Consider the following 72,089-nt stretch of genomic DNA (forward strand, 5'->3'; position numbering starts at 1 on the left):
AGAGGTTGCCGGAGGGAAGCATCGAAAGGTGGCAACATTTGGCGGAAGCCTTTGTGACACGTTTCAAGACCAACACCAAAACGCCAAAGGAAGTTGACCACCTTCTCAGTGTCAAGATGGAGCCGAGCGACACACTTAAGGCATACAACTCCAGATACTGGGAAACTTTCAATGAGATCTTGGATTGCCCGGTCAACCTGGAAATCACTCAATATAAGCGTGGTCTCCCGGTCGGACATAGACTGTGGGACTCGCTTACTATGGACCAGCCGACATCCATGGGCCAATTAATGCAGCGCATCAACGAGCACATCCGAGTAGAAGATGATGCGGCAGCGTCTACCGCGAAGGCAACTCTGATAGCAACAGACAAGAGGTCGGCTGGCAAGGTGCACGAGGTCGGATAGGAGACCAACCGTTCAAATGATCGCGCCGAGGAATCTGATCGAGGTTCAAATCGTCGAAACCGGGGTAGGGGTCGACGGAATGACCGAGATGAATATCCTCGCGACGACGTAGCTGATGTGAACAGAAGGTTGAAAGCCAGGACAGGCATCACCACGGTCTTTAAGATTTCAATTTATCGCATACTTAGTGAAATCCGTGACGAGGATTATGCCCGGTTTCCTGCTAAGTTAGGCGATGCGCAGAAGGGTTTCAATCCACGGTGCTGCTGCATATTTCACCGGGAGCGTGGACACCAGATAGAGGATTGTTTACCTCTGAAGCAACACTTGGAGGAGCTAGTCGCAGCCGGACACTTGGACCTTTACATTGATGAAGGTGTTAAAGCCGCGCATCCTGCTCCAATTGATCTGCGTGGATCGGATGACATGGAGGCACCCCCTCAGGGCATTGTTAATGTGATCCACGGCATTGTGGAACCGGCGCGTGTATGTGAACTCTGAGGTATGATCAAGAAAGCAGAGCACATGAGGGAAGTTTTGTCGGTCCAGCCCGCAATCAAAAGGGGCAAGACCGAAGAAAAAGACGTGATCAGTTTCTCCACAAGGGACCTAGAACGCATTCAGACGCCGCACAATGATGCCTTAGTGGTCACACTCCGCGTCAAAGAATTCGATGTCAAGCACATCTTGATTGATCAGGGAAGCTCGGTCGAGATCATGTATTACGACGCATTCAAACAGCTCAAGCTCCAGGACACAGACTTGGCTCCGGCAACTTCGTCACTGGTTGGTTTCAACTCATAACCTGAGTGGCCTTTGGGAAAGATTATTCTGCCTGTCAAAGCGGGATCTGTGATCAAGCAAGTGGAGTTCTGAGTATTGCAAGTGCCATCCACATACAACCTGATCCTTGGAAGGGGATGGCTTCACGCTATGCAGGCCGTAGCGTCGACCTACCACCAGGTGATGAGATTCCCTTCGGCTATAGGGGCAATCGAGGAAGTTTGGGGCGATCAAGTCATGTCGAAGCAATGCTTTGTGGCAGTCAATGGGAGTCGAGCTACCAAAGGCTTCGTCCAAATGATTGAGGGACCGGAAGACCGGGAAGTCCTTGACGATGTGGGCACCAAGGCTGAGGACAAGGCCGTTGAAGAATCAGTGGAAGTTCGGATTGACACAGAAAGTCCAAACAAGTTCTTCTTGCTCGGTTCAAGCCTTACCGCCCAAAAAAGGACCGATATGGTGGAATTCTTGATGGCAAACATCGAAGTCTTCGCATGGTCGCCTTACGACATGCCCGGCATCAATCCGAGTTTCATTTGCCATCACCTGAATGTTTTTTCCGGTGTAAAGCCGGTCATTCAGAGAACAAGGAGATCGGCGTTGCATCACGCTGAGGTAGATACGGAAGAGGTAAAGAACTTGCTTGAGGCACGAGCTATTCAGGAGGTGCACTACCCTCGGTGGATTTCAAACACAGTTGTTGTACCCAAGAAGAATGGGAAGTGGCGAGTTTGTGTTGACTACAAGACCGTCAACCACGCTTGCCCTAAAGACAACTTTCCACTGCCCAGAATAGACCAGCTTGTGGACTTAACGGCTGGACATAACAGGCTCAGTTTCTTGGATGCCTACCGCGGTTATCATCAGATTGCCATGCATGGCCCTGACCACGAGATCACCTCCTTCACTACATCGAGGGGACTCTTCTACTACCGAGTCATGTCTTTTGGTTTGAAGAACGCCGGGGCAACTTTTCAAAGGATGGTGACCAAGATGTTCGCTCCTCTGCTAGGCCAGACAATAGATGCTTATATAGATGATATGGTGGTTAAGAGCCGGCATCAAGCAGACCACTTGTCCGACTTGGCTGAGATGTTCGCCATTCTCAAACAACACAAGCTACGCCTGAATGCGTCTAAGTGTGCCTTTGGCGTGGGATCCGAAAAATTCTTAGGTTTCCTAGTCACAAACTGAGGCATCGAAGCAGACCCCACACAGATCAGAGTCGAATAAGAATTAAAGCAGCCTAGCTCGGCTAAGGACATGCAACATCTGGCCGGAATGGCCGCCGCGCTTAACCAATTTATAAGCCGGTCATCAGATCACTGTCGCCCTTTCTTTCAAGCTCTGAAATCAAAGTTCTCATGGGATGAAGAATGTGACCGGGCTTTGGCCGAGCTCAAGGAGTATCTGTCTTCAACGCCTCTGTTGGTCACACCGAAACCCGGCGAAGAACTCTACCTTTATCTGGCCGTTTCTCAGCACGCAATCAGTGCGGTGCTTATCCGGTCAAAAAGAATCAAGCACCTCCCCATCTTCTACGTCATCAAAACCTTGCTGCCAGTAGAGTTGAGATACTTGCTGCTGGAAAAACTTGCATTGGCATTGATGATGGCCTCTAGGAAGTTGGCGCACTATTTCCATGCTCATACCATCATCGTTTTGACCGAGTTCCCCCTCAAAGCTTTGTTCGAACGGGCGGATTTCTCCGGTCGAATTCTCAAGTGGGCAGTCGAACTGGGACAGTTTGACGTCAAGTTTCAGCCACGCACTGCCATAAAAGCCCAGATATTGGCCGACCTCGTTGCTGAATTCTCACATGGAACTCATCCGATATGCTCAGTGGATATTGCCGCGGCAGATGAGGAGGTGAATGCAGGCTCGACCAAAATAACAAAGCTTGGCAATCTTGGTGACGCGAGCATTGCGCGCCCCGCCGAAGAACCTTCAACTAGTACGACACTTCCGCTCGGCGATGCGTCGACGGAGTTGGGTATCACCGACCAACCTACTATGTCCGGTGCCGCATCACCAAGGGGGGAGGAAGTGGAACTGATCAGCATTGAACCTGAAGCTGAACAGTTGAGCTACCGTGGTAACATCAATCTTCAGGCCTCCCAGGACCCTTCAGAATGTTGGAAGCTCTTTGTGGGGGAAATGTGGAAACTTTTTGTTGATGGGGCTTCTAACCACCACGGTGCCGGGCTGGGAATCGTTCTGATTTCGCCAGACGGACTGACCATCGAACACTTTATCACCCTTGGATTCTCTGCATCAAACAATGAGGCTGAGTACGAGGCCCTTTTGGCTGGGCTTAAGAGCGCGCTTCAGATGTAAGCATCCGAGCTAATGATTTACAGTGATTCCCAACTTGTGGTTAACCAAGTTTCTGGGGTTTATGAAGCAAAGGATGACAGAATGGTGAAGTACCAAGCTCTGGTCAGAGACCACATCAAGCGATTCCAGGCGATAAGGGTCTAACAGATTGGCCGTGAAGAAAACGGCCGCGTAGACGAATTAGCCGGCCTTGCTTCCATGGTCGATAACACATCTCCCAGCCCTCTCCTGATTGAGTTCCTACTGAGGCCCAGCATTGAGGAAACCAGGCAGACAGAAGTACTCTACGCCGAGCTAGGTCCTTCTTGGATGGACCCTATTATCCTTTTTCTCAAAGAACGGACCCTTCCAGCCGACAAGAAGGAAGTACATAAAGTTCGGGTGAAGTCAGAGCGGTTTTGGCTCTCTCTATCAGGCGCTTTATACAAGAAGTCTTTCACCAGTCCCTATTTAAAGTGTGTGCACCCAAGCAGCGTGGAAGCCTTCCTGTACGAAATTCACGAAGGCATCTATGGCAGTCACATAAGGGACAGATCTCTGGCCTACCGGGCTATATCGCAAGGATATTGGTGGCCGTACATACAAGCAGACGCGCAGAAGTACGTTCGTAAATGTGAGAAGTGCCAGAAGTTTGCCCACCAAATCCACCAGCCGGCCAGGGAACTTCTTCCCCTCACCAACCCTTGGCCCTTTGCGATGTGGGGGCTAGATATAATGGGGCCACTCCCAACGGCGCCAGGTAACCGGAAGTTCTTCATCGCGGCCACAGACTACTTCACCAAATGGGTTGAAGCTGAGCCTTTGGCGACAATCAAGGAGAAAGACGTCAAACGGTTTGTCTGGCATAATGTGGTAACGTGGTTTGGCGTCCCTAAAATTCTGATCTCGGATAACGGCACCCAATTTGACGGCCGCCTACTCAGAGGATTTTGTGAAGACTTGAAGATTGAATTCTACAATTCTACCCCGGCTTACCCGCAGTCTAATGGTCAAGCCGAAGCATCAAACAAGACCATTCTTGATGGGTTGAAGAAAAGGCTTGAGAAAGCCAAAGGCAAATGGGCCGAGGAACTCCCAAGTGTCCTTTGGGCATACCAAACGACCCCGCGTCGATCAACCGGGGAAACTCCTTTTGGCTTGGCATATGGCATGGAGGCGGTCATCCCTTTGGAAGTTGGTATGCCCACCCTCAGAAGTGAAAGTTTTGAGCCTGAGCTGAACACCGAAGCCATTGCCTTAGAATTGGACCTAGTGGAAGAACGCCGGGAAAAGGCTCTCATCCATGTGGCCACCTACCAACAAGAGCTTTCAAGAAAATATAACAAAACAGTGCACCCCAGATCGTTCAAAGTAGGTGACTAGGTCTTGAGGAAGGTCATGGGCAATACCCTGGTGGCAGGTGAAGACAAACTAGGGTCAAACTGGAAAGGACCCTACAAGATCACCAGTCTGGCGGGCAAGGGGGCATACCACTTGGAGGACCTGGAGGGAAGAGGAATACCCCGGCCATGGAATGCGGCCAACCTCAAACTGTACTATTTTTAGTTTTTGTTTTCTTTTTGTGCAAAGGAATTTTTTGCCTTACACTTCAGAATGTAATATTCTTTTTCTCAATATATAGAAGTGTCTCATCTTTGCCTTAGCATTCTGATTGTTGCTTTTTAACTTTGAGATTTAAATCGAGATGTTTTACTCCGGTTGAACGAGTTGATGTTTTTCTCAACTTTGAGATTCTCAGCCGAGATATTTACACCGGTTGAATGATTTGATGTTTTGCTCAACTTTGAGATTCTCAACCGAGATGTTTTACTCCGGTTGAAAGAGTTGATGTTTTGCTCAACTTTGAGATTTAAACCGAGATATTTTACTCCGGTTGAACGAGTTGATGTTTTGCTCAACTTTGAGATTCTCAACCGAGATGTTTTACTCTGGTTGAAAGAGTTTGTGTTTTGCTCAACTTTGAGATTTAAACCGAGATGTTTTACTTCGGTTGAACGAGTTGATGTTTTGCTCAACTTTGAGATTCTCAGTCGAGATGTTTACACCGGTTGAATGAGTTGATGTTTTGCTCAACTTTGAGATTCTCAACCGAGATGTTTTACTTCGGTTGAATGAGTTGATGTCTTGCTCAAACTTTGAGATTCTCAACCAAGATGTTTACTCCGGTTGAATGAGTTTATGTTTTGCTCAACTTTGAGATTCTCAACCGAGATGTTTACTCTGGTTGAATGAGTTCATGTTTTGCTCAACTTTGAGATTTCCACTGAGATGTTTTACTCCGGTTGACTAGGTTGATTATTTATTCAACTTTCGTGGAGCTTTATTCCGGCTGACTGAGTTGATGATTTGCTCAACTTTTATATTTAAACCGAGATGTATTGTTCCGGTTAAAACAGTTGATGATTTACTCAACTTTATGCTTGAAACCGAGATGTCTTTTCCGGTTAAATAAGTTAAACAAGATGATTAGTTTTGCCGAGGTATTTTGTTCGGCTGAAGTTATTTAGTTTGAAGACCATGCAAACACTTGATGAAAATTAAACTTTTTCATTGATGTGCAAAATAACTACAAGAGGAGGGGCAGATAGCCCGGTTACATGTTCAGACACAAAAGAAAGAAGACAAAAGAAAACTAAGCTAGGGAGGAAAGGTCAGTGAATTCATCCCCGCTTGCCTCCAGGTTGACCGTTTGTGTTTGGTCTTGGACACCGGTTTCCGTTTGGCTGGGCTGCTCTTGGCAGTTCTCTTCATCAGCATTTTTCTCGGTCTCTTCTTCGCCTTCTTCCTTGGTTTCAGCCTACAACGCGCTGAAGACGTCGTTGGCATATGGCACGAGATACGTCGGCAGGAAGACAACTGGCGGAGAGGCAAACACGTCGGTCCCAGGTCCTTGGCTGAGCTGTTCACAAGTAGTCTTCCAGCCCGCCTTAAAGTAGATGTCTTGGGTGGCATGGACCTGCTTTGTGTAGCTCACCTCAGCCTCCTTGAAGCCGGCATTATTGCGTCCTCCAGCTCCTTCTCCCTTAATTGTTTCAGTGCATCAAGCTCGGCTTGGAGCGCGTCTCTCTCTTTCTCGGCAGAGCCAAGCTGGTCGAGCAGCCGGGTGTTGTCAGTGTTGGCTATTTGCAGTGAAGATTGGGCTCTCCCGAGCTCGTCTTGGAGGCTTTGAACTTGACTGGCAGAGTCAGTTGCCTTCTGCCGGAGTCGGTGAATACACTCCATGACCAAGTGCTGCTTCTGGATAGCCTGCAAGAAGAGAGTTTGATTAGAAAAGAAACCGAACTAACACTTGGAAAATTTTGAGTAAAAGTTTGACATACTTACCCTGGTCATGGACTTGACCGAGGATTTCACCAACCGGGTGTTTGGCACATGGCCGCTGCTGACCACGTCGCTCGACAGAAGGAGAGCTTTTGTGAGGTCGAAAGCGAGCAGATGCTCCTTGTCACCTTTGACAGAAGCTGTTGCCGGGATCTCCTTGCCCCAGTGTTTGAGCTGCGGCCTCCATGCAGGTGTTGGATCAACGGTGACGGCAGGTTGCTCGGTATTGAGCTCTGCGACTAGCTCGGCAGAAGGGTTTGCACGAGGCCTTTTGCCAGCCGGGCGGGTGTCTTGGCTGGATTGGCCGGCAACGGGAGACGCCAATGCAACCACGGTTCCGCTGGCTTGCCTGGCAGCAGGAGAACGGGTTGTGACGCTCAGTATCTCGGTAGAGGTGGCGGTGATCAGGTTCTTGATGCGGCTTCTCTTGGCTATCTCTTCTACTTCGGTCAGAAGGATGAATGGAATGTCAGGAAGTGTAGGATCTGGATGCGGAGATGGAGCGCGTAGAAAGTCTGTGACCTTACTCCGGCGTGGAGCTGAATATCGGTATGTAGGTTTGTAACCGAGGAGGTCGTAGCAGTCCCGGCTGCGGTAACGGAGCACGGTCTTGATGGCTGCTTCGTTGGGGTAGTGATAGTTAGCTTGCAAGGCTTCGATCGTTGCAAAGAAAAGAAGAAAAATGTAAGTATAGAATAGTGAAGAAAGGCAATTGACCAATCAAGTTAGCACGGCTTACATGTGGAACTAAAGTTCTTGTTAATGAACCAGCCCAGTACGTCGGCTGTTTCATAGTTGCCGGACACATAGAAGAAGTCGTCATCGTGCAAGTCCTTGTCCGGGGTGCCGATCACTATCTTTTCTTTGCCTTGTCTAATCTTTAAGTAGTAGGCGAGACCACCGCTTGTGTACCCAAGGGTGTATTAGCGGAGTATCTCGGCTAAACCTAAGTTGGTTCTAAGCCTGTTGTTCAGCTCGTGGACCCCGTTGATTATTCGGTATGTGTTTGTTGAGACTTGTGTGGGTGCTAGCCCGGTGCGACGCAAGAATTCAGTCATCAATGGGTTGACCGGGAAGTGGAGGCCTCCTTCAATGATGGATAGCACGGTGAAGGGGCATTGGTCTAATCTGCCACAAGGGTTAATGTCTAAGGCGCCGAGCTCTAATTGAACGTCAGCTGAGATATCATACTCTTCCCGAAATGCGGCCAAGGCAACCGGAGTGTCAGCGAGCAAACGGTAGCGCCCCATGTGTCGTCGGCTGGTTTAGCTCGGTTGAGATGGTTAGGCAGACTGGTGTTTGATGGCTGCTCGGTCTTTGAGAGACTCGGTATTTGGTCTGTGGTCCCCTTGGACTCTGCAGGAAAAGGATGGCAAGTGTAAGTGGAAGCGCGGTCGCGCAAAACAAGCTTGACTTTAGCTCGGTCATGAAGAGTGCTAGACCACCTCGGTCGCAAAGGCAAGCCAAGGAGCTCGGTCGCTCAAGTGGACCAATTGTTAGCCCGGTCGAGCGGCCAAGTCCTCTGTCTACCTCGGTTTCTACTAAGGTTTTGGCAAACTTGTAAGTTGCTCGGTCTTAATGTTATTTGGAATCAAAAGAAGACCTGGAGCCTGGTCCGCTCCAGATCTTCATGTGTTCATGTGTTCATCACTGGGATTGAAGAACAGCGAAGAGAATAGGGGCAAATAAAGGTTTTTGGAGGGGTATATCTTAAAACCTACGGATTTTGTGCCCTAGAATGTGAAATACCAAGTGAAAATAGCAAAAAGGGGCCCGAAGGACTTACCAGTTAAGGGCAGAAGTTTCTCCATCGGACACGAACTCAGGAATGGCAAGAAAGGAAGGGTACTGCAGCTCTAGAACGTCGATAGCTTGAGGAGAGTCAGTAAGATTGAAAGGAAGTGAGATATGGCATGTTTATAGAGGTGAAAAGGCCGCCCAAATTTGAATGTAAAGGGACGTGATGGTTGGCTGCTTGAGGCTAATCCAGGCACGACACGTGTCCCTATTGACGGCGTCGTTAGTACTGAAGAGACAGGATGGCAAATCAAGGCGTTGACCAGGCAAGTTTTGAAGACATGCATGTCAACTAGCCCAGTCACCGTCTTGCAAACTGAGGACCGATGAAGAGTTACCCCGGTCAAAATAGGTAATCCCAGTCACGCTTTCGCGGATGGAATTAAGGGGCAATTGAGAGGGAAATTTATGAGCTGGATTGGGCCGTGGTAATAGCCGGGCAGATTATAGGCTGAACATGTTGTGGGCCGTGGTAGCTTAGGCTTAGTCGGAGAGGGTTGTGCTCGGTAATGGCCTAGGACCATGCTAGGACCAAGCTACTTGGCTTGTTTATGTGAGAACCGAGCTAATTGGGTAATTTGGCCGAGATAAGGGAAGTCGATCCTGTTCCCATGGTTCGCGCTTCCAGCCCGGTTGGAAAGGTCCTCGGTTTACCAGCTCGACTAGTTTTCAGCTCGACTATGTCGGAATGCAACCGAGCTCGGTCGTCGTTGAGCTCGGCGAGCAGAGCGCTCTAGCTTGTTGTGCAACACGGCCGTTAGCAGCCGAGATGATGCAGCCCGGTTGCCAAGATTCCGGTAGTGTGGGCTGGCAGTTTGGTTAGGTGATGATCAACTAGATTTGTGTTGACAGATGAGATAGCAGCACCACGTGTCGAGAGACTAATGGGAGTAGATTTGGGGCGCAGAAGGTATATAAGCGAGTCTGCGCCTCCTCATGCCCAGACGAATGAACATTTGGTGAGATATACACTTACACTCAACTTTCTCCTTTCTATCTACCCTTGAGTATGTGTATTAACTTGATCGTCGAAGGGGTTTTCCGACCACACATCGCCGGGTAGCTCACCGTCGTTATGCTCGCAGGTTGATCGGACAGACAGGAGCTTGGAAGAAAAGAGTACGGGTCTGCCTGAATATTTGCTCCCCGTACAATCACTTAATCTAAAATCATAATATCTAATATTTTTGACAAACCATAATATTATAAAGCACCATATGTGCAATAATCACTCGAGTTTAGACTCACAAAGATGGGGGATGGTTGACTAGTACGAGTATTTCCACAAGCTAAAGAATTTGAAGCGAGTACAGTCAACAACATTAATGCTTCATGCATTTCACATTTATTTATTTATTCACATTAGTTCAGACTCACTAAGGGTTGGTTTGGGAAGTGGGTTGTCTTTTTGACTTTTTGACTTTTTTGGCTATTTTAGCCTGGGCTAAAAAGCTTGGTTTGGGAAGAACTTTTTGATTTTTTGACTTTTTTGACTTTTTTTGTGAGAGAAAAGTGTAATAATTATGGGTTGGATGTGATGTTTTGTTTGTTGTAGCTAAAATAGCCTATTTTGTCTTTTGTGACTAAAATAGCCAAAAAAAAGCTCACAAAACCACTTCCCAAACGGTGCCAAGCTTCATTTGAGAGTTGAGTGTTTGGGTTAAAATAATTACATAGAATAAAATAGATTATTTTAATTAAATAAAATAAAATATCACATTTAATTTAAAATTATTTTACTTTTTCTCTAACAAAAGTTATAAAAAATTAAAAAAATTATTTTAAACAAAACTTTTTAATCTCAAATTAAAATAATTAAAAAATTTTAAAAATTAAAAAATCAACCACCTCCTAAACTAACCTTAACGATAGGTGATGGTTGACTACTAGTATTTCCACGAGCCAAGAGAATTTGAAGCGAAAATCTCTTTGCCATACACATTTATTTATGAGCCGTGCTAAAGGCCTTTAAAGAGAGAGGCTCGAATTTGCTTGTTTTTTTTTTTTTTTTTGGTTTTAATTTTGGCTTTGGTTTTTTTTTTTTTTTGGAAAGGTTTTTTTTGTGTATCCTAAAATCTAAACCGTAATAAAAAAAAAAAATCAAACCAACAACAAATAAAATAAAATTAAATTAAATTAAAAAAAAAGAAACCAACATAGCCCAACAAATAGGAAAAAAAGAAAGAAATAAAGAAAGAAAAACAACAACAACAATTTAACCTATGTGATTTGATAAGATGGGTGAGTTGGGTTAGATTGATTGGGTGATAAAATTGACTGATCAATTAAACTACTGGTTAAAATTTATTAATTCCATATAATTTTGTACGAGTTCTTACTATTTTTTTATTTCAAATCAGAAAGACTCGAAAGAAATAAAAATCTAAACCCTAAATTCTAAACTCTAAACTCATCTCTACACAAAACCATCCTTAAAATAAAAAATAAAAAATAAATTACAACAGCCCAACAAATAAATAAATAAATAAAAACAACCAAACTAACATAATCCAACAAATAAATAAAAAAATAATAATAAAAATAACCAAACCAACAAAGTTTCAAAAAAAAAAAAAACGTTCGACACACATTCGAGGCCTCAAATTCGACGCCTCAATCTTTTTCATTTATTTGTTTATTTCATAAAGTGATTTTATATCTTGTCACTTGTCAGTCGTTCCATTTTCAAAAATAAAAAGTTATTAAATATGTCTAATTTAATTAATTGAAAATGGCATTATATAGGTTAATTATTTAATATTATATCAATTTATTTTAAATTTAGTAATATTTAAATTTTAAATTATTAATTAAATTAAACGTATGTAATAATTTTTTATTTTTGGTTTATTAATCTAACAAGTTTCAAAATTACTAGAAGTAACTCTTCTTTTTTTTAATCGGAAAAAAAAATCATTAATAAACACAATATACAATATAATTAAGATTACATCAATAAAGTAATGACGAGCAACGGCAAACAATACTCCAAATTCCAATTGGATTGACATAAAAAAAATTAATGTTAAAGATTTTAAAAAATTAATAAAATTTTTATCAAATATCTCACATAAGTGTGAAATTCACACTGTCACACAGTGTGAGTTCTATGTAGATACCACACTCATGTAAAAAATTTGATAAAATTTTTAAAATTTTTAACATTTAAAAAAAAAATCATCTTATCATATATTAGTTTTAGTCGAGAGATTGATGAAAAACCAAAAAAAACAAGAAAAAGGAAAAAAAAGCAAACCCCTCGAGAGCAGGCAAGATGCTGCAAAGAATCCACCAACTAATAACTCAGGCCAATCAGCACTAGGGAATCCACATGATGATTTCACCCGTTTATCATGAGGTAACACAAGCACGCCAGGAGCTAACAGTGGCGGTGTTTGGGAAGTGACGTATGCGGTTATTTTATCCTCAACAAATAGACAAAAGTTTTACAGTATCTGAGGTTGGGCACATGGATCATGGCTAGGACAGAGGTTGAAACAACCGTGCTGCATAACCCAGTGGGGGTCGCACCCCAGTGAGGTGTCGCGCCCTCACTGGTTGAAACTTAAAAAAAAAAATATATATATATAATTTTTTTTTGAGTCAATAATGGAGTGCCACCTCACTGGGATCGCCCAGTGGATGTATCAGCCATTTTCCGAGGTTGAAATTACACTAATTTAGAATTTCAATACACATGGGCAATTTGATCATTTTCCATTCCAACGCATTACATCAGCACGTCAGCAACAACTTTTTAGGAGTAATTTAGTTATTTCCCATCCCACATCACTTCATATACGTTTTTCAATACAATAATCAAACACAAAATTTAACTATTTTTTTAAATATAAAAATTAAAATACCCTGTTAAAATAATTAAATAATCCAAATTTTTTAAAAATAATCACTTCCCAACCAAGGCTAATAAACTGCAAAGGGACCACCCACTCATAACTCAGCCCACTCTAAGTAGGTGTTTGGAAAAGTAATTATTTTAGAAGTTTTTTAATTTTTTAATTATTTTAAGAGATTATTTTAATTTTTGTGTTGGAAAAGATAGGATGAATTTTTATTTGAATTGGTGTATTGAAAAATGTATTGAAATGATATTTTGAAATTAAAATAACAAATTTATCCCTAACTTCTCATTTTCCAAAATTAATTTGAAGGATTAAAATTATAATTTAGCTATCCGTCACTGTGACAGTGATAGACTGTCACAGTGACAGCCACTGCCGGCATTTTTTTATTTAAAAAAAAAAAACTTTTGATTTAAAAACTTTTAGGTTAAAATTATTTTTGAGACTATTTTAATCCCAAATCTAGGTCTCCAAACACCCCCCTAAGTCTGCAATCACAGAACCTGATTTCATTCAGGTTAGACACAATGCTACGCACATAGGCCTCTTTTGAGTACTTGATTTTTAGTCACGATTTGAACGTTTATAACAAAAGCTAAAAAGTTGAGTTTTTTTTTCTTTTCTACTTATGAGCCGTGATTCCGACCTCTAGTACGGAGGCACCCCACGTGGGAGGTTGGTAATGGAGAAAAAGAAGAAGAAAAAAAAAAAAAAACAATTTTTGACCAATGGGAGGAGATCTCAGCACCCCCACTGGGGTCTAACTCATTTTCGTTTACTTATAGACATTTGAAAGGTTAGTTTTAGTCACTAGTAAAATTATAATTCTATCTTTTATAGACTAAAATGTGTTATATAGGTGAAATTATAAATATTTTAAATTGAATAGGGATAATTTGGTCATTTTATTATGATTTGATATCATAAACAAATATTAATCAAAAAAATCAAAATTAATTTTTTACTAACTTTCTAAATCATTTATTTAGAAAAAGCCAAAAGCTTAATTAGAAGCCAAAAAATCATTTTTTTCTATCTTCCCAAAACACCAGCTCATCCGCTTTGAGTTAGACTTAGCCCATACCTTTTTTCTTTTCTTTTTCCTTTTCCTTTCTAAATTTTTTCTAAATCTTTCGAGCAAACATAGCATAAAGTTGCGGAACAAAAGATGCTGCTGTGACTAGGTTTATTTTGAGAAATAGATTAAAAGTTGATTTTTATAGTTGTTGTTGTTGTTTTTTTTTTTTTTTTCTTACTTTTTTTTTGAAAAAATGCATAAAAAAAAAGGTAAAAAAGTAATGTGACCTAAAAAGGCCAAAAAGTCAAAAAAATTGACTAGTCGAGTTCCCAAACTAGGCCACAGCAGCGATCTGTGGTGTCTTGGTGGGAATTTTTTTAAAAAAATTTTTGAGTTTTTTTTTAATAATTCAAACGGTTCTTATTATAAGGTTCGTTGAATAGATCATTCATGCAAAAAATCAAATTAATTGAAAATCTATAACTCTATTACAACCATCATCATTGTCACAGTCATTGCTGTTGTCACGGCCATTACCACCATCATTGTCACCATCACTGCCGTCGTCGCCCCATCACCATATTACCACCTCCACCTCCACTTTTGTTCCACCACTATCACCACCAAGTATAAAAAAAATATTTTCTCGGTAAAACATTTTCTACAAAAAAGTTTTTGTAAAAAATATTTTTTGTCCAAACAAATGGAGCGCAAGTAAAATTCTTAGGTTGCGTTTGAAAATGTGAATAAAATATAATTAAATTTTAACTTTGTTTCATACGTATTTTCTTTTTTTCTTTTCAAATCTCTTTCCAAATTTATAAATTAAATACAATCTTAAAAATTCTTGTGGTGTATTGTATTAGTTTGCAATGATTAGTATCATATTAAGATTGTTTGAGATCTTATTTGTGATTAATGTTATATAAATAAAAAATTCGTACATAATTTATATATATAATGATGTGGTTCATTGAACCATTCACTTAAACAAAATATCATTAAATATGTAATATTTATAATAATAGCATTGTCACATCATTATTATATTTTTTGTATTAATTTTATGTATGTATAAAAATTTTCTAAACTAAATATTAAAATAAAATTCTGCCAATATTTTTGAAATGAATCTCAATCACATTTGAAATAGATCTCAATATATATATATATATATATATATATATATATATATATATATATATATATATATATATTTTAAAAAAAAATCTTTAAGTACATGACATTTTGATATTACACATTATAACTTATTACACATTCCTTTCTTCTCAAAATATTAGTCTATTATTTCATTTTTTATTGTCCCAAAATATTAGTTCCTTTTTAAAAATCAAGTATAAAAATAATATAAATATTTTATTTTGCCCTTCTTTTAAATTTATTAACAACATAAAAAGTATAATTATGATATTAATATTTTTAAAAAAATATAGTATTAAAAAATAATTTTAAAAAATCAAATTTTTTAAAGTATAGTAATTATACTATCAAAAGAAAAATTAAATTCCTTAAAAAAGACCATCATTCTGGGATAGATGGTGTGTATAATTTAAGAGCTCCGATTCGTAACTCGAATTTGGCTCGAATTCGGAGCAGAGGAAGAAGAGAAGAAGAAGAAGGAGGGAGGAGGAGGAGGAGAACTGGAGGGGAGGGGGGCATAAAAATGGGGCTGTAGGAGGAGTCGGGGCCGGAGGCGGGCTGTGCGGGGCTGCGACGAGCTGCGGCCGGTCTGCGACGATCGGAGCTGCTGCGACGATCGGCGGCGGCAGGGGCCCTTCTCTCCTCTCCTCTCCTCTCCTCTCTCTCTTGCTTGTGTTGCCTGGTTCAACGAAGAAGAAGAAGAAAAGAAAAGAAAGAGAAAGAAGAGAAAGAAAAAGAAAAAAAAAATTTGAGACCCAAAATGACGTCGTTTTGGATCTCACGCCGAATTCGGACCACGTAATTCGAGCTACTAGGAATTTTTCATAATTTAAAGATGAAATGGTTATTTTTATAAAATATTTTTCATTACACCTGGTAATACTCAAATAAATATCACGTGACAACTTGATTGAATCTGACTGCATATGTGGCTCTACCGCCATCACTAGTTTAGGACAAATCTATTCAGCAGCCATTCTTTTGTTTTTTTTGGTGCAATTCAACAACCAACTTGATTGAATGTGACTACTGCATTCAACAACCATTTACTTTGGCAAAAAAAAAAAAAAAAAATTTAGTTTAATAATTTTATGAAAAATAAAATAAAATAATTATTGTTTGATGATAATATTTTATTTTATTAACATTTTAATATATTTTATCTTTAATGAATTAAATTAATCTTACCCATCTTATCATATCATATGGAGGCTTTGTCAAAAATGATTAAACATTGAACAAAAATAATTAACCAACCCCTTCCATCAGTCCCATCTTAAAAAAGACAAAAAAAAAAAAAAAAAAAAGAAAAAGAAAAAAAAAAAAAAAAGAAAGAAAGAAAGAAGCCCTATCATCAGTTAATTGAATATTTTATCGGATTCAAATCAACGATTTAAATGTGTTAAATAAGTTAAAAATATAAAATAAAAAAAATATCAATCCCCATATAGTTTTAAGTATATATATATATATATCAGGTTGGTTGAGAGTTCTAAAAAACAGGGCATTAATTAATAGTTTTAATGAGTTGAAAATGTAAAAATAAAAAAAAAATAAACAGAGACACCCATCACATTAATACTCCCCCTAATGCTCTCTTTTTAATGCTCTCAAGCATTTTATATATATATATATATATATTAGCATATCACTTGTGCTATGCACGGATTATGTTTACAATTATCTATATATGTGAATTGTGATTTTTAAATGTCTTTTTTGTTTAAATGTCTTCTTTTTTTCCTTTTTTATATTATATTAAAGTTTAATATTTTGATAATAATAATACGTGTTAAACTTTTTACAGAATTAAATGTCTTTTTTTTTTATTATATTATATTAAAGTTTAATATTTTGATAATAATCATATGTGTTTGATTTTTCAACAAATTTTTTTTATGCTTGTTCTTAATGCATTAAAGTCTTATTATGAGAGATAATAATCATACGTGTTGGGACTTTCAAGGAATTCATATGTTGGATTTCAAAGAATTTTTTTATGCTTATTCTTAATGCATTAAAATATTATTACGAGGGTAAGACTTGGGAGTTGGGAGAAGTTAATAAATGTTAAGATTTTTTTTTTAAATCAAAAAATCAAAAAATTTAGATTGGGAAATTAGAACTCCCACAAGGCTTAGGGTTAAAAACTCCCTTTTACTTAATATATTATATAGATATATATATATATATATTCTTACAACCTCAAACAAAGGTCGATTATTTATTTCAACAAAAAAAAAAACTTGACAATGAATCTAATACATTTCAAAATAGTTATTCTGGGTTGTTTTGGAAAGTTGGTAAACAGTTGGCTTTTGGCTTTTTACCAAGTTTTTTGGCTTTTTTTGAAGTGATTTGAGAAGTTGGCAAAAAGTTGACTTTTTGCTTTTTAATTTAATATTTATTTATGGTGTCAAATCAAATTAAAATGACCACAATGCCCTTACCCAACATAAGAGATTTATTTTTTTATTTTTTTTCATAGGCCCTAATTTATAATTTTAGGACTGCGTTTTTGGCACTTCCCAAAGGGATTTTGTTGCATTTTTGGCAGCTACGTTTTTGGACATTTTGTCCAAAAACGTGACTTTTTACTATGTTCCCAAAATGGTCCTAAAAAAACATGTATATCATAGGTAAACTAGCCTATCACCCGTGCTATGCACGGAATAATTATAGATATTTATATTTGTTTTAGATTTTTTAATATATAAATTATGTTTTTTAAGATTTTTTATAAAAATAATTTAACAATCTTATCATTAACCATAGTGTATGAGAGAAGTTGAAATAGGTACTGCAATAAATATACATGGATTGTGTCCATAATTATTTGTATGAGGGGATTTTAAATGCTGATTAAAGGATTTTGACCAAATCAATAAATGTAGGAATGTAGAAAAACATGTGGATTGAAAAAAGTTAATAAATACTGATCAGAATATTTTGACCAAATCAATAAATACTAAGGTTTTTTTTTTTAATAAAAAAATTAGCATATTGAAACTCTCACAAGGCTTGAGATTAAAACCCCCTTTTGCTTCATATATAGTATAGATTATGACACTTTAGTGCATTTTGAAAATAAAGAAAAAAAAGTCAATATTTTTTTTTAAACTTTTTTTTTAAAAAAAATGTAAAAAAAATAGAAATGTGATGTGATCCAAATAAACCAATAAGCCAATACATTGGTTTTTTTTTATTTATTAAATAGGCCAAACCAAATTACTTTAAACTAAAAAAATTGCGATAATAACTGAAATAGTAACCACAATATATTGCTGATGTTTGGTATGGATTCTAATAGATGATTATAACATATTTTAATTTAAGAGTTTGTGTCAGACTGTTTGGTATAATTTCTGCTTAATCAATTGTACATCGCGAGTATTTTTAAAGAAGAAGGATCTGCTATAGTTTAGATTTTGGGTTTGAGGGCATTGTTTGGTGTTGTGGGAGCCACCACGGGCTGTGTTTTGATAATTCAAACCGTTCATTTAGTTGGATACTTTGTACATTTCATCCATACAAAAAAATTTGATCAATCCGATAACTATAACTTGTTTAATTTATCGCGTTTTTAACTAAATTTTTTTTGTGTTTTTTAAAATAAATCATAATTTTTTTATATTAAAAATGTGATAAATTGAACAAATTGTAGTTATCGGATCGACCTAATTTTTTGTGTGGATGAAATATATAAAATGTCCGACAAAATAATAACCACAATATATTGCTGATGTTTGGTATGGATTCTAATAGATGATTATAACATATTTTAATTTAAGAGTCTGTGTCAGATTGTTTGGTATAATTTCTGCTTAATCAATTGTATTTTGCGAGTATTTTTAAAGGAGGATCTGCTATAGTTTAGATTTTGGGTTTGAGGGCATTGTTTGGTCTTGTGGGAGCCACCACGGGTTGTGTTTTGATAATTCGAACCGTTCATTTAGTTATCCATACAAAAAAATTTGATCGATCCGATAGCTATAACTTGTTTAATTTATCACGTTTTTAACTAAAAAAAATTTGTGTTTTTCAAAATAAATCATAATTTTTTTATATTAAAAATGTGATAAATTGAACAAATTGCAGTTATCGGATCGACTTAATTTTTTGTGTGGATGAAATATATAAACTGTCTAACAAAATAAATGATTTATATCATTAAAACAGGACCCGTGATGGGCTCAATAGGCCCAAATAACACCTTTCAATCTAAAATCTGGACAGAAGGAGATCCCCCTTCATTTTTAAACTGCAAAATTTAAAAAGATCTCTAACGGTTGTTATCATAGTTATAAATTGACATATTATAATGTTAAAATGTCATTTATGATAATCTTATGTTTTTTGGGTAAGTATGATAATCTTATTTTAATAGTGCTAATGCACTTTTTTGACATAACTACCATACAAGTAATGGGATGTCGACAAAGGGTGGGAAAGAGTGATCGGTCATCATGAGTGACGGTTTTTTTTTTAATTTTTTTTTTGGGAGGGGGAAGGGACACAAAGTTTGGGAAAGAGTGTTCGGTCATCGTTAGTGCACTACAGGAAGTATCAGTTTTGGGGGCGTATTTTTAACGACGTTTTTTAAAACGCCACTATTTGTGATATTTAACCGCGTTTCATAAGCGTCACATTTTTCTCTAATCAAAACGGCACCGTTTCATGAATAGAAGACGTTTGTAAACGTCTTGAAATAGTTTGTCCCGCACACTCCCTCTCCCTGTTTCACCTTTATTTTGAATCTGAATCTGACTCTTACTCTCGCTCTCACTCTCTCTCAAAATCGAAATCGATTCAGATCGGTGACAGCAAACTTGTGAGCGTTCATCAGAGCCATTTCCAAGATCTTACATCGGTGATTCATTAGAGCCATTTTGAAGTTCTCTCTCAAAATCGATTCAGATCGGTGGGCGACTGTCTCTCTCTCTCTCTCTCTCTCTCTCTCTCTGCTGTCTAAACCCTAATTATCTCTGTCAGTTCAGCTCTGTGATTGAGAGATTCAGCTCGGTCTCAGCGAAACAGATCGGTGATTCATCAGAGACATTTCAGTTCTCTCTCGAAATCGAAATCGAATTTCATCTCAGCGATTCAGATCGGTGAGCTCCATTGTCTCTGTCTCTATCCGTCTCTCTCTCTCAAGCTGAACTGATATTTGAATTAATCTGAACTGATATTTGATTTTGACCTGAATATAAATATATATGTATATATATAGCTGAAGTCATTCTTGTACAACTATTTGGAATAAATTAATTTGGGTTCATATATTGGGAACACTCTGCTAATTACTTTAATAATGGCAGCAAGAACACTCTGCTAATTACATTATTAATTATAAAAAGTATATATTTGCAATTTTTTTTTTGGGGGGGTCAAAAACAAAATCAACATATTAAGATATTTTTATTTGTGATTTTAGAAAGAAATATTTAAGACTTTACATGAGCCCATCAACCACAAGTTTTGGAGCCGACACTGCTCAGGATTTTCAAGATTGTCTTGCTAAAGTAAAAAAAACTCATCCCTTATTGCTATATTCCATAAATATATCCCCATTGTTTATTTATTAATACCAACAACATCATCCTTGATTTAAAAACATTAATGTTTTGTTTCTGAACTTGGCATTTGAAAAAATAATGTTGCTTTTGTATCTATATCACTGATTCTACAGACCTGGTGCCACAAACAAAACATTGTACTCTGATTATTATTCACCCATTTTGGTACCTTACAGTGAATTTATTCATTTATCCCACATCAGAAAACAAGAAGTGAATGCCACTGCTATAACCCTTGTTCCTAAGGTACTTAACCCAGCGGCATGACTAATTACCGACCTATATCTTGAGGCAATACTACTTATAAAGTCCTTACTAAGATTATCGCCAATAGGTACTAAGATTATCGCCAATAGGTTGAAGCAAGTCATCCATCTTTTGGTAGATACCTGCCAAACTGCTTTTATTTGTGGGAGATCTATTTATGACCAAATTCTTCTCATGCAAGAGTTAGTAAAAAATTACCATAGAAGTAATGCATCTCCTAGATGTGCTATGAAAATAGGCATCATGAATGCTTTTGACTCTTTTTCTTGGCAGTTTATCCTTGGTATTCTGGGTAGTTTTCAACGCCCTTTGAAGTTCAGGAATTGGATTGCCTCTTATATCACCTCTCCCAAGTTTTCTATTTCCATTAATGGTATTTTGGAGAGATACTTTCCTGGTGCTAAAGAGTTGAGGCAGGGGGACCCATTAATATACCTTTCGTGATTGGATGAGTTGAAGTTTAGAATTTGAGAAGGTGGGAGTGAGCAACTTTGAGCTTGGGATATCAATATGGGTTGCCCAAAATCATTCTCTATTAGTGGCGGAATGGGCGCTGCATTATTGACTAAGCTGGAGCTTATTCATGATGTATGTGGTACATGGCATTCATGGAGTTCTATTTTTCTTTTTCCTTCTCTGTTCATTGTTTGAACTAAAAGCTTTAACCCTCATGTTGTTTCTCTGTTGATCTAGATATTGACGACATTAAAGCGAAATTTGGACACACTAGTAACATGTAAGATTCAACTTCCAAAATCATCCCAGGATACGGTAGAATTAGCACGGAGAATCGAAAAAGCTGGTGTTTCTGCTCTAGCTCATTTGGATGATTAATGGTTTGGGATATTTCTAAACTCTAGCATAGCACTGAATATTTTATTTATTTATTTTTGGAGTACTGAAATTTGGTTGGTGCACTCTGTTGAAGCTTTATTGTTACACAATTAGCTTTATTTGCATTTGAAATTGCATGATGTCTTGTTAAATTAGCATTGTTCAGATTAGATAGCTTCCTAGCAATTTTCTCTTTGTAATTCATATCTTATACTTTCTAGGAGGTAGCTAAACAATCAAAGCATTATGTAATACTCAATCTTGATGGCTTATATAAAATTGGTTCATCTGGTATGGTTGTTAGGTCTGTGATGAGAACCAGAGTATGCAACAGAATCTGAAACAGAATATGAAGTCAGCAACAGCCACAGTGTAGATTCAGTTAGTATCTGTTAGTTTAGAGTTTGTTTAGTTAGTTTAGAGTTTGTTCAGTTAGTTAGAATTTGTTGTAACAACTTCTGAACCAACTCTCATGTATGAACTATAAATAGATGTAAGCCTAAAGATCAAAGTGGTGTGAATGACATATTATTTTCTTATTTCTTATTATGGTATCAGAGCCATACAGCTCTCACGAGCAAGATTCAGTCATGGCAGTTTCATCATCTTCTCTACCACCAAATCTTAGTTTACTGATTTCAAATTTTTAGTCTCTAGTAACAGTGAAACTTGATTCTTCTAATTTTCTTATCTGGAAACATCAGCTTCAGAATGTGCTTAGAGCTACAGAGTTGTTTGATTTTGTAACTGGAGTGATTCCATGTCCAGCTCCACAGATTCTTGATCCATCTGGAAAAGTTATTGAAAATCTAGAGTTTGCAAGATGGAAGATCATTGATGCACATTTGTTAAGTTGCATTACTGCAACTCTCTCCTCCTCTGTGTTCTCCACAGTTCTTCATTGTCAACACTGTGCTCAAGTTTGGAGTACTTTAGAGAAGAGATTTACCTCACTCTCTCGATCTCACATACATCAATTGAAGAATAAACTTCAATCAGTCACCAAGAAAGGTCTCTCAATGGAGGAATATTTGACTCAGATTCACAATATTGCAGATCAACTTAGTCTTGTATCAGCTACGGTTGAAGATGAAGATCTGGTTCTGATCACACTCAACGGATTACCAGATGAATATGCAGCTTTGAAAACTACTATTCGTGCCAGAGCAGAGGCGATTACTATGACAGACTTGAGTTCCCTGCTGTGTTCTGAAGCAATCCATGTTGAAAATAAAACTAAACATGTACTTATGAGTGATTTACCAATGGCCTGTGCTGTCACTACTGACTCTGCATCTGGATCTGCTTCATATCCTTCATCTACTAGAGGATATTCATCTAGCCATAGAGGTAGATATCAATTTCGTGGCAATAGAGGAGGAAGATACAGAGGAAATGGAAGGTATCGCAGAGGAGGTCGATATAGAGGACAGTCAGGGAGATTTGATAACAGACATGATAGTCATTCGGGCAATACTTCTTATTCTTACTCTGGTTGTCAAATCTGTGGAGGTCATAACCATAGTGCTTTTGATTGTTGGTTTCGTATGGATTCCACGTATCAGCCTCCTCAGGCTTATGGTCCATCTAATTCTCAGTCTTTTCCACCTCATGCTTACGCTGCCACTGCAAATCAGTCTTCTTCTAATAACTCTTTTACTCCATCTGCTTTATCCACTCCGTGGTACATAGACTCTGCTGCAACCAATCATATCACCAATGATTTGGCTAATCTTCAACTCTTTCAACCTTACCAAGGCTCAGACCATGTCACTGTTGGTAATGGTCAGACTGTTCCTATTCAACACATTGATAAGGGATTACTTCCTACTCCTCAGTATTCCTTTTCTCTTAATAATCTTCTTAATGTGCCTAACATTTCTTCTAATCTTTTGTCTGTTCATCAAATCACCAAGGATAATCATTGTTCAGTTACATTTGATTCTAACTCCTTTGTGGTTCAGGACAAGCATACGAACAAGGTTCTGCATAAAGGACCTAATATTCATGGACTCTATCATTTTGCTGATTCATCCTCTTCCCTGATTCCTCAAGCTTATGTTGCTCAAGCAAAATCTCAAGTCTCTGTATCTACCTGGCATCAAAGACTTGGTCATCCTTCCGCACTAAAATTTCATCACCTTCTTCAATACTTACCTGGACCCCTATCAAATAAAGATTGTAATTCATTAGCTTGCACTTCTTGTAGTGTTGCTAAGATACATAGGTTGCCTTTCAAGTTGTCTACTTCTACTGTTAATAAGCCTTTTTCTCTTGTGCATAGTGATGTTTGGGGACCATTTAATGCCTCTCTCAATGGTTATAAATACTATCTTTTGTTTGTTGATGATTTCACAAGATTTACTTGGATCTATCCTCTTTATGTTAAGAGTGAAGTTTTTTCCACCTTTCTTTTGTTTAAAGCTTATGTGGAAAAACAATTTGATACAGTCTTGAAAATTCTCAGAACTGATAATGGAACTGAGTTTGTTAATCATCAAATGGATAGATATCTTGCTGAAAATGGTATTCTCCATCATCTCACTTATCCTTATACTCCAGAACAAAATGGCATTGTAGAGAGAAAACATCAACACATTGTTGAGACAGCTATTGCACTGATGCATCACTCTAGCATGCCTCTTACCTACTGGTTTGAAGCTCTAGCTACAGCTGTGTTTCTTATAAATAGGATGCCTAGCTTGTCTCTTCGTCATAAATCACCTTTTCAGTTACTCTTTCATGCTCTTCCAGATTATGAATTTTTCAAAGTCTTTGGTTGCCAATGTTTTCCATGGCTTCGACCTTATATTGATCATAAACTTCAACCAAGATCTTCACCTTGTGTTTTCTTAGGCTACCATCCTTCCACTAAAGGTTACCGGTGTTTGGATCCTTCTACTGGCAAAATATTTTTGTCTAGACATGTCTTATTCAATGAGTCTTGCTTCCCATTTGTTACTCATACACGTACTTCTCCTACTCTACTTAATCTTACATCATTTTTCTGGCCTTCTTCTCAGTCTACCACCTCTACCAAACCTCACCCGCCTGTCCTTTCCTCATCTTTTTCAGCTCCTTCTACCAGTTCTATTCCTACAACACCTGCTGTTGTGCTTCCTGCAGTCCCTCCAGCACCTTCTACCAGTTCTGTTCCTACAACCCCTGCTGCTGTGTTTCCTGCAGTCCCTACAGCACCTGCTACTTCTGCTCTTCCGGATGCTTCCACTGCTGTTCCTATTTCTTCTTCTATTCCTATTGAATCTATTTCTATTCATCTGCCACCTCTTCCTTCTCACTCAACTTCTTGTAATACTCATCCTATGACTACTCGGTCCAAAGCTTCTTCTCTTTCTCAGCACCTTGCAGCTCCTTCTTATCATCTTACTCACACTCCTCCAGTTGATCTTACTTGTACTGAGCCTCAGAATGCTACTCAAGCTTTAACTTCTCCTATATGGCTTAATGCTATGACAGAGAAGTTTCAAGCTCTCCATAAACAAGGTACTTGGACCCTTGTTCCTCCTTCTTCTACCAAATCTGCTATTGGCTGCAAGTGGGTGTTTCGTATTAAAAAAAATTTAGATGGTACCATTGCTCGTTACAAGGCTCGCTTAGTTGCAAAGGGCTACTTGCAACAAGAAGGAATCGATTATGATGAAACATTTAGTCCTGTTGCCAAGCAACCAACTATTAGGATTCTCTTATGTCTTGCACTTCAAAATCAGTGGCCTCTCAAGCAGTTGGACATCTCCAATGCTTTCTTACATGGTAAGTTGGATGAAGAGGTATATATGTTACAGCCTCAAGGTTTTGTTGATTCCACCTTTCCTCATCATGTGTGCAAATTGCACAAAGCTTTATATGGCCTCAAGCAAGCTCCTCGAGCTTGGTACTCCACCTTCTCGTCTTTCTTACTTACTCAAGGTTTCTGTCATAGTTATTCTGATCCTTCTCTCTTTGTAAAAACGACCTCTACTAGTATCACTATTTTGCTCATTTATGTTGATGACATTCTGCTAACTGGAAGTGATCCTACTTTGATTCAAGCATTACTTGCTCAGATGCATGTGGCCTTTTCCATGAAGGAACTCGGAGATGTCTCATATTTTTTAGGCATCTCTGTTCAAGCTCTTTCCACTGGTTACTTTTTATCTCAGCACAAATATGCACAAGAACTGCTCCATAAAGCTGGTATGCTTCAGTGTAAATCATGCTCCACACCTATTGCTCCGAAGTCTTCTGCTGGTCCTTCCTCCACTGATGTGCTTCCTTATGCTCAGCCTTCCTTTTACAGAAGCATCGTTGGTGCTTTACAATACTTAACCATCACCCGCCCTGACATTGCCTTTACTGTCAATCAAGCGTGTCAGCATATGCAAGCCCCAACTAATGCTCACTTTGCTCTTGTTAAACGCCTGCTCATATATCTTCAAGGCACTGTTTCTCATGGTCTTACTTTCACAAGAGGGTCTTATGATCTTCATGCCTTTAATGATTCCAATTGGGCCGGGGATTGCACTGATAGACGCTCTACTTCTGGTTTTTGTATCTATCTTGGCTCTAATCTTATTTCTTGGTCCTCTAAAAAACAACCCACAGTGTCCAGATCTTCCACCGAGGCTGAATATAGGTCTATGGCTCACACTACAGCCGAAATTTGTTGGCTTCAACAATTGCTCAAAGAGTTATATGTTCCTACTTCTGCTGTACCTGTGTTATGGTGTGACAATGTTTCTGCTATGGCCTTAGCCTCCAATCCCGTGTTTCATTCTAAATCTAAACACATAGAGGTGGACTGTCTTTCATTCGGGAAAAAGTGGTCTCTAAACAAATTTCTTTGGCTTATATTGCTACTGATGATCAGATTGCTGATATCTTTACTAAGCCCCTTTCTTCTCCTCGGTTTCTCTATCTTAAATCCAAGCTTCTGGTGCTTCCTCGCCCCATCATCTTGAGGGGTACTGATGAGAACCAGAGTATGCAACAGAATCTGAAACAGAATCTGAAGTCAGCAACAGCCACAGTGTAGATTCAGTTAGTATCTGTTAGTTTAGAGTTTGTTTAGTTAGTTTAGAGTTTGTTCAGTTAGTTAGAATTTGTTGTAACAACTTCTGAACCAACTCTCATGTATGAACTATAAATAGATGTAAGCCTAAAGATCAAAGTGGTGTGAATGACATATTATTTTCTCACTTCTTATTAGTCTGCAAGTTTAAAGATGAAGCTTCAACAAAGAGCTTAGAATGTAGAATTTGCTAAAAGTCTCACCCTCTTTAACCTCTAGAGGCAAAATTTCTCTTGGTCATTCTTGTTTAGAATCATTTAGAAATGATCACAGGACAATCCCATCATGATATTAAGAAAATAAAAATGAAATTTGAACTTAAGGGATTTTATCACAATCATATATAATGCCGCATTGATATCATTCTTGGAAAAAAAGGATTCTAAAACAAATATTGAAAAAAAATTCAAAATAAATACACTGTGAGCTAAAGTTGTTGCTGGGAGAATTGTGTATGAAAGAGAGGAATTCAGGATTCATTTGAAGTAACTGAAACAATGCAGCTTCTTTACGAAAAACTTGGTGGGCGGAGAGTTGGAGCTGACGGAGACATGGGAGTGGATGATAAATCGATTGCCCTTGATGCCGTCAACAAGGAAGCTGTTGATCTGGTATGTCCTTAGAACTATCAATTGAACCAAAATCCATAAGTCTGTTTGGTTGTGTTTTTGTTTTTATCTTCTAATCTTCCCTTTTCAGTTACAATTTTGTTGTCTGTTGTCTCCTCAGAACTAACTATCAATTGAAACAAAATCTATTGAGTTACAATTCTGTTGTTTATGTGCTTTTTTTTTCCTTTTTTTCTTTTTATGTTAATGCTCTTGTACACCCTTGAATTCTTTCATGATGATTAGTGTGAATATAAGAACTAGAGAGTGTATTTAAATTAATCTGCTGAGTTAGTATGAGAAGTCCAACAAAATGATTTGGTTCTTCTTGCAAGTCTTCTTAATTTCGTTACATGTGTTTTTCTATGCTTCAAATGAATATAACATTTGATGAATTAATTTTTGGAGGGGGATTAAAAAAAAAAAAAAAAAAAAAAAAAAAAAGAAAAGAGGAAAAACAAAAGACAATGGAAAAAAGCTCAATAAATGATGTAGCAATGATAACAAGAGGGAACTAGCTATCATTCTCATATCCATGAGGTAAGCCTTGAATCCACCAAGAGAAAATACCAAGATCAGTAATGTTATTAAAGTTTCTATCCTTCAATGGACACTTACAACTCTATAAACTGAATTATCATATTCTTAAGAAAACATGAAACAAGAAGGAAAACTGAAAACTATATGAAAATAAAAATAAAACAAAATAAAAACTAACACTATAAAGTCTTAGAACTATGCCAAACAAACGGGGTTAAAATTTAAACTCTTTATTAAAGTTATGGCTATAAGAATACTTTCCACAACTACAAAATAACAAAAACAAAATTTTGAAAGCCTAAATGATAGAATTTGGCCAAAAATGGCTTATCACCGCTATGCAGCGAATTTCAGCCCATTGGCCGAATTGGGCCATGCCGAATCAAACATGGGTGTTTCGGTCCAAATTTGACGACTTTGACTGCTTACCCAAACTCGACAACAAGCTTTGTCCATCATGAATAAAGGTGATATTGAATTTGTAATTTGCTTCATGCAGGAGAACATGCCCCTCAAAGAAGTATTTGAACATCTCAAATGTACAAAAGAGGGTCTGAGTACCGATGCAGTTCAAGAACGGTTGAAACTGTTTGGATACAACAAACTTGAAGAGAAAAAGGTTAGGAAAATTTATGTTGGATAACTTCCTTTTCTTTTTCCACATCTCATCTTATCTCTATTTTTTTTTTAACACTCGGTGATTTATTGTATACTTTTCTTTCTTCCCTAGGAAAGTAAAATATTGAAGTTTTTGGGCTTTATGTGGAATCCTTTGTCATGGGTCATGGAAGCAGCAGCTTTAATGGCCATTGCTCTTGCACATGGAGGGGTAAATTTACATGCTCTTATCTTACTTTAGTGTAGTGTTGACTTATCATTTCACTGTTGGAAAACAGACTTTTAGTGGCGTTTAAAAAACGCCGCTGTAAGTGTCAAAAATGCCGCCAATTCCTTTTGCGACGCTTAGAACCAAACGTCGAGGACGCGGCCGTCGCTAAAACTTTGTGGCGTTTTGAAAACGTCGTGATATTAGTATAGGTGGCGTTTTTAAAAATGCCACCAAATGTCCTCCTAAACACATGCTGACGTCACTGACGATATTTAACGACGTTTTGGAAAAACGCCGTCATATCGTTTTTTAAAATATGACCGTTAGTAAGCAGGGTTTAAGAGGCGTTTGTAAAAACGCCGTCATATCCCTCTTTTTTTTTTTTTTTAAAATTGTGTTAATTTTATTTGATTGAATTAAAAAAATACCTGTAATAGCACTAACATAAAATAATAACTCCCTTTCAAATAGCTGTAATGAAGCATTAATTCACTTTCTCATTCAATTAATATCCAATCACCATTATCCACAAAATTAACATATACAAAATCTAAAAATCATATTTTAACATTAACCACAAACTAACATATATCCAAAAATCATGTCTTAGCATTAAACTTGTAGTCTTCACTGGTCTACATGTCTGCATCAGAACATAAACTGCAATCAGGTTCACCAAAATAAATACAAATTGAAGAATTTGTACCCAATACTTATAAACAGTACTTAAAACTTGAAGAAGCACTAATAAGCAGATTTCATCACATACCAAGAAGCACTAAATACATATAAAGAAAAGGGCATACCCAAAGACAATACAGACACATGAGAATCATGTAAATTAAATAAATAATGCTCTCATAGCATAAACAAATTTAGAGGCCATTTGATCTAACTCCCACTCATTGTGTGCTTCTTTGTTTTTGTTAAATCTGATACAGAACATCAGCAGAACAAGTCGTGTGCTTCTTTGTTTTTGTTATATCCTCACATGACGACACAATTGTGTTAAATAAATGTACTAGAGGAAACAAAGAGCACTTCATCATGTAGTAAACATGTCAGTGTAACACATACAGAAATAATACTGATTATTAACTTACGTTAACTGATTGGTTGGTTGAACTGACAAGCCTGAAATTCTACGGCACTGAACATGCTTCCTGTGAGCAAGTTCAACCTTAATGCCTCTGAGAGCTCTCTTGACCTGATTATAACAAACAAAATCAGTTCCAGTAATTTGGAAAGAGAAAACATTAAACCTGAAATATTAATATTGACCAGAAATACAACCACTACCACCCAAAAGAAAAAATAGTAAAATGCTTATAAGAATAGCATCTAGTCATGGAAATCCTATTTCTTCACCTTCAGTCTATATCGTAACCCTCAGTTTTGTTCCATCTCAGCCTAAAATATTTAGTATTCACTTTTCAACAAATTAATATAAAATCCTATTGTATGCCGTGAGGTATAGCTACCAAAAAATACCTTAAGACATTCTTGATCGGATAGAGGCCTTATCATATCCTTAACATTGAAATACTTTGCAACAAAGTCAGTAACAAGAATGGGTTCGTAGAATGCTCTGGCTGACATATCTACAAAACAACATTCAGATGCCCGATTAAGAATGATCAACAACATCATAATTTTTGGAGGCCCATAATAACCTCAGCCAGTGCTATATATTTCATAAAATATGGGAAGAGGGAGTGGAGAATTGAAAAATATTTCTACCAATATTAAGGGAGAGGCCCATCTGAATAGGACGAAGACTTTGATAGAATCCTTTCCAATATTTAAATCCATTTCCAAGGTCACCTACACCAAAGCTTGGAGAGAAGAATGACCTTCCCACAACTGCATTACTGCAATCAAAAGCTTCAAAATCAATCACCCCAGTTCCCAGAAATTGATATACCACATGACCAAGATAAAAAGAAACAAAACAAGAGTTCAAGCCAAAAAAAAAAACTTAATAATAGTTATTGGTCAGTGAGAGAAATCACTTCATCGACAGTGTTGCCCTAAAAACCACATCAAGAACTTGTATAGTTTCTTGTGAGGTATCAAGTTGCCTACCACGCATGAATTCTTGAAGATGATGTATGTCAGGTTTAGCAACAAATTTGAATGAGACCTTAAATTCACGATCCTTCCTGCAATTAAAGCAAGCATAGCATTAACTTCAACTAAAGCATACCATATTTTCTTGTTGGCACAAATTAGCATCCAGATAATGACATAAGAGCCGCCATCTTACTCAAAATCAATAAGAAAAAGATTAAAGCTAGTTTTCCATTTGAGTTGAAAAGCAATTGATAATAAGGTTACTATTTTCAATGCTCTTCACCAATCACACTTCAATAAAGACATATATATACAACTCAACTATAACAAATTGCAAAGAAACCACAAAATAGAGATAACCTTGCTCCTCTATCTTGGTCGACGAGCTTGATGACAAAGTCCTTGGAAGAAAAAGGCAAAGGCCTAGCAGTGTAGACACTCTTCCTTCTATCATAAGCTAGCTGTCGCTTGCCCAAGTGTGACTCACAGTACAATCCAACAAGCTTGTTAATGATTTCCCAATGGAGTTTTTTGGAAATAACCTCAGGTGTGATTGTTACCTATATATATCATTAAGTGAAATTGTGATTTAACCATAATATCCGTATGTGGATAAGAATAAAACAACCAAATGTTAACATCATTGCTACTACTATTCTGTGTATAGCATCAGCAAATGATAAAGTTACATTCAGCAAAGCAAGTAGACAGCAATATAAACATAAAGGTACAAGAACTACTTACCGAGTTACCAAATGCAACAACACCTTTCATGTGGTCAACTTTCATTGCAAGGAAATTATGTTTGACTGCATCAACAGAGATTTTCTCCACAACAGAAAATTCAAAAAAGGTGATCATTTTAGATAAATTCTCTATATTCATTGACTGATACACCTGAGACACCTGGAAAACAAGAAATGAAAAGTATCAAGCACGATGAAAATAGTTTTTAGAAAATGCATAAAATTGGAAAAAAAATAAGTACCGAAAATGAAACCTAGCACCCGTGTACCTGCTGAAGCAATCTTAGAGTGGCAAGCTTTTCCAGCATGGGAATGTATTAAGATAGATGGACCTCTGGTACAGAAGATGCTGAAGCAAGCTTTCCCCTAAGTTTGGAAATTTTGGTTAACAAAGGCTGCACTTTTGATGCAAGATCTAGAGGGAGAAACTCATGGTCCAAAAGATGGTAAAGATCTTTTACTTCTTGAGTCACACAGGTCATTACACATTTTGCAACCTGCCAAAATGTCAAGATCAGACAATGCTGAAAAGAAATCAACATAAACACTTCCCTCTGAAGCATTTTTTTTGCAACACAAAGTGCCAAACACCGGTTTCTTTAACAGAATGGCTAATGCACAAAGAAAAGATAATCACATCAGCAGGTTGAGTGTTGATGGGAAAGTTTTGACTAGGGAGGAGGATATCTCTAAAACTATTGTGGAGTTCTATAGCAGGCTTGATTCTGAGCCAAATGTTGGGACCCTAATTGGAAAATTGGGGGTTAGTATGCTATAGGAGAAGGACAGGAACTAGTTAAAAATACCATTTTCAGAGGAAAAAGTAATTGAGGCTCCTCAATGATGACTAAGCTCCACGGCCAAGCAGTTCTACATGCTTTTTTGGGACAAGAGTTTGAGATGAGTACGAATGCCTCCTTCATTACCCCATGTCAAATAAAGGGGTGTAGTGGACATTCAAGATTGAGACCTATTAAATTGATTGACAATGTCTATAAAATTATTGCCAGTGTTAGCATTGAGATTGAGGAAGGCAATTGCACAGCTCATCTCAGAATCCCATAGTGCTTTCATGCGAGGAAGAGTGATTCTTGTTGAGTTAGTGGCTAATAAGTGTGTTGATTCCAGCCTTAAAACTATCAATCTAGCGATATTTAAAACTCTGGTTGTAAGCTAATTTCAGAATATGTACTAGAATCAACAATACCGTTATATGAGCTAATATCAAATAATATCGACCAATATATTAATAAATATTAAAAAATTTAAGTCTTGATTTAGTTTAGTATATATTGACTGATATTTAAAACTTTGGTTGTAAGCTTTTGAAGACTTTTTTCTTTTTGTTTTTGTTATGAAGAAGAAAACTACAAAGAGAGAGAGAGAGAGAAAAAAACCAATGAACCGAAGTTATTATATTACTAATTAGAAAACGATGATGAAGAAGACGACGAAGAATCGAACAAAGGACACTCACCAGAGTTGACTCAATGTGTAGAGTTTTGGGCATGGTTGTAAGAGTAACTAGGTTAGGTTTGTTATTTTGAAGTGTGTGTTTGAAGATTGGCTTGTGCAAGTTGTTCCATTACTCAAAGGCATCAAATTTTGAAGTAAAAATCAAGATTTCAACATTCAAAATTTGATGGTTTAACAGTAATGAATATAAACATAGAATATAAACAAGGGCATCAAATTTTAAAACCATCAAATTTTGAAATGAAACAGTAATGAATATAAACATAGAATAGTTCAACAATCAAGTCATCTAACATTGTAGAAGTAAAAATCAAGATTTCAAGAACCAAAATAATAATTATAGCAATTAATTTTTGAGATTTTATTAACATCTAAGAGTGTTAAAATTCAGTGCCATCAATGAATGAGGGTATACAAATCCTTAAAACATAGATTCAAAATGTTTTTTGTGAAAGCAAAACATCGGTTGACAAAAACTAAACCAAGGCTGAAAGCAAAATGTTCCTTTGAAAGATTGATTCACTAAAATTGGTACTAGAATCAAACAAGCTAGATTGCTAGTTTGATGACAGAGCAAGAACGAGAATGGTTCTAGTGGAGATTAGTAGTGGCACTTATGGTCAAGGACATGGGAGGCGTGGAGGAAACAAAACCCATTCTCAGTCTGTCATATGAGAATAATTGAGAACATCCTCAATAAGATCTAAAACTAGACCAAAAAAACAAGTAATGAGAAACACAAATACTTTGGTGTTCACATTAAGTTACTTCAATTCAATACATACAAACATAGATTCAACCATGCCAACCATAGCATATTAGCAACACGCTTATACAATCGGGATGGAAAATTCAACAAGCACTATGAAGTGTCACAGTTACTAACTACTAGTATATTTCATTAAACTATGAAATTCATTTTCATAGAAATTCACAGATTCTCAGCCCTAACAAGTCTTGACAAATCATAAACTTCAGAGTATGTAGATATTAATTGTGCTATCTATGGTTCGTATGTTCCCTAGTTAACCGACTTCTTAATGTAGAGATATATAGTCCATTATCCTCAAGTTCAATAAGCTTCTGATCAATCCAAAGCAACAAAATAGCACCTGTGTGCATCACTCGATGATGTCATGTGCTTCCCCGTGCTGATAAGGACTAAAGCTCCCTGGAACTTCCATTTTACCAATAAACTGGTCCATTCCTGCATACAAAACAAGTAGTTTCAAGAACATTGCATTGTTTAGAGATCTCAAACATACAACATGAACATGATCATATGTTTGTTAGCTATACATTAGGATTTAGGATAAATAGAGAACCAAAGCATATGGATTCATACTTGGAACACTCATACATAGCTAAATGACCAAAACTGCCAGATGATATTAAATCACGATCCAATGGAAACATGGGCTCCCCTTTATTTGGCTGTGTATCCAAGCAAAGCATTTCAGCACTTAAGTCGGTACTTTGGGCATATACATTTTCAGCCCTTGATGCTGAATTCTCATGGGATTGGATGTTTTTGGGTTTTGTCTTCTTTTCTTTAGGGGACTCGACTTCAGCCTCTAGCTCTGATTCTACATTGTTTGGTACCCTAATCAATTGCTTTCGTTTTTAAGGGTGCATTTTGGGTCGGGTTAACCCGAGTAATGTTCAAAAAGAATAAGTCATAATTAAAAAAAAATTATCATAATTGAAAATGATATGGGATATAATTAAAGATTTCATTAGTTATAATTAAAAAAATTAATCATAATTTAAAAACTTTCAGGGTATACAAATCCTTAAAACTTTGTGTACATGAGATTTTTCCCCAAAAAACTTGTAAGACATCCACAGAATTCATGAATGAGAGAAACATTGTGTTGTTTTCATTCATCTCAAAGACAGGAAACCCTAAAATTTCAAATGTATGAACCTAGCAATGGAATTTATTTATTTTTTAATTTTTATGCACATATGCAATGAAAAGGGGAAATAGATTAAAAAGTCAAAAGAAAGAGAGGCAATAGATTTTTTTTCCTCTAGAGGTTAAAGAGGGTGAGACTTTTAGCAAATTCTACATTCTAAGCTCTTTGTTGAAGCTTCATCTTTAAACTTCCAGACCTAACGACCATACCAGATGAACCAATTTTATATAAGCCATCAAGATTGAGTATTACATAATGCTTTGATTGTTTAGCTACCTCCTCGAAAGTATAGGATATGAATTATAGAGGGAAAATTGCTTGGAAGCTATCTAATCTGAACAATGCTAATTGAACAAGACATCATGCAATTTCAAATGCAAATAAAGCTAATTGTGTAACAATAAAGCTTCAACAGAGTGCACCAACCAAATTTCAATACTCCAAAAATAAATTAATAAAATATTCAGTGCTATGCTAGAGTTTAGAAATATCCCAAACCATCAATCATCCAAATGAGCTAGAGCAGAAACACCAGCTTTCATTTTTTTTGAAAGATTTTCTGAAACTCTATATTTGAAAGATTTCATTTTTTTTTCTTCCTTTGTTATTGAAAACACAAAACAAAACCCTAGAAACCAGTATAGAAACAGAAACCAAATAGATCCACAAGTTTAACAAAAAACAAGAAATAGAGATTACAAATGGGGTGAATGCCTGTATTTTCTACCACCACAGCAAAATCACAGGAAAATCAAAGCAAAATCAAATGAAATGGAGTGATATCACAGCAAAATCAAATGAATCTCAAATGAATCAAGTGAATGCCAGAACTGACATTACAGCACATCCAACTCATCAGTGAAAAACAATTACTGAAACAGAGCACATACAACTCATCAATCACTGAAATAGAGAGAGAGAGAGAGAGAGAGAGGAAGAGTTTCAAAGAGAGAGAGAGAGACGGCGGAGCTCACCTTAGTAGACGATGGTGCAGATGGTGGTGGAGGTGGAGCTTCGAAATCGAAATCGAAATCGCTCTGAGATGAAATCACTAAGACCGATCTGAATCTCTGCGAATGATAAGAGTTTAGAGAGGGTTGAGAGAGAGAGAGAGAAATAGAGAGAGAGAGATTTAGAGAGAGAAAGAGAGCTCACCTACCTCGCCGGTGCAGATGGTGATGGCGGTGGAGCCTCTGAATCTCGAAATCGCTCTGAGAATGATAAGGGCTTAGAGAGAGAGAGAGAGAGAGAGAGAGCGCTGTGGAGATTTGGGCATAATATTTCTCAGATTCAAAATTAGAATTTGAAAAGAGTGAGAGAGGAAGCGCGTGAAGCACACCACATTTGGAGGCGTTTTTAAACGCCTCCAATTATAAAACGGTGTCGTTTTAAATAAAGAATTATGTGACGTTTTATAAAACGTCATTAAATACTAATAAAAGTGACGTTTTAAAAAGCGTCATTAAAAAAACGCCACCTAAACCTCTTTTTCCTGTAGTGTTTAGTCAAAGCTTCATTATTATATGTACGCGCGCGCAAGACAATTTAAGATTATTCCATACTGACAAACCTTATTTTGTGCAGCATAAGGGCACAGATTATCATGACTTCTTTGGCATCTTGATCTTGCTCATTATCAACTCTACCATCAGTTTTATTGAGGAAAATAATGCTGGCAATGCGGCTATTGCTCTTATGGCTCGATTAGCTCCAAAAGCCAAGGTTTCCCTCTTCCCGAATAAATACAGATCAAAAATTTTGTTTTCTATTTCTATTTCCTTTTTTTTCTCTTGAACTTTCAACATAAGTAAGGGAATGACTTATATTTGACTCTCTAATTACTCCTACCAGGTCCTGCGTGACGAGAAGTGGAGTGAGGAAGATGCTTCAGTGTTAGTTCCTGGTGACATAGTAAGCATCAAACTTGGGGACATTGTACCTGCTGATGCACACCTTCTTGAAGGAGATCCTCTAAAATTGATCAGGCATGTGATTCACTCCGAAATATGAGTTATCTCAACTTTTACATACACAGTCTAGTTGAAAAAAATAAAAAATAAAAAAATTGTTGTGCACTTCTTTTGCTTGGATAGGTGTTGTAAGCAGTCTTCAGAGTTCTGCATCTAGTGGAAGTTGATAAGGTCTATGAAAACAAAATTTTACATCTAACCCTCAAGTTCTTAGCTCTTACAACTTCATTACGATTTAAAGAGCCAGTGATTTCTTCAAAATAATTTACTTTCCAGGGTTTGAGATATTTAATATGTCTCTGACATTTGTAGTCTGCTCTTACTAGAGAATCACTTCCTGTAACCAAGATTTGAGATATATAAATTTCTGATTTATGTTCTGTAGAGGTGGAAAATACTCGGAAGAAGATGCAATGGCTGTCGTGGTACAGATTTTGAGTGTGGTTACCTACTGTTATCTCCAAGGTGTAGTTCACCGTGACCTCAAGCCTGAGGTAATGAACTCGGACATTTTCATTATTTTCTTGGTAATTTATAGAACTTAACGTGGAAAATATTACATCTTGTAGCAAGTTCCGGATAGAGTGTTCATACATAACCCTACTAATAGGCTTTAAAACTGTTTTTAACATTTTTCTTCTCATAATCATAAGTTAGTCAAAACATGGGATATAATACACAATTTAAAGAGACCAATAATTCTAAAGCTAACAGACATTAATTTCATCTAATCTAATCCATCCTAACAAATATGTCCTAAATGGACAATGATCTCTAATAGCATTTCAAAGTTGTTTTCATTCATCTCAAATATGTCCTGCCTTTTATTTTGGCAGAGCTAATGCTTTTTGGACTTGTGTCATTGGTAATGGGTCATTGGATCAATCAAGTGAAAGCGTTGTTAAATAATTTTCCCTCTTGTTGGCTGCAGCCGGGAATGGTAACAACTGATCTTCTGTTGTCTGGAGCTTCTACAAAGCAGGTGGAATGTGTATTGCATATTTCCTTGATTTCTTTTGTGAAGCTTTTGGATCAATCAAGTGAAAGCGTTTAATTTATTACAGGCCAAGTTTTTCATTAATGTTTTGGTAGAACCGGCAGAAGTGGTAAGAGTTTATTGATGTGGTGATCTACCTAAGGGAGTGATGTACAAACAGTGTTTTTAATTCCTTGTTTTTGAGTTTTAGGTGCTTGCTTTGTTTCAATAGTCATCTGAATTCATGATTATGGATTGTGATGTTCGATGAAATAAATCATATGGTTAGGTTTTCCAAATAGGCAAATGCACATACAAGACTTAGAGATGAGCCATTTAGACACAACATTCTAGGCTATGATCAACTACTGACTGAATTATGTGTGAGTGCTCAAATGAATTTGGGAAGAAAAAAAAGAAAACCGGACTTCTGAAGATCATATTCAAATGTGATGTGTAAGTTTTGACCATATTCAACTCGCCTTGTGTGTGCATGCGCCTGTGTGTTTATGCGAGTGAGGGCATGCATGTAGGTAGCAGAGTATCTCGTCCCAAACATCAGATCTGTCCCTGCCAATGGATTGAGCAAGCCCATTTACATTCGATTCCTTACTGGCTTGAAAGCATACTCTCAGATATTCTCAGTTAAGTGGAAAAAAAAAATGAAAAGAACTTTTGATTCTTGGTTTTCTATATTTAAATTGTGGTTATTAATCCTTTTGTTTTTTGGCCGTATTGTGTAGAGATTTGCTTTTGGTGCTAGGCGGAATCGATGTCTGCTTGAAGATTGATGAGGATCAGAGGTCTAATATGTCCATACAGCATATTTTCTTTCACATAAAATTTGCTGCTCTCTCTCTCTCTCTCTCTAGCTTTTGTGGTCAAGATTTGCATTAAATCATTGGCCTAGTTGTTTCTATACATGTGTAGCAAACTCAATTGTTTTGGAGACCGTCTCTACAATGCCTTACAATTATTTGCTTATTACTGTGCTAACCAAGATTCTAGAAAATTGATGTAGAAGTTCTGTTGAAATTATATTTTTCTGCTTGTCGTGTTGAATTTGTTATTTGATAGGTCTGCAATACATGTGTGTGATATAATATTTTTTCTTTTTATTTTTTGGTTGTGTTTGTTGCTTGATTTTGGTTTAGAATATTTTTTCTTTTTAATTTTTGGTTGATTTTGGTTTTGAAATCTAACAGAATGCACAATCTATAAAGAAGGAAAAAAAAAAAAAAAAAACGAGGCTATAACGGCGTTTTTCGAAACGCCACTACAGTGCCAAGTCATATTTTTAAAATAAAAAAATTTGTCACAGCGTTTTTAAAACGTCGCTAAATATTAGATGACGTCATTTTACCGTATTTACCACACTTAGCGGCGTTTTTAAAAACGCCATCTATACTAATTTAGTGACGTTTTTAAAGCGTCATAATGTTATAGCGACGGCCGCATCTTCGGCGTTTGGTACTAAACGTCACAAAAAGAATTAACGGCGTTTTTTATACCTATAGCGGCGTTTGAAAAACGCCACTAAATGTGAAATTTCCAGCAGTGGTGAGAGCATGGTGACCAAGTGAAGGCATTTGTTTTTTTTTTTTGGAGGGGGGAGGAGAGTAACTAATTAGGTAAGAGCATTCACAGTGAAACTGCTAAGGGACGTGTTAGTGTTAGTATCAGTTGTTAATATTTTAGCTAGTGAACGACTCAAATGATACTCTAATAGAGCTGTTATGGGGTGTGTTAGTGTTAGCCATTAGTGTCAGTTGTTAATTTATTTGTTAACTGCAGCGAGTCTTCTAGCCAGCGAGAAAGAGAGAAAAAAGAGAAAGAAAAACATAGAGAGAGAAAAAAAACACAAACACACACACACAGGGGGGAGAGATGGACGCTAGAAAGTGCAATGAGGTCGTTTGACTAGATGTCAGGCCGGACGTCCGGACCCTTGCTGTTCTGTTGTTGTTTTGCTAGGTTGTTCTTCTAGATTCGAATTTTAGGTTTCATGGTGAGGAATGTAGTGATGATAGTCAACAAGTGCAACAGCAACAACCAATGAGGAATTCTAGATTGGTGAGGTATCGATCTACGCCGAGTTCCTATTTTGCAAGGCTCGTCAACACTAGTGGTGGTGGTGGAGAAAATTGTGATCAATTTGTAGTCCTTGGCCTTCAAGTCCAGAAACAAAGTAAATTTTTGCCAGATTTATGTCATGTGGTGGTACACAAGACTCAACTCCTCACAATCCATGTGATATTGGGCAAAATTCTTCAACAAATGAAACTTTCCGACCACAATTTGTTGCAAATTTGAAGCAAGCAATTGACAATTTTCATCATCATCATCATGAGTAGCAACGACAGCAGAAACAAAACAATGGTTATTTTATTTATTATATATATTTATTCTTAGCACACACTTTAACGCATTTATTGCACCATTACTTATTCTCTAAAATTAATAAATTCTTAATATATCTTAACACACATTTTTGGACCCTACATTTATCACTTTTTTGTCATATAACACACTTTAACACACTTTTTTATTTATCCCATTGTAGATGCTCTAATAGTGAAATTTTATTTTCAAAATAATAATAAAGTTTATAAATTTTAATTATTAAAATTATAAAAAATTATGTGTAAATAATTATTTTTGTAGAGTATATATCTTATTTGTAATTTTTCTTTATTTATTTTGTTAGTGAAGAAAATATTTAAGAAAAAATGGGAAAAAATCCAATCCATGAAATGGTTTGGGACGGAGGTCTAAGTTTTGATTTTTGGTATAAAGAAAGACACACGCAAGGCACTTCTCGGTGGATAAGTCGAAACATGCCGTGTATAATTCTTGACATCTGTAGCATAACTTGAAATCTACACTTCCGTTTATAATAAAAAATAAAAAATAAAAAATTTGAAACCTACACTTTCGTATTTTGTACCTATGGGCAATGTTTTAAAAATTGGATCGGTGAGTGAACCGAAAAAAGGATCGGGTGAACGGGTCACCAGTTCAACAGTCAGGTTGAACCGGAATCAAACCGTGACGTAATAAATATATTAAAATTATATTTAAATAAAAATATAAGTAATAAAATTATAAATTAAAAATATTAAAAATATTAAATTATCTTAAATATTTGTCTTAATATTTTTTTTACTGAAAAATATAATAATATATTTTAAAATATTATTAATTTCAATTTTGGAAGATGAAATCAAATATTTAATATTCCCTCCATATGATTTTAATTCAAATAATTTGATTGAAAGAAAAGCAAAATTTTTGGAGGGATATCAAAATTTCAATATTCCCTCCAATACATTCGATTGAATCCCACATGGATTTCTTGAGTTTTTTTGAAAGAGTTTTTTTCTTATAAATAGGTGAAGAGTTTCACAATAATTTCATCAAACTCTTAATGGGATTCCTCACAAGAGGAGACCCTTGAAAAAGAGTTTCAAATTAAAATTTTCTTATATTCTTATATTATATATATATATATATATATATATAAAATAAGAAAGAAAGAAAAGAAAGAAAAAAAAAATTTCCGAGCTGGACAGCCCGGCGAACCGGCTCCGGGTCGACCGGTTCACCCGCCGATTTTTTCGGTTCTCGCTAAAAACGTCGGTTTTCAATTCTGGCCGGTTTAGAGGGTCCATCCGGACCGGTCGATGGTTCAACCAGTCGAACCGGCCGGTCTGGTCCGGTTTTCAAATCCATGCCTATGGGTATAAGTCTGGTCTCCAGTCAAAATTTAGCCAGGTTGTGTTGGCTCACGGGTCAAAAAATTAAGCTTAGAGTCAGGAGATATTCGGGCATTGGGCGGGCTGACCAAATTTTTTTGTTTTTTCAAAATTTTTTTCTATTAAAATTTTATTATTTTCTACTAAAAAATACACTGGGCTTTGGGCCGGGCCTTGAGTGAGTCTTAAGCGGATCGATGAGCTAGGCCTCAAAACGATGACCCAGAGGCTCAAGTTTGGGCCTAAACGGGCCAGGCCCATCTCGGGCCGCAGGCGGGTTTCAAGCCACCCTTGGGTTGAGGGCCATTTTTACACCCCTATTTGTATCCAAAAAATAATAATAATAATAAATAAATATATCTAATAACTTGAAATCTATACTTCCGCTTTTAACAAAATTTAAATTTGGATTTGTGTTTTCGAGATCTTTCGAGTAAGATTAATATTAAATATAACATTCCAAAAAAATAATAATTATTATTTTTTGGTTAATCAAAAGAGTGAATTGACTTTTTTTTTTTTAATGAAAATAAATGCCCAAAATTGACTTTGGTAATTTTACATGGATAGATCTTGAAAAAACACATGAGATCAAAACAAAAAAAAAAAAAAAAAAAGGAATTGCCCAAACCGATTATTGAACGCAAAGTTATGATGCGTTGAAGTTTTAACACCATAAATAAAAAAAATTTATACCTTCATACAACAATCTGTTAAAATTATTTTAATTTATGTATACCAATATTTTTAGGGGAATGCATCAATAAATCCCAAATTAATAACTTATACACTGTTTAGTCTTAAAAGTTTTCTTATAGACTGAAAGGTCCCATTACAACGTTTCAAACATCAGATTAATGTTTCGAACATTAGATTTCGAACATCAGATTAATGTTTCGAACATTAGATTTCGAGCATCAGATTAATGTTTCGAACATTAGATTGATGTGCAAATGGGACTAAATGGAGCATAAGAAAACTTTTAGGACTAAATGGTTCAACTTTTCAGAAACTAGGACTTATGGATAAATTGTTCATATTTTTACTTGTGCAAAATTTTAAAACTATTTATTTTCATATTTGAACCTGTATGTACAAATTATTTTAACAATCACATCTAATTTTAACACTTGAATCTCAAACAAGTAGCCCGACAACACCTAGGCAAAAACAGAGCCACATGAAAATAAAAATTCACCAGATGTTTGATGTTAAGAATCAGGTGTCATCTGTTGTATAATGCGTAACTTTTCCTATCTCTATTCCTTCACTGATTATTATACAACCAAAATTACAAAATCAAAACTCACGACATAGTGAAATACAACTGGATTAATTTTACTTTTTTTATTTTTATTTTGTATCAGTAAAATGAAAATTTTATTGATAAGAATCCAAAATACAAAATATACTTAGACATATATCAATAAAGAAAAGGGCAGTATGTGAAGCATCATAGTAATACTGACTTATCCCAACTATACTGATACAGAAGAGTAATAGGGTTGCACAACTGATTTGATTTAGAGCATAGAGGAAATCTTAATGGGCTCTACAACATGTGAATCCCCATTAGTCCCCATAGTCGTTCTCCAAAGCTCCACCTTGAACCTTTCCATAGCAGCCACAGGCAAACATACAGGCACCACAATCCCATGCTCTCCATCACCATTCCTAAACAATGCATAGGGGCTACTAAAAGATGTGCCACCAACAGGACCTCCATACACAGGCTTCCCCCACCCAAAATCAACCTCTCCAAAACCGGCATGTGTTGTGTCGGAAACAATGAAATTCCATGATCTTGAACATGGAGGTCGTCTCTTGACCACCAAGAAATCTGCCACTGACCTTATGTATTTTTCGGTCACACGAGCCTTGGCTTTTTTAACCAATTCTACTGCATATTCTAGTGGATTTTTACACAACATTTCAGCTTTTGAAATTGCCGCTGGAGAGACAGATGAGTTGCCGTAGTAACCAGGAGGCAAGTTCAGGCCAGGCTTGCCTCGCACATCGACCATGAATGTCACCCGAAGGGTCTCAGTGGGATGAATTTGGAGTGCAATTGTGCGGCAACTGTTGGTGCAAAATTGGTAAATATGACAAGCGACATAAATAAATGGACAAATTACATTGCTAGTCTATGTATTCTAATCCTTGTATTATTTTGGTCTCTCTAATTTTAGTTTGATCAATTTTTGTCTTGAATTTTTTTTATTTTATCTCAAATTTCTCCATTGATACCCAATTGTTAGTGACAAATACTCATATGAATGATACGTGTCTTATTTTTAAAAGTAAAATTATAAAAGAGAAATTATCACACAATGGTGATTACACAAAATTATTACAAATTCATGAGTTGTTATTTGTAATTAAATTTGTAATTAAATTTTAAAATACCCATTGAGTTGTTATTTTTCCAATTATAAACTTGATCAATTGAGTGACTTAATCTCAATGAATCCGTTTGGAGTGTTGGTTTTTTGATTAAAATAGTAAAAAAGTCAAAAAATCTAATCACAATCATCCTCTCAATTTTTCTACAGATATTTTCGCAAAAAGTCAAAAACCCAACTAAAAGAGCTACTTCCTTAACAACTTAGAAAAATTTTGTCAAAAATGTAACGGCGTTATCAATTGCAATAAATTAACGTAAAATCTAAAATTAAAAGCCAAAATTGAGTCAATTAACACTAGAGAGACTAAAATAAGACAAGCAACAAAATGTAAAGACTACTGATGTAATCTTCCCAAATAAATTTCAACTTCTTTGCACGCAAATATATTAAAAATGAAAATGATGCAAGAACATTACCTCCATAAACACGCAATGAGAACTTTGCAGAGTGGAAGATGAGTGAAAAAGGTGTGGTGGAGGAAGATGGTTGAAAATGGCAGTCATCTGTTTGGTACCAAAAAAGAAAGATTGATGGAGTGTATCGTTGTTGTCGGACATGTCCATGGAGGTGGTGCTTTGGTGGTTCCCTGAGTCTTGTACTGGTGATGTAGTGCGCATGTTATCTGTGGAGATTCCCTTGCGTTAAGGAGCTCTCTCTGCCACACGAGTCATGGTGGGAAAGAAGATGAACCTTTTGCCATATCTACGGTTGCTTTCAGGAATTGGACAAGGCCGAGTTCATCGCTCACTACGTGGTTCACAGTTGGATCGCAAGTACGAATCCTCCACATGACAAACATGTAATCTACATCCATGCATGCATGCATTTCAGAGGGACAACATAACATGCATTGATTAATATTTGTTATATCCACAAAGGTGCGTGTATGTAAATTAAATGTATAAATTAAATAAATAATAAAATAAAATAATTCAGAAAATAATTATATAAATTATTTTCTGAATTAAATGCTTACAGAAAATAATGTCGAGGCTTGTGTTGGACACAATCTCCTTAATGTAGATTTCGCTCTCGCTCCGATGCTTCGAGTTTTACCGGCGTCTACTTCCCAGGATGCAACGATTAACACTTGATTTTACAACACTATAAAATCAAGTCTGGCGAACCAAAACTTTGCTGAAACTCTCTCTTTCTCTTCCTAAATTAAATGCAGAATAAATGCAGAAAATGGAAAGACGAAAATGAGAGAAGAGAGACGAAAATCTGAGGGAAAAATGTATGTTCTGAATTGCTGGAAGACTGGCTTTCTATAGGAGGAAAGGTGGCTGTTCGAACAGGTGGAAAACCTGTTCGGACAGATTGAACAGGTACCAATCTGTTTGAACAAATAAACAGTTGAATTCAATAGGAGTGAACCTATTTTTGACCCTTCTGAACCTGTTCGGGTGGTATGAACCTGTTAGGGACCTGTTTGGGTGAAGAAAAAATTCTGGACTAATTTATTTTGAATTTTGAAACCAAAATTAAAAATTAAAAATAAATTACAAAAGTTTTTGGCCCAAAAAGATAAGTATTGGGCCGGACTAGCCCAACCCAACCTCACACCACGCACCCACGCCCAACCCAACCAACCCGACCGACGGGTGACGGCGGTACGCGCGTGTGGTTTTAATTTTGGGTCCATTGGGTTAAGCCAACTTCATCCATAACCTCACCCTTCCACAAACTTGGGTTCCCCTTGGGGCCCATCCCAAGTATCCCAAGTTAAGGTATATAAACTCATTCAAAACCTCAAGCTTTTCCAATGTAGGACAAGCACATTTCACAAATGTGTAGGAATCCCACCAAAAAACTAGTTCCACGAATCCGAAAATGCGCGTTGAATTCTCATTCATCTGGAAATGGTTTTGAGCAACCAAATATATGAATTTATTCACTACGCGGTATTAAACATGAACCCAATTAGAAATGTTAAAAATAACGCTTGGGTCTCACCTTAATTAATGCTCAAAGTTAGCAAAAAATAAGGTTATACAAAAGTCATTTTCCAACAATCCCCCATATGAATGGAATTTACGATAACGAACATGCAACAAGATGCAGACAAAGAAAGAGTACATTAAGAAGATACACCACATTGAGATAGACAGCTTTTGGCTTTGAACCTCCTCTAGTGAAAGCCTACCGGACTTACTGGCTAACCAGTGGACGTGATGCCTTGAACTGTTCAGCTGTTTGTGTAAGCCAAGATAATAGACTACACATAGGGTGTGTTTGATTGGACGGACTGGAAAATGGGGGATTAGAATCCATCGGACTTGAGTCCTGGGACTGTGAATCCCTCGGACTATTTGGTCGGATTGGATATGTATCCTGTGTTTGTTTTTTCATGGGATTAGATGTCTGGATAGGACTATTTTCAGTGAATCCATTGTTTGTTTTTTCATGGGATTAGATGACTGGATAGAATAAATGAACAAAAGACTATTTTACCCTTTTTCAAGTGTTTACTAAATAACAATATTAAATCTGTCTTTAAATGTAATCTTTATTTATAATTGATTAGTGGACCACAATTAATTATTTAATTTTTTCAATGTTTTTTTTTTAGAACCATTGTTTTTTTTTCAAAGTTTGAAACATATATTTTTCCAATATTTATATTTTTTAATGGTCACATTTTTTAAATATAAATGAGACCATGAAAGTAAAATTTTACTCTGTATGAAAGTAAAATTTTACACTCTGAAACTAAAGTAAAATTTTACTCTGTATGAAAGTAAAATTTTACTCTGTATGAAAGTAAAATTTTACTCTGTATGAAAGTAAACTTTTACACTCTGAAACTAAAGTAAAATTTTACTCTGTATGAAAGTAAAATTTTACTCTGTATGAAAGTAAAATTTTACACTCTGAAACAAAGTAAAATTTTACTCTGTATGAAAGTAAAATTTTACTCTGTATGAAAGTAAAATTTTACATTCTGAAACTAAAGTAAAATTTTACTCTGTATTATGAGGGCAAAATGGTCATCTCACCTCTCTAATCCAAACAGTGAATAATCCTACCAAAATTATCCCACCCCCCCCGGACAGTGGAATCCCCCATATGGGGGATAAGGAGTCCGGCCAGACATGGAGTCCGGCGGACTAAAAAAAAATCAAACGGCGGATAAGGAGCACTATTTGGATTACAATCCAAATAGTGGATAGTCCCCCCCTTAATCCGGCGAATCAAACACGCCCTTAGTGTATCCGCAGACACAGTTTGGTTCTTACGGTTGTATTCATTTTGGCCCTGAACAACGTATGGTAATTCATGAGTGCTCTAGAGAATTTAGGCTTCTCAATTCTCATAGAACCAGCCCAGTTCACACTCATATAAGTGATTTCTTATTAAGTGTATCCTGTTATACCTCACTTGGATGTCCAAGCTGTAAGAATCATTAAAAGCAAAGCTTATCCTACTAACGCTGCATGTATCACTCTTCTTATCATAGAAATGAGTAGAAGTAAATCTTCTTAGTGATACATGAAGTCATCCATAATTCAGTTGTCTCTTTGAACCTAGATCTTGGGATTTCCAGTCAACTAGGTTAGGTTGCCATTATGGCGACTTTTAAGTAATAGGCTTTAATCTCATTCCCCTCGATAAATGGTACACTTGCTCTCTGGCTAGCCCTTTAGTTAATGGATCCGCAATATTCTCATTTGACTTTACATATTCTATAGAAATTATTCCATGTGAGAGCAAATGCCTAACGATATTATGTCTTCGACGAATGTGTCAAGACTTATCGTTATACATATGATTCTGTGCCCGTCCTATTGTTATTTCACTATTACAGTGAATGCATATAGCTGGCATAGGTTTAGGCCACATTGGAATGTCTTCTAAGAAATTACGAAACCATTCTGTTTCTTCTCCTGTTTTATCTAATGCGATAAACTCATATTCCATTGTCAACCTTGCTATGCATGTCCGCTTGGAGGATTTCCAAAAGACTGCAGCACCTCCTAGGGTAAAGACATATCCACTAGTGGATTTTGAGTCTTTAGTATCCGATATTCAATTTGCATTACTGTACCCCTCGAGTACTGCTGGATATTTGGTATAATGTAAGCCATAATTCTGGGTATGTCTTAGATACCTAAGTACCCTAATTGTCGCTTTCCAATAATCGGACCCTGGATTACTTGTGTACCTACTCAATTTGCTTACAGCATAGGCTAAATCTGGCATAGTGCAATTCATTAAGTACATCAAGCTTCCGATTATTCGAGAGTACTCTAATTGTGATATGCTTGCACATGTATTTTTTGACAAATGAAGACTAATGTCAACAAGTGTTTTAGCAGGACGGTCGTCATGCTTTCCAAATTTCTCCAAAATCTTCTCAACATAATGAGACTGAGATAAAGCATATCATTCAGATGTTCTAATAATCTTTATTCCTAGAATTACATCAGCTACTCCCAAATCTTTCATGTCAAACTTTTTGTTCAACATTTTCTTTGTGGATTTAATCATGTCATTGTTACTTCCAATAATGAGTATGTCATCTACATAAAGACAAAGTATGACATAACCTTTGTCTGTGCTTTTAACATAGACGCATTTGTCACATTCGTTTATGTTAAAACCATCCGAAAGCGTAGCGTGATCAAATTTTTTATTTCATTGTTTCAGAGCTTGTTTTAATCCATAAAGAGATTTGACAAGTTTACAAACCCTTTTCTCTTGGCCGGGAACTTGAAACCCTTCTGGTTGCTCCATATAGATTTCCTCATCTAACTCGCCATTCAAAAAAGTTATTTTAACATCCATTTGATGTATTTCCAGATTATACAAAGCTGCAATCGCAATCAACATGCGAATGGATGTTATTCTTGTCACTGGTGAATAGGTGCCAAAATACTCAAGGCCTTCCTTCTGCCTGTATCCTTTAACAACAAGCCTAGCCTTGTATTTATCTATTGAACCATTTGCTTTCATTTTTCTCTTGAATATCTACTTATATCCAAGAGGTTTACATCCTGGTAGAAGATTCACCAGTTCCCAAGTATGATTTTGCAGTGTTGATTCAATTTCACTATTCACAACCTCTCTCCATAATGGAGCTTCAGGACTTGACATTGCTTCCTTGAAGTTTTGAGACTCATTTTCTAACAAGTATGTCAGAAAATCTGGACCAAATGATTTAGAGATCCTAGCCCTCTTGCTACGTCTAGGTTCATCAGATTCATTATCATTTTGGTCTTCATTGCTACCAATAGCAGTATTAAAAGTTCTTTTATTTGAACTTTTCTCTTCAGTTTCCTGACTAAGAAAAATATGTTCAAAAAACGACGCATTTCTTGACTCAATAATAGTGTTTACATGCATATTCGGATTTTTAGATCTATGAACTAAAAATCTATATGCACTACTATTATTCGTATAACCAATGAACACACAATCAACGGTCTTTGGTCCTATCTTAGTCGTTTTGGGACTAGGGACTGCCACCTTGGCCAAACACCCCACACTTTGTTAGGTAATTATAGACAGGTCGTTGGCCTTTTCATAATTTATAAGGTATTTGATTGAGTTTCTTATAGGGTACCCGGTTCAGGAAAAAGTTAGTAGACAAAATCGCTTCCCTCCACAAGTTCTGAGGTAACCCTGAACTAATCAACATGGCATTCATCATCTCTTTAAGAGTTCGATTCTTTCTCTCAGCAACTCCATTTGACTGAGGAGAATAGTGTGCAGTGGTTTGCTGAATGATACCATGTTCAGAACAAAATTCTTCAAATGGTGCATCATACTCACCACCTCTGTCACTCCTTATTATCTTAATAGTTTTACCAAGTTGATTTTCAACCCTAAGTTTATATTGCCTAAAAGCTTCTACGGCTTCATCTTTACTTCTCAATAAAAAAAACATAGCAATATCGAGTGCAATCATCAATAAAAGTAATAAAGTACTACTTACCTCCTCTAGTTTGAACAAATTTTAAATCACAGATATTTGTGTGAATTAAACTTAGAGGGTCAGTACTTCTTTCAACTTTATTAAATGATGCCTTAGTGAGTTTTGCCTCAATACAAATCTCACATTTATGATTAGGATCAAATTGTAAGTTTGGTAAACATTCTAAAGCAACAAGTCTACGCAAAGAATTAAAATTAACATGTCCTAATCTACCATGCCATAAAAAAGAAGATTCAACAATATAAACAGAAGATGTGTTATTATTATTAAAAGCCAAATTAGGTACAACAGTTATTACATTGAGCTTAAAAAGCCAATCACTCATGTAACCTCGCCCCACATACATTCCGCTCTTGGAGAGTACAACTTTATCAGATTCAAAGACTAATTTAAACCCATTCTTGATCAACAATGACCCAGAAATCAAATTCTTGCGAATCTCTGGCACATGGAGTACATTGTTAAGAGTGAGTTCTTTTCCCGAGGTTATTTTTAGCATAATCTTTCCTTGTCCTTCTACAATTGATGTGGAGGAGTTTCCTGTTCCCCACTTTCCATCACTTTGTAGGTTATGAACATCTTCTTATCTGCACAGATATGGCGGGTTGCTCCAATAGCCACCCACCATTCCTTGGGATCGCCTACCAAATTTGCTTCAGAGACTACTGCAGCAAGATTGATGTCTGCCACTCCATCGGAAAGATAAAAATCATCGGCTATGTTGGCTTGTGCTGGATTTTTGCTTGAACTTCCTCCGTCCTTGTGAACGTGACAATCCTTAGCACGATGTCCATCTTTGCCGCACACAAAACACTTGCCTTTGAACCTCTTGTTGAACCCGTTTTTTATCCTTTTGTTGATCTTATTAGTGGATCCTTGTTTAGGACCATTGCGAATGCTTCCGCTTCTTGTTGTTGAACTTTGACCCTTGTCTACGTTCCACAACATTTGCTTTAGCCTGCATGACATGGTCCCCTAAATTTTTTTCGAAACCACGGTTGTCCTCCTCAATTCGGAGCCGCACTATTAGTTCCTCCAATTTTATCTCCTTGTACTTATGCTTTAGATAATTCTTGATTTTTTTCTAGAATAGTGGCAATTTTTCAATGATTGCTGCAACCTGAAAAGATTCACTGAGAACCATCCCTTCCGTATGTATGTCATGGAGAATTAATTGGAGATCTTGAACTTGGCTAATAACTGTCTTGGAATCCATTATTTTAAAATCCAGAAAACGACCGACAATAAATTTCTTTGTACCGGCGTCCTCTGTCTTATATTTATGATCTAGTGATTCCTACAATTCTTTAGCAGTGCTTTTGACACTATACACATTGTATAGTGTATTGTCCAACCCATTGAGGATATAATTTCGACATAGAAAATCACCATGTTTTCATGCATCGACTGCGGCAATCACTTGCCGATCAGTCTCTCCCTCGTTCAGTGCCGGGGCTTTTTCATGAGTGAAGCGTGCCAAATTCAATGTCGTAAGATAAAATAACATTTTTTATTGCCATCTTTTAAAATCATTTCCATTGAATTTTTTTGACTTCTCTCCATGATTTACCGATACTGCCAGAGTCATCACTGGCACAACAAATGTGGGGGTTTGAGTAATAACAGTCTCAGTACTGTTAATTTCAATTGTCATAATTCTGACGAAATAAAAATAATATGCCAATCACAAATTTATACAAAAAAGAATTTACACACAAAATAAATAGAATAATATTTTGTAACAAAATTCCAATGATAAACAGTATATTACTGCTATGTTATCAAAGAAATCATTAAGCAGTATATTACTACTATTTAAGAAATTAAACAGTATATTACTACTATTTAATTTTCCGAAACAAAATATTTGTCTGTCTATCGCAGAAATAAATAAAAATAAAAATTCTACTTTAAGATTGTTATACCCACAAAGGTGTGTGTGCAAATTAAATATATAAATTAAATAAATAATAAAATAAAATAATTCAGAAAATAATTATATTCCGAATTAAATGCTTACAAAAAATACTATCGAGGCTTGTGTTGAACACAATCTCCTTAAAGTAGATTTTACTCTCGCTTTGTTGCTTCGAGTTTTTCCGGCATCTATTTCCCAGGATACAACGACTAACACTTGATTTTACAGCACTATAAAATCAAGTCTGGCGAACCAAAACTTTGCTAAAACTCTCTCTTTCTTTTCCTAAATTAAATGCAAAATAAATACAGAAAATATGAAGATGGAAAGAAGAGAAGAGCGATGAAAATTTGAGGAAAAAATGTATGTTCTGAATTACTGGAAGGCTGGCTTTATATAGGAGGAAAGGTGGCTGTTCGAATAGGTGGAAAACCTGTTTGGATAGATTGAATAGGTAAAAATTTGTTTGAACAGATAAATAGGTGAATTCAACAGGTGTGAACTTGTTTTTGGCCATTCTGAACTTGTTAGGGTGGTATGAATCTGTTAGGGACCTGTTTGGGTGAAGAAAAAATTATGGACCAATTTATTTTGAATTTTGAAACCAAAATAAAAAATAAATTACAAAAGTTTTTGGCCTAAAAAGATAAAGTATTGGGCCGAACTAGCCCAATCCAACCTCATACAACGCACCCGTGCCCAAGCCCAGGCCTAGACAAGCTCGCCCGACCGACGGGCGACGGCGGCGGCACGCGTGTGGTTTTAATTTTAGGTCTATTGGGTCTAACCCACCTCACTCATAATCTCACCCTTCCACAAACTTGGGTACCCCTTGGAATCCATCTCAAGTATCACAAGCTAAGGTATATAAACCCATTCAAAACCTTAAGCCTTTCCAATGTGGGACAAGAACATTTCACAAATGTGTAGGAAACCCACCAAAAAACTAGTTCCACGAATCCGAAAATGCGCGTTGAATTCTCATTCATCCGGAAATGATTTTGAACAACCAAATACATGAATTTATTCACTACGCAATATTAAATATGAACCCAATTAGAAATGTTAAAAATAATATTTAAATACCACCTTAATTAATATTTAAAATTAACAAAAAAATAAGATTATACAAAAGTCATTTTCTAACAATATTAACAACATAAAGGTTAAGCGTATGTCATGTGTCGTGACTCGGTAGTTGACAATTAGATTATGTGTTTGAATTCTATTGCTGTCCCAATAATTAAACGTGTTTAGCACACCCGTAAAAGAGAATTCAACCACATGTAAAGGGCATTTATGGCTCGGCTCCCTGGGAATGGACTTCTTTGCCCTCCACCTAAGCTGCGCAGTAAAAATCCAAAGTCAATTCCAATAAACAATAAAGTTTCATATTAAGGGGTTATTTGGGGTGTTTTAAATAAATATATATATATTTTTTTTAGATTAAAAAGTTGAGAAAAAAATATAAATATTTGGGTTAGATTTTTAACTTTTTACGGAAAAATATGTATTAAAAAATTATATAAGAAAGTTTGTAGGAGAAGTTTGGGAGAGTAGTAGTATGGCCGACCTGTCTGGCATAGAAGTTTGACATAAGAAATGGTTGCTTACTTTTCAGACATTGCATTGGACGGTACTGTTCGGCCCGTGGAGGCCATCACGGGTCCCGTTTTGATAATCTGAATTGTCAATATGTAGAACTCGTTGAGTATTATATGCCTATAAAAAATCACATTGATCGGATATCGATAACTATCTGATCGGATTAGTTTTTTTCAACCGTTAACTATAACACCATCCATTTTTTTATACAAAACTGATTTGATCATGTAGTTAGCAATATCTGATCAACGTGATTTTTTATAGACACATAGTACTCAACGAGTTCTACATATTCAATGGTTCAGATTATCACAACGGGACCCATGATGGGCCCCCACGGACCGAACATGACCTTGTTGTTTGTGAACCGATCCTGTGCAATTTTTCCATAAAGTTCATTTCAAAAGTTTGTGGACTGCAGAATGTGTTGCAATAATTTTTGTATAAAATTATTATTATTATTTTTTAGTGAATAGTGGTAACTTTTTAACATTTTTAGTAACTTTTTGACTTTTTAAATTATTTGCAACATGCCAAACTATTAAAAATATAAATAACAAAATTATTCCGCTCTCAAATGCCTTATTTTAAAGTTTTATTAGAAATGATGGTTAAGAATTTAACAAGTAACATGGTGGGATGTACAAGTGGTGTTACCAAGTTCAATTCAAAGTCTATTCCCATGGTGGGAGGGAGGTAGATTCAATAAGGAAAGAGAGATTTGGAGGGCTTTACTTTTGGCTGTTTTGTTCATTATGGAAACCTAGAAATAACTGTGTGTTCAATGCTTCTACCCCTAATTTGGAAGAATTATATGAGTTGATTAAGATCAGAGTATCATTTTACAGTTCAAGATTTCTTGATTAATTTAAGGCAAATACGATGTTGCTTTGGAGGATGAGGGGTGCAAGGGGTTAGAGCTTGAGTCAGGATTTTGCTGGGATTTCTGTTGCTACTGCTGCTGTTATTCCTGTTATACTTGTTTAGTTTGTAGTAGCTAATTGGATGTATGGAGTGGTGGTGTTGTTTGGTTGGTTAGTCACCAACGGGGTGTGGTGCTAGCAGATGATTGCACAAACACTTCGGTGTTACTTTAGTTGGGATCGTTGTAATTTTACTATGATACTTTTTGCATTCATTGTTGCCATTATATAATTGTTTGATTATCATCAATAAATTTTTTTTACTGTTTCAAAATTTTAACAACATAAAATCAAGGAAAACTTACACCCATAGGCATTATAATTATAATTACAATAATTTATCATTAAAATTTTCGCGTTATATTAATTCAATTTGTACGGGAAAGAAATAAACCTTCTTGTATAATCCTGTTGATCAAGTATTGTGCTCCTCTGTACGTCGTCGCTTTATCACCTGAGAACACAAACGTGAGCTAGCCGGCGGGTGTGTGCCGGAAACCTCTCCGATGCCTAAGTCAGTAAGCTTGACCAATAGACAAAAGTTCTGTATATTTAGAAAGCAAAGTTGTATTACCTCTCCAAAGGTGATGTTTGTGAGCTTTTATAGGTTTTGCGTGGCACAATCCTAGTAGGACTTCTACTCCTCCATGCAGAGTCCTCCTAGGATTCATACTCCTGAAAGATAATGCTTATCCTTCAACACCCCCCTCACTGCTTAAACCAAGTGAGATGGTTTTTACCATGGCCGAACTCCAATATGACCGAAATAATCATGGTTATGCTGAGCCGCAGAGTAGGCCGAACTATCCTTAGTTCGGTTCTTCCTTTCGCTACACCTTATCTCGGTTCTCTCATGTACAAACCAAGGTGTGATCAGACCGAGCTACCGTATAGTAAGGTTCTGACTGTTCTAACCACGATACGCCATGACCGGGCTAACTCTGAGACCGGACTAACTTCAAAGTGTCTTTAGACCGGACTAACTTCAAGTCTCCTCCGGGCCGGACTAGCTTCGGGGTTCTTGGACCGGACTAACTTTAAAGCCTATTTACTCAGCCCTTTGTATTGTGGCCCATGACGGCCCATTACCCAGCTCGGCCCAATTTTCATATAAATTACCCTCTCAATTGCCCCTTAATTCCATCTGTGTAGCGTGATAGGGATTACCTGTTCAATCGGCCGAGCTAAGATTTTTAAGCCTTTCCAGCCGAGCCAAAACCCTTTAGCTTTTCCAACCGAGCTAAAAACCCTTTAGCCTATCCAACCGAGCTAAATTCACGCCGGGCTATAGCTGTCCGGTCAAAACGTCTCTTCAATCACAGGAACTGAATCGCTTCTTATTCCAATGATACGTGGCAGGCGCTGATTGGCTCAATGCAGCTGTCACGCCGCCTTCGTACTCCGTGTTTTTTTTTTTTTTTGAACAGTCCTGCCCAAATTTTGGGTTTTCTAACAAAAACAAATCCTAAGGCCAAAAATCCCCTCACTTCTACTATTCATCCTCTTCCTTCTCTCTGAGTTCTCACTGTTCTTCGTCTTCTAAAAGAGCTCGTGTTTTGCTGCTGCCTTCTGCTTCCATCTCCAATTCTTGCCTCTTCATCTGGTTAGTATTGCACCTCTATCTTGCTTTCCCTTGTTTTCGTACTTTGTTTTGTGTGTTTTGTAAAATACATTTTTTTCCTTGTGCCTTGCTTCTTCTGAAAACACCATGTTAGTATAATCCTCAGGTATTCATGAAATAACCTATAGAACACTGCTTTTGATCCAAAATTACACATAACCGAACTAGTAAACCGTTTGTAGTTTGATGCCAGTGAGACCAGACTACACAACCGAACAAACACTCGTACCAGTAGTTTCATTAAGTCAAACCTTTTCTTGATAGATCTTTAGCCGAGGTAAACGAACCGAACTAAGTCAGAACGTAGCATATTGAAACCTTATCTTTCGACCGAGCTAGGTCTTTGGGGCTAAGCCAGCTTTCTAAGTTTTTAGACCGAACTCAGAAAGCTGCCCCTAGAGGCTCAACCGGTCTGACTGAGCCTTCCTTTTAACCGAGATAACGAATTGCTTGCCAAGACCGAGCTATCCAACCCCCTGCTCAATCCGAGCTACTAAGCACCTTGTTGAAACCGAGACAGGACTTGTAGCATCCACATAGCCGAAGCAGGACTGCTATTTTTGCTTTTGTTTTGTAGCACGGTCCAATGATCTATGCTTAACCCCTTTGTTTTCCACTTTGCAGACTTAGGTTGCCCAGGCACTCCACTGTGCACTCAACCGAGCTATTGAGCACAATTTTGCGACCGAACTAAGTTATACATAACTTAAAAAAATAAATGGGGAAGTATAGGTTTTTGATAGAAACCCCTGGTGGCCTGGCCAAATTCCGAAGGGATTACAACATCCCTGACGACGTCCAGCTTATTCTGGCCGAACAAGATACCATTCCTTGGAGAAAACATGGCTACGTACCTTTCACCCTCCTATCAATAATAGAAACCGGACTAAGATTCCCCGTTCAACCCTTGATTTGTGAATTTCTAAGACAAACCAGAATATGCCCAACTCAGCTTTCCACCAATTCTTACCGTATAACAATGGGCATAGCCGAACTAAACCGCTGAGCCGGTCTTAACCTCAGTCTAGCCAAACTATTCCACCAATACTCTATTCGTTCCAAAGATGACGGCTGGGTCTACTACCTTAGGATACGCCGTCGTAGAGAAAAATTAATAAAAGATACGCCGGATAAGGACTTAAACGATGATGACTTTTTCTGGGTGTCTGGCAATTTTGAAGACCAACAAGCCCTGATCCCTGGCCGAAGTATAAACTGGAATAAAGGAGAACCTGGTATAATTACTTCAGTTTTTGGTATGCTTTACTTTATTTCGGTTACATGCTCCTGAACCGAACTAACAGTTGTCTTCTTTATGCAGATTCAGCCCATCTTCAATCACTTTACAGCTACCCCAATCTAGGCACTCTTCGCGCCGCACTACGGCATCCAGAACGGAGTTGGGCCAAGTTGTTAAATTTTGAACCAACATACAGATACAGCGGGCGCCGAAAAGCGAGAGTGACCAACTTTCTGCTAGAGGAGGCCCCCGAACCGGACCCAACCTTGCCACAAATTAGACTAATCCCACTCACAGCCGAACAAGAAATGGCCAAGAGAAATAGAGTTAGGGCCCTCTTGACCGAAACCAACAGACCCGAAGTACCGCCACCGAGCCAAATCCAAGAGACCGTGGTGGCGCTGCCAACGCAACAACCTTCTTCATCTCGGTCAAAGAAGCGTGCCCGGACTAACCAAACCGAGCCACGTTTAGTAGATGATGATGAAACCATCCTTCCGCCGAGCCCCCCCACCAAACCCTCAACCGGAGCCATCTGACCAATCTACCTCTAAGTGGGTTCCCAAGCTCACGTTTCAGAACCGAGATATCCAAGATACTGACTTGGTGGTTGCTGAGAAGGATCACATACTGGCTTTCAACCTTGCCAAAAGTGTGTGCCTTCTAAAAGATATGGAGCACCACAATCAATTGAACACCGAGTTGAAGGCCATCCGATCTGCAACAAAATCCATGATCCTGGTAGGCAATTCTCTTTTTTGCTTTTTCATCTTTATCATTTTTTCCCAATCTTTTAGTTCGGTTAAAAAAGAAAGTTTCTACACTATTGCAAGCCATTCAGAAAAATAACATCGCACACAAGCGAGTGTTGGAGCTCAGGAGAACTACAAGGGAGGCCATGGCAGAAGCTGAAGCCAAGACCACCGAGCTCAAACAATCACAAGCAAAGATGGCCGAGCTGGTGGCCGAGGTAACTCGCTTAACCGGACTGGTTACCTCGGTTAATTCTGACAAACAAAGAGCTCTAACCGAAATGAAAGACAAGCATTTGTGGGAGCTCGCAAAGCTTGAAAGTACCAAAGACGCCGAAATAAAAGAATTGAAGAAGAAAGCTGATGACGCCGAGCAAAAGGGCTACAAAGAAGGCGAGGCTGCTTATATCCAACAATGTGAGGCAGCAAAGGACTTATTTTTCAAGTGCGGCTGGAGAAGTGCTGTGGAGCAGCTCGGCTGTGGGTCCGAAATCGAGGTCTACAATGCTCCGCAGTATTTTATTCCGGCCTCACTAACTCAGTATGCTGCATCCGTTCAGCAACAATTCATTGAGAGTTCTGACGATGATGAAGAAGAGCCAACTGATACCTCGGTCGGCAATGTTCCAACAAATCAATCAGCTCGGGCGGAGCATACGGTGGAAGACCTGATTATTGAGCAACCAACCGAGACCGTGCTTCTGACCGAGACCATACTTGCGACCGAGGCCGAGCTCTAGCCAGAGACCGTGCTTCGGGATGATGGTGATGCCGATCTGGACGCCAAGATAGATGATTTGTTCAACTGATTCCTGTATTTTTCTTTTGCCTTTTGTTTTGGACTTGTAACCGGGTTGCGGCCCCTCCTTTGTATTTGCTCTTTGATGAATGAAAATTTTCTTATTTTGAACTCTTACTTCGGTTGATCTGCATGTTTGTACTTGTAATGACTTCTCCATGATATTTTCACTTCCAACTGTTATCTCGGTTTAAATTCCTGTTTGAGCTTGCTTTCTAATAGTAGTGTGGCCGAGATACTTTATTCTGGTTTTAGCTGAGCAATCTGACTGAGTTTACTAGCCAACCACTCTTTAGTCGAAATACGTACTTCGGCTGAAGAGTACCAAGAGTGGTTTAATCTAGTCAACCTTTCTTCAGTCTATACCCTTACTTCGGCTGAAGAGTAATAAGAGTTCAATCCAGTCAACCACTCTTTTAGCCGATGTCCTTACTTCGGCTAAAGAGTACTAAGAGTTGGTTTTAATCCAGCCAACCACTCTTCAGCCATACCCTTACTTCGGCTGAAGAGTAATAAGAGTTGGTTTTAATCCAGCCAACCACTCTTTAGCCGATGTCCTTACTTCGGCTAAAGAGTAACAAGAGTTGGTTTAATCCAGCCAACCACTCTTTAGCCGATGTCCTTTCTTCGGCTAAAGAGTAACAAGAGTTGGTTTTAATCCAGCCAACCACTCTTTAGCCGATGTCCTTACTTCGGCTAAAGAGTAACAAGAGTTGGTTTAATCCAGCCAACCACTCTTTAGCCCATGTCCTTTCTTCGGCTAAAGAGTAACAAGAGTTGGTTTAATCCAGCCAATCACTCTTTAGCCGAAGTAAGGACATCGGCTAAAGAGTACCAAGAGTTGGTCTAATCCAGCCAACCACTCTTTAGCCGATGTCCTTACTTCGGCTAAAGAGTACTAAGAGTTGGTTTAATCCAGCTAACCACTCTTTAGCCGATGTCCTTACTTTGGCTAAAGAGTACCAAGAGTTGGTTTAATCCATGTAACCTCTAGATTGGTTTTTCTAGTCAACCTAAAGTAAAGTGTTTGGTTATTTCGACCAAACGTCCTGCAGCCTGGATCCTTATCCTGAGCTTAGGAAGGGTGTTCGTTTAATCCAGCCAACCTTTAGATTGGTTTTTCCAGCCAACCTAAAGTATAATGTTTGGTTCTTCCGACCAAAACGTCCTGTAGCCTGGATCCTTATCCTAGGCTTAGGAGGAGTGTTGGTTTAATCCAGCCAACCTCTAAGTTGATTTTTTCAGCTAGCTTAGAATAAAATGTTTGGTTATTCCGACCAAACGTCCTGCAGCCTGGATCCTTATCTTGGGCTTAGGAGAGGTAAATGCTTGGCCATTCTTGCCAAGCTTCTTGGTTGCCCCCCAGTCAGGCAAAGACTTTTGCGCTTGGTTAGTCCTTCTTGCCAACCGTGCTAACTTTTGCCGAAGGTGTTCTGTCCGATATCGCTGTTTGTATCGAATTCTACCTTAGTGTGCATCCCATCTTCCTCTACCAAGATGTACTGGTGCACTCGCTCCATCAGGGCTTCCATAGTAAGAGGTGGCGTCATTGTTATTGATTCCCTCAATTTATGACCCACTAACAGACCTTGCTTGTACTGTGCAATAGCTAGGTTTGTAGGACAATCTGTTACTTGGTTAAAGGTCTCCCAATACCGATTGTCGTAAGACTTCAACGTTTCCTTCTCGCCCATGCTGATGGAGAGAAGCTGGTCAATCTCCACTGGCGTCTTGGTGTTTGTTTTGAATCTGGTTACAAACGCCTCCGTTAGTTACGCCCATGAGGCTATACTACCTTCTGGTAACCTTTCAAACCATACTAAACGCACGTCGCCAAGGCTGGACGGAAACATGATACACATTAAGGGCTCGTTTCGTCGATACACGGCCATAACCTGGTGAAAGTGGCTTAAGTGTATGTAGGGGTCTGACTCCCCCTCATAAGTTATGAATTTAGGCTGATGGAAGCCTAAGGGTAATGGTGCGTCCTCAATTGTCGGGATGAACGGTGAGCTCTGCAACCTTGCTAATGCTTTGTCTGTTGGTTCATAGGCAAGGCGTGGTTCTGGAATTCCAACCTCGACACTCCTATGTGTTCTAGAAGCCAATCGTTGTTGTGCGAAGACTCTGCGGGGGTCACGAGCCTGAGTGTCTTCTCTCCTTTGAGCCCTTTCAGTCTTCTTTCTCTCAGGTCTAGAGTAGCGTGTCCTGGAAGTCTTTGATTGTGTATTATTCGACCTGAGGCTTCTACTTTCAGTTTGTGATAGTGTGACTTGTCTGTCATGATCTTCGGAGTGGCAAGGGCGTATGTTGCCACTGCTCCCCTCTTTTGTTGCCACCCCTTTGCTTTTTATCTCGCTCTTCATAAGCTCTATGTCAGCCGCCATTCTTTTTATTACTTCGTCCTGCTCCCTTACGCGATCTTCGAGAACCTGATGATCCATCTTCCGTCTCTGTCTATCAGGGCTCTGAGAGCGGTGTGGACTTGAGCCCTATCTTTTTCTTGCTTCTCTCCGCGGATTCCTTTGCTGGGGATCTAATTCCGCCATGGGTGGGATAGATGGTAAACCTTCGCGTCTCCCACCCCCTTCCGGAGTTTGCCCATCTATAGCAGATTGCGGCAAGTCTTCATTGTGTGCCATTGCTTTCAACTAGAGAGGAAAACTTGATCAAGAGGTTTTGCTCTTTGTGAATTTCCCACAGATGGCGCCAATTGTACGGGAAAGAAATAAACCTTCTCGTATAATCCTGTTGATCAAGTATTGTGCTCCTCTGTACGTCGTCGCTTTATCACCTGAAAACACAAACGTGAGCTAGCCGGCGGGTGTGTACCGGAAACCTCTCCGATGCCTAAGTCAGTAAGCTTGACCAATAGACAAAAGCTCTGTGTATTTAGAAAGCAAAGTTGTGTTACCTCTCCAAAGGTGATGTTTGTGAGCTTTTATAGGTTTTGCGTGGCAAAATCCTAGTAGGACTTCTACTCCTCCATGCAGAGTCCTCCTAGGATTCATACTCCTGAAAGATAATGCTTATCCTTCAACACCCCCCTCACTGCTTAAACCAAGTGAGATGGTTTTTACCATGGCCGAACTCCAATATGACCGAAATAGTCATGGTTATGCTGAGCCGCAGAGTAGGTCGGACTATCCTTAGTTTGGTTCTTCCTTTCGCTACACCTTATCTCGGTTCTCTCATGTACAAACCAAGGTGTGATCAGACCGAGCTACTGAATAGTAAGGTTCTGACCGTTCTAACCACGATACGCCATGACCGGGCTAATTCTGAGACCGGACTAACTTCAAAGTGTCTTTACACCGGACTAACTTCAAGTCTCCTCCGGGCCGGACTAGCTTCGGGGCTCTTGGACCGAACTAACTTTAAAGCCTATTTACTCAGCCCTTTGTATTGCGGCCCATGACGGTCCATTACCCAGCTCGGCCTAATTTTCATATAAATTACCCTCTCACAATTGAATTGATAATACTTTTTCAAAAATTGAAATCAATGAATAAAACAGTTCATTCACTATCTTAAAAGTGATTGAAAAGTTGTATGAATCAATTTTTATTTTGATTTCTATCAAATTTCTTAACCGATGTTATCAGGTGGACTATATTAAGACAAATACAATATAAAAATACAAAAGTCGAATTTATATAACATACAAATTACAGGGACCAAGGTATAATTTGTCCTAAAATTAATATTAATTCTTTTAAAAATATAAAAATCAAACATAAAAATAAATACATGGTACATACAAATAGACGTAATTTTACAAAATTTATTAATAAGTCTCACTTTAAGAAAAAAAAATCTTAATGGTACATATATATATATATATATATATATATATATATATATATTCATTTTGTGCATTTCTAGCCTAATTCAATTTAACAAATGCAGTGAGAACACAAGCTTGTGTAACCAAAAGTTTTTTGTCGAAACACTCAAACGGCATTAGAAAATTATGGTCGAATGGCATCACACCAACGGCCCGGGTATGTCCCCACAGTGCATATGGTTGGGCGGACCACTATGTTTTTTGGGGGGAATTCTTTATATTTAGGCTAATTTTGATAAGTTATAATTTTAGTAAAAAATTTGAAAAAAATGAGAATTTTAATATAGCGGGACAGACAAAAATAATTATAAAAATATATAAAGTGTAAGTGGTTGTGTGATGGGATACAAGTGAAAGGTTGTGAGAGTGCAAGTGCGACTTGCACCCTTCTATGTTTGTGTAAAAATAAAAAAATAAAAAATTCTCCCGTTGAAATGTATTTTTTTCAAAAAATTACTACAAAAATAAGTATTTTTAACTTTTTTACAATTTTTTTTTTCATAAAAAATTAAAAAGCCTCACAAGAATCAATTCCCAAAATATGCCTTACTTAGTTTGGTAGTAGTGAAAAATTAAAGAAAGAAAGAAAAATATATTTTTTTAAAATTTATTTAGTATGAAAGTAGTGATATTATAATAAGTTATTTTCTTATATAATTCATGTTATTATGGTAATTAGGGTTTTAAATTTTTGCCAAAAATATATAAGAACATAAGAAAACCTAAATTTATTTGTAAAAGCAATTATTTATAATTAAAATTCTAAATTTATCTCCCTTTCGTTTCCTTTCAAAACTTTCATCCTAATTAAACACATATGAAAATATATATTTATATATATATATATATTTATTTTTTTCTTCGTTTCGCTTCCAACCACTATTTCCACTATTTATTTCTTTTTCAATGAAAGGACCTCAAGAGAAACATTTTTTCTAGTTTATCCAAATTATATATTTTGTAAGTCGGTATTAACAGATATTTTGCAGAAAGTAAAACTTTTCTTTTATTCAGAAAGAATGAATGGTGCAATTTACAGAAATGAAGATATTTATAAACTACACAAACTAACTCTGGTTCAAGCTAACTAATGCATAACAAACTACACAAACTAACTCTGGTTCAAGCTAACTAATGCATAACAAACTAACTAACTCTAGTTTATTCTGTAACTACCTAACTACTCTGTTAACTACTCTGTAGCTGTCTAACTGATGCAATGATGTAGCCACAGCAGTTGCAGGTGCTGATGATGAGGAAGAAGTTGAAGCTGTCAACTGAGTAGCTGGAGCTGGAGAAGCTTGATCAAGAAGCTTGATCATGGCTAGACTCTTTAACAGGCCCCCTCAAGCTGAGAGGGATGAAAGATCCCAGAAGCTTGTTCTGCAGATACAAAAACCGAGGAGAGGGGAGAGGCTTGGTGAACAAATCAGCAAGTTGATCCATAGAAGAAACATGATGAATAAGAAGTTTCTTGGCTGCAACTCTTTCTCGAACATAATGATAATCCACTTCAATATGTTTAGATCTGGCATGAAACACAGGATTGCTGGATAAGGAAATTGCAGATAGATTATCACACCAAAGGATGGGAGCTGGAACTGCAATATGAAGATCTGACAGTAGCATGCCAAGCCAGCTTAATTCAGCAGCAGTTTGAGCAAGAGCTCTATACTCAGCCTCAGTGGAAGACCTAGACACGGTAGGTTGCTTCTTAGCGGACCAGGAAATCAAATTAGGACCTAAAAACACACAATAACCAGTGGTTGAGCGGCGGTCAAGGGAACAGCCTGCCCAATCTGAGTCGGAAAAGGCATGCAAGGTGAGAGGACCAGGAGCAAAATGGAGACCTTGATGAAGAGTGCCTTTCAGATATCTGAGAATTCTTTTAACCAAAGCAAAATAGCTGGTAAGAGGGGATTAAAGAAATTGGCATGCATGATTAACAGCAAAGGCTAAGTCAGGACGAGTAATAGTAAGATATTGTAAGGCACCAACAAGACTACGATAGAGAGAAGGCTGAGAAAAGGGTAAATCATCAACTGAATCAGTACAAGTTTTGAGAGGCAAGGGGGAAGGAGAAGATTTGCAATTTGTCATACCAGCTTTAACCAAAATTTCAGTAGCATACTTTCTTTGAGATAAAAAATATCCTGAAGAAGAAGTAGTAACAGAGATTCCCAAAAAATAATTGATCAGCCCCAATTCCTTCATAGAGAAGGTAGAATGCATCTGAGTAATGAGAGTGGAAATATAGGAAGAATCACTTCCTGTAAGTAAAATGTCATCAACATAGATTAAAAGGACAGTGATAGAGTGAGAAGTCTTTTTAACAAACAGAGAGGAATCACAATGACTAGCCTTAAAACCTTGAGTAAGAAAAAAAGAGGAAAAAGTAGAGAACCAGGCCCTAGGTGCTTGCTTGAGGCCATACAAGGCTTTATTGAGTTTGCAAACTAGGGAAGGTTTGTTTGGATCAACAAAACCAATAGGTTGATGCATATACACTTCCTCCTCTAAAATACCATGAAGAAATACATTTGAAATGTCCAACTGTTTAATAGACCACTGAAAATGAAGAGCCAAACAGAGGAGAATTCTGATAGTAGGTTGTTTGGCGACAGGACTAAATGTTTCAAAGTAATCAATGCCCTCAGTTTGAAGAAACCCTTTTGCAACCAATCGGGCTTTATGCCAAGCAATAGTCCCATCAGAATTTTTCTTAAGGCGAAATATCCATTTACAACCAATAGCCTTTTTGTTGGAAGGAAGATGGACCAAAGTCCAAGTACCTTGTTTGATCAAGGCAATGTATTCCTCCTTCATGGCAGTAGTCCATGCACTGGATTGAGACGCCTCCTGATAGGATTGAGGCTCAGTATACTCAGAAGAGGTGAGAAAACACTGGTGCAGAGATTTAGACCTAGTGATCATGGGATGAATGTTAAGAGGAGAATTGGAGTGGATAGAATGAGAGGAAGGAATAGAAGGTAAAAGAACAGATAAGGAAGAGATGAGAATTTGAGGTTCAGAAGTAGGCTTGGAGATAGAAGAAGAAGGAAGCAAACCAGCAGACTGAGACAGAGCAGCAACAGGCTTAGGCAAACCAGCAGCAGCAGACTGAGACAAATCAGCAGCTGGAGCAGAAACAGAAGGCAGACTGCCAAGAGGAGCAGCAGTGGCTGGAACAGAATCAAATTGACCAAAAACAATTGGACTTTGTGAAGGTGGTGAGAACTGAGACTGTGGTGAAATTGGTGACTGTGGGGATTGAGTTGAAGTAGGATTGGTATTGGTGACTGTGCTGAAATGTGGGAATGTGACTGAGCTGAAACAGGAAAAACTGCAGATGGAGCAGACCAGAAAAATGAGTTCAGCTGGGGCAAAGATGGAGAAACAGGCTTAACTGATGGAGAAGAAGCAAAAGGAAAGACATCTTCATCAAAAACAACATGTCTGGAAACAAGAATTTGTCCAGTAGTAGGATCAAGACATCTATAGCCCTTGGTAGATGGAATGTAACCAAGAAACACACAAGGTATAGACCTAGGTTAAAGTTTATTGGAAACATAAGGTTTAAGCCATGGATAACATCCGCAACCAAAAGTTCTGAGCAATGTATAATCAGGAGCATGGTGGTACAACATTTCAAAAGGAGTAAGAAAATTGATCTTAGCTGTAGGAAGTCTATTAATGAGAAAAACAGATGTGGCAAGAGCATCAAACCAATAAGCAAGTGGTAAGGCAGAGTGGTGCATAAGAGCAATGGTAGTCTCTATGAGATGTCTATGTTTCCTCTCTGCTACTCTATTTTGAGCAGGTGTGTGAGGACAACTTAACTGATGTTGGATACCATGACTCTTTAAGAAATCATGAAACTTGGTGCTAAGATATTCACCACCATTGTCACTTCTTAACACTTGTAATTGAGTAGAGAATTGTGTTTCAACAAATGCTTTAAATTCCAAAAACTTATGAAAAACTTCACTTTTATAATGGAGAGGAAACAACCATGTAAACTTGCTATAGTCATCAATGAACAACACATAATATTTGTAGGAAGAAACAGATGAAGTAAATGGTCCCCATACATCAGAGTAAATAAGAGCTAATGGCTTATTAATTGTAGAATTAGACAAGCTAAAAGAGAGTCTATGACTTTTGGAAACACAACAATGGGAGCACATTTTATTATCAATAACAGATGGAACATTTACAGATGAAGAAGGGAACAAATGATGTGTAACAATGTGCTGAAGTTTCCTTGAAGAAGGATGGCCTAATCTAAAATGCCAATGAGAAGAATTAACAGTGGGCTGAAAACAAGTAGGTGATGCAGATGCAAAAGATAAAGCAGCACTAGGGAGATGATAGAGACCATGGGAATGAAAGCCTTTATATAGCACCTTCTTGGTACTCTTGTCCTGTATAATGAACATATCTTTGTCAAAAGTAATAGTGCAATGATTATCAGAAATAAGCTGATGAACAGAAATTAAGTTGGAAGAAATGGAAGGTACATGAAGCATGTTTGAGAGATGGAAAGGAAAAGAAGGAGTAGGGAGAAGACCTTGACCAGTGTGATGAATAGGTAAGACAGTTCCATCACCAACAGTAGCCTGATCATGTCCATGATATGGTTGATAAGAAGAGAGATTGTTCAAGTCATTTATGATATGACTAGTAGCTGCAGAATCAAGAAACCAGTTGGTAGTGGTGGAAGAACTGTCACCAGGAGAACCAGTAGCAGACTGATTTGTATTGGTAATATAGGCTTGATGAGTTTGAGGCCTTGAAGAGTGGAAAGAAGATGTGTCCAATCTGTACCAACACTCTAATGCTGAGTGATTCAATTTTCCACAAATCACTTGAGAAGAATGAGGATGAGAAGCAGCAAAGTATGCAGTAGAACTTGATTGATAAGACTAAGATCCTGTGTGACCTTGGCTTGAAGTAGAAGATCTGCCTCTTCCTCGAAAAGTAGCATTGCTAGAACTAGAAGTTCCTTTAAAGAACCTGCTACCAGGTCTTCCTCCTCCTCGACCTCTGTAAGAACCACCTCTAAAGCCACCTCTAGAAGAAGTGCTCGAAACATGATAAGCAAAAGGTAGTTCTGAAGCAAGAGCTTGCTTAGATGCAGATTCAACATGAATCGATTTAGAATTTAATAGGGAACAGAGCTCTCCAATGGAAATAGTTTCAACTCTAGTTTTGATTGCTGTTTTGAATGCATTATATTCATCAGGCAATCCATTAAGAATTAGGAGAACCAGATCCTCATCATCAATAGGTGATGCAGCTAAAGCCAATTGATCAGCAATGGACTTGATCTGAGTCCAATAAGTATCCATTGTGTGGCCTTTTTTCACAATTTGACTAAGTTTATTCTTCAACTGGTGAATATGTGATCGTGACAAAGATGTGAAACGTTTGAGAAGAACACTCCACACTTCATGACTTGTGGAACAATGTAACACAGAGGTGAAGATAGATGGTGAGAGAGTTGCAGTTAAGCAACTGAGAAGATGAGAGTCTATCAACATCCAATTTGTATAAGCTGGATTCTGAACCTCATGATTGTGTTCATCAACAATAGTGGATGATGGACATACCTGTGTGCCATCAACAAAACTGAGAAGCTGTGTAGCTTTCAGAATATTGTGAACTTGATTCTTCCAGATAATAAAGTTTGTGGCATCAAGTTTGACAGTGACGAAGGCATTTAGATTTGTAATGAGTAGTGCAAGATTTGGAGGTATGGAAGATGAAGTAGAGGATACAGCAAAAGAGGATAGATTCAGAGACGGTAGGGAAGACGCCATTGATGAATCCTCAAGAACTAATGCTCGCAAGAGATGATCGCTCTGATACCATAACAGATATTTTGTAGAAAGTAAAACTTTTCTTTTATTCAGAAAGAATGAATGGTGCAATTTACAGAAATGAAGATATTTATAAACTACACAAACTAACTCTGGTTTAAGCTAACTAATGCATAACAAACTACACAAACTAACTCTGGTTCAAGCTAACTAATGCATAACAAACTAACTAACTCTAGTTTATTCTGTAACTACCTAACTACTCTGTTAACTACTCTGTAACTGTCTAACTGATGCAATGATGTAGCCACAGCAGTTGCAGGTGCTGATGATGAGGAAGAAGTTGAAGCTGTCAACTGAGTAGCTGGAGCTGGAGAAGCTTGATCATGACTAGAAGCTTGATCATGGCTAGACTCTTTAACAGGTATATGTACATTATTTATGAAAAAATAGTTATTTGAATAATTTTATATATACATACAAATTATTTATATAAAATTAAATTGATTTAAAATTTTTTTTTGGCCAATTGATAGAAAATCAATTATATAAAAAAAGGAATAAAATTGTTATCACACTTATTGTAGACTCTAACATAAATCACAATAAGTGTCATGTTATCGTTATGTCCAAATGATGATGTCAGCTATAAATCACTTTGAAACATTTATAACTCTAGCACATATCAGTATTAGTCATTGCCTATTATTTCGTAGTGGGTCACTACCTTTTTACTGCCACTCCTTTTTAAAAATAATAAATTCTATTTTCATTCATTGTTTGTCATTGCACCCACCTTAGTCCCTATATTATTTGTCTTTTCTTATTTTTGGTCCAATTTGCTAACTTCTGAGGGTAACTTTAGAATTTTAAAAATTAATTTTCCTACTTTGATTACTTAGAAAACTTTGTTTTCCCACTTCAAAATAGATAGGTCATGGCAAGCGGTAAATGGAAGTGTTCTACGATGGAGGATTGCATGTTGAAGTGGTCTATAGCGGAGGTTTTTGTACAAATGAAGGTGAACTTGACCCATGTCGCATTTTCCGTCACAAAAGTATAACATTTGTTACAATTTGGACCAAAGTGAAAAGAATATAATAGCTTCGAGACCAAAGTGAGCAAGCATTCATTGGTAAGCGATGTGAAGGTGTAATTTACCATTTTACAAAATGTAAACCATGCCCTAATCTGTGAAGAAATTGTTGATGTAATTAATATCATATAATAATTAATATTTATTATTAGAAAATATGCTAACATAATTTCATATGAAGATTTAATAATTTTATTAACGGTAAAAAACGAAATATTATTTTGCCTCTCATACTATCACTGAAAAATAAATTTAACCTCTGTAATTTTAATAATATTAATTTTACACTTAGTTTATTTGATTTTGGATTAATTTTACCCCCGCTATTAGCTTATGTTTATAACCCAATGAAAGTTGCTGACATGGCAATGAAATTTGAAATTTCATTTTACCCTCTAAACTATCTATAAAATATCAATTAGACCTCCAAATTTCATTTTATTCAGAGAACTAATTGATATTTTGGGTGCCACATGAGCAATTTCTGTTTGATTATAGACCGTAATCGATGGTGGAGTAAAATTGATGCAAAATCGAATAGTTTAGGTATAAACTAGATATTATTAAAAGAACAGTGGTTGGATTGTTTTTTGAGTTATAGTTTGAGGGAAAAATGATATTTTCTCAAAGTGAAATTTCAATAATTTTTTTTTAAAGAAATATATAGTTTGAGGAAAATAAAAAATAAAAAAATATTCATAAATTTGCATAATTATTTGACCTCACCAAATTTAAAAAGGTGGATTACCTCGAGCCCCCGTAATTTGGATTTAAAGGCATGGTTTGGGCCCGTGGGGCCCTTCACGGATTGATTTCGAATCCAAACCATTAATTTTGTTAGGTATTTTGTGTATTTCATTTACACAAAAAGATAAAACAATTTGATAATCGTAACATATTCAATTTATAGTGTTTGTCACCAAACAATGAATAAAATTGGTGTTTTTTAAATTTAATCATCAATTTCTGTAATGAAGGCATTCAAGAAAAACTAAAAAATGTAGATATATATAGCTTCCATTCTTCCAGTCACTAAGAAAAATGAAGGCAAAAAGGTAAGATTCGAAAAGGAAAAAAACAAATGTAATAGGAGACAAAACTGGTAGATTATATTTCTTCCCATGTAACAAGTACAAAAATCTCCAATGAGTATAATCTCAATAAATAATATATTTTCCTCAACAAGTGTTGTTGCATTTATATATGTTACTACCAAGGTCGATTCATTTCTCCTGAATTATGTGCAACAGGTAAATCCTTTTGGAACGCTTCTGACACTTTAACAACATTTTCGGATGATTTGGGTCGTATTAATGGTCTTCTTAAGAACTTGAGTTGCCACCTTTTAGGTTTGAACCGTCCTAACAATTTCATTTTCTCTTTCTTGAACTTCTTATCCGCATACCATTTTCCACCTCGGCAACCCAAACCATACCTAAAATTCAGCAATAAGCAAATGGAGAAGCTGTAATGCAAATTATAATGTAGAAAGCATAGTTTTGCAAGTGAAGAATCGACAATTGAAAAAAAAATGACCCCCAATCTTTAAACCAACATACGATGATATAGAAAGCAGATAGTCAAGCCAGGTATGTCGTTTGCATGAAATCTACAAGGATGAAGCCAAACTGAGCTTAAATAAAAACTGCTAATTAACAACTCTAAGGAATATATCGCGAATAACTACGTGAGCTAGGTAAAATATAAAGGTCTCATTCCTCTTCATGTTTAAGTTCAAAACCCCAGCTGAATTAAAATAACAATTTCTATCAGGATACAGCATTTGAGGCTTCCATTCACTTATTAAAGCATGTCATATGAAACAAAACTTTCAGTCAAATTGGCATTGTCATCTTTTTGTCACTTTCTTCAGTAGCTAAGCATGCCCCATTGGCGAACACATCTATGACAAAATATCAACAAACAAAAGGAAGAGAACAAAAGAAACTTAGGAAACTGCAGCAATATAATTGATGTAGCACTCTGTACGTGAAATTAATTCCAATCTTTCTAAATTATTGTTGGTGCAATGGCAATTACAATCCCATCAATCAATCAATACACCACTAAACATACAATGTGGGGGCATATGATAGAATATATACATCATAATTTGAAACCAATTGATGCAGCATGGTCTCTTAAGGCATTTCCATTTAAGATATGGTGGGTAGAATAAACTTGCTGATGTAATCCTTTCGATATATGAATAAAAAGAAATACAGAGAAGAAATAAGATAATAAAGAAAAGGGAGGGATGGAGGGAGGGGAAGGAACAGAAGAAAGGATATGAAAAACACAATGAACCTCAAATCTTCTCCATCCAATACCAAAATCTTGAGCTAAAAACATCCACCTTAAATCTAAAAAATAAGCAAAAAACCAAAAATAAATGCATCAATTTACCACTCAACATCTCCAGTGGAGGTCATTAGTGGCTACCGAATTCCTTGTTGATGGCTATCGAAACTCTAGTAGCCTCTCTGTCTCTCTTTCGCGTGCGCACACACACACTCACACACACGCATGCATTTGTCTCATGTATTTCCATGAGAATGAAAGGGCTTTCAAGCAATTAGGCCAATAATTTGCCTTTTTAGTTTTATACCCACCCTTTCTAGTTTTTCATTTTTGCCACTTAATTTGCTTTTCAGAATTGCAACGAAGACCCTAGTCTTGTCAAGGTCATATCAAATTAAGGGACGTGTCCCCCATGCCCCAAACGTATTTAGACCAAAACAAAAAGAAAAAGAAAAAGATAGTTAAAAAAAAAAAAAAGATACAGGGAAGAAGTAGAAG

The 72,089-nt window shown here is 37.1% G+C and overlaps 1 protein-coding gene, 2 long non-coding RNA genes and 1 pseudogene across 3 annotated transcripts; 2 read left to right on the top strand and 2 right to left on the bottom strand.

The window, feature by feature from the left end:
* The first annotated feature begins 19,141 nt into the window (after window positions 1-19,141).
* On the top strand, window positions 19,142-28,204 carry LOC114279721 (uncharacterized). Its single transcript, XR_014349890.1, has 3 exons — window positions 19,142-19,798; window positions 26,936-27,043; window positions 28,080-28,204. It is a non-coding gene; the product is annotated as an uncharacterized LOC114279721 (long non-coding RNA).
* Window positions 28,205-28,886: 682 nt separating this feature from the next.
* Window positions 28,887-30,659, bottom strand: LOC114279760 (protein argonaute 1C). Its single transcript, XM_028222044.2, has 5 exons — window positions 30,422-30,659; window positions 30,150-30,280; window positions 29,901-30,010; window positions 29,513-29,616; window positions 28,887-29,052 (listed from the first exon to the last, which is right to left on the bottom strand). The coding sequence occupies exons 1-5, from the start codon at window positions 30,499-30,501 to the stop codon at window positions 29,037-29,039; spliced, it is 441 nt and encodes a 146-aa protein (XP_028077845.1). The 5' UTR covers window positions 30,502-30,659; the 3' UTR covers window positions 28,887-29,036.
* Window positions 30,660-37,489: 6,830 nt separating this feature from the next.
* On the top strand, window positions 37,490-38,547 carry LOC114279732 (uncharacterized). Its single transcript, XR_014349891.1, has 3 exons — window positions 37,490-37,575; window positions 37,658-37,699; window positions 38,103-38,547. It is a non-coding gene; the product is annotated as an uncharacterized LOC114279732 (long non-coding RNA).
* A 4,300-nt stretch (window positions 38,548-42,847) lies between these two features.
* LOC114279720 (methanol O-anthraniloyltransferase pseudogene) lies at window positions 42,848-43,348 on the bottom strand (annotated as a pseudogene).
* Between the last annotated feature and the right edge of the window lie 28,741 nt (window positions 43,349-72,089).

Source organism: Camellia sinensis, chromosome 13 (assembly GCF_055761805.1).
Source record: "Camellia sinensis isolate YWXY chromosome 13, ASM5576180v1, whole genome shotgun sequence".
Taxonomy (NCBI): domain Eukaryota; kingdom Viridiplantae; phylum Streptophyta; class Magnoliopsida; order Ericales; family Theaceae; genus Camellia; species Camellia sinensis.

What these genes read in the sequence shown, in the direction of transcription:
- LOC114279760 (XM_028222044.2), bottom strand. Translation starts at nt 30,501, where the DNA reads ATGCGTGGTAGGCAACTTGATACCTCACAAGAAACTATACAAGTTCTT. An exon ending in GGGCCTCTCCCTTAATATTG is followed by an intron (nt 30,011 to 30,149) that starts GTAGAAATATTT and finishes GTTGTTTTGTAG; the next exon opens with ATATGTCAGCCAGAGCATTC. An exon ending in CCGATCAAGAATGTCTTAAG is followed by an intron (nt 29,617 to 29,900) that starts GTATTTTTTGGT and finishes TGTTATAATCAG; the next exon opens with GTCAAGAGAGCTCTCAGAGG.